The sequence below is a fragment of the Ictidomys tridecemlineatus genome, chromosome 5 (genome assembly GCF_052094955.1).
Source record: "Ictidomys tridecemlineatus isolate mIctTri1 chromosome 5, mIctTri1.hap1, whole genome shotgun sequence".
Classification (NCBI taxonomy): Eukaryota; Metazoa; Chordata; class Mammalia; order Rodentia; family Sciuridae; genus Ictidomys; species Ictidomys tridecemlineatus.
The window spans coordinates 19,695,747-19,766,371 of record NC_135481.1 but is presented as its reverse complement, the minus strand read 5'-3'; the positions used below and the strand labels follow the sequence as shown (position 1 = coordinate 19,766,371).

At 38.4% G+C, this 70,625-nt stretch overlaps 2 protein-coding genes and 1 long non-coding RNA gene across 4 annotated transcripts; 1 reads left to right on the top strand and 2 right to left on the bottom strand.

Annotated features, from left to right (window-relative positions):
* Positions 1–27,430: 27,430 nt before the first annotated feature.
* On the bottom strand, positions 27,431–36,404 carry LOC144377722 (uncharacterized). Its single transcript, XR_013438748.1, has 2 exons — positions 36,212–36,404; positions 27,431–28,382 (listed from the first exon to the last, which is right to left on the bottom strand). It is a non-coding gene; the product is annotated as an uncharacterized LOC144377722 (long non-coding RNA).
* On the top strand, positions 35,660–54,756 carry Lactb (lactamase beta). Of its 2 annotated transcripts, XM_005316656.5 has the most exons (6): positions 35,663–36,098; positions 36,548–36,614; positions 39,418–39,608; positions 39,910–40,255; positions 41,798–41,963; positions 53,982–54,756. In XM_005316656.5, the coding sequence occupies exons 1-6, from the start codon at positions 35,742–35,744 to the stop codon at positions 54,505–54,507; spliced, it is 1,653 nt and encodes a 550-aa protein (XP_005316713.1). In that variant the 5' UTR covers positions 35,663–35,741; the 3' UTR covers positions 54,508–54,756. The 2 variants fall into 2 exon arrangements, with proteins under 2 accessions (XP_077905625.1, XP_005316713.1); XM_078049499.1 differs by lacking the exon at positions 41,798–41,963 and having other exon boundaries at positions 35,660–36,098; positions 53,982–54,217.
* A 6,678-nt stretch (positions 54,757–61,434) lies between these two features.
* Rps27l (ribosomal protein S27 like) lies at positions 61,435–64,762 on the bottom strand. Its single transcript, XM_021727259.3, has 4 exons — positions 64,610–64,762; positions 63,651–63,759; positions 62,848–62,958; positions 61,435–61,626 (listed from the first exon to the last, which is right to left on the bottom strand). The coding sequence occupies exons 1-4, from the start codon at positions 64,613–64,615 to the stop codon at positions 61,598–61,600; spliced, it is 255 nt and encodes an 84-aa protein (XP_021582934.1). The 5' UTR covers positions 64,616–64,762; the 3' UTR covers positions 61,435–61,597.
* Positions 64,763–70,625: the final 5,863 nt, after the last annotated feature.

Genomic DNA, 70,625 nt, shown 5'->3' with positions numbered 1-70,625 from the left:
TATACTGGTTTTGTGATTTTGAGTAAGCTTCTTAACTTCTCTGTGATTGATTCCCCATCTGCCAAGTAGAAAGATAATAATAGTACCTGCATCATAAAATTTGGGACACGGTTAAATAAGCTATTGCATATGAGGAACTGTACATTGGGAGTTGTAGGATGATACAGAAAAGGTATAAAATAGACTTCTTGGCACTTCTTTTAGTATAATCCCCGACACAGCAAACTCACCAAGGAACAACTCCCATTGGTGTGTTATTATTGAAACACACCTGAGTCTTACATCCCTACAATCATCCTGTATAGTCCCTCCCCAGGCTTCCAAAGAAAGGCTGCCCTTTGCCTCTTCCCTACTCACTGTGAGGCTTCGATATTTTTGCTCTCCTCTTCAGGACCACCATTGACATTCATTTCCTCAGGAAAATCAGGATGTGTCAGGGCAGTGGCCAGATAGCTTCATAGATCTTTCCCCTGAAATCACAAGATAGCAAGGCTTCTAAAATCCAGCACAGGTGAACAGCATGAAGAGTTCCCCTCTAGGAAAGAGAGGAGGAGCCTGAATAGACCCTGAATGAGCAACCATCAGCATCTGTCCAGGGAGCTATCTCCCCTTGTGATATCCAGAACAGAGAGCCTAGTTCCAGTGTCTCCTCCAGATGATAGGGGTTTGCTTTCCAGGTTAGGTTTCCTGGGGACTTCTCAATGACACTATGAAAACATGAAAACCCAGCTCACCTGCTTGTTGATTCTACTCTCTGACTCTAAAGCACTTGAAAGCTGACATCAGACAGCAACATCCTGGTCCTCCTCTGGTGAAATCCTCAGCATATAAGATGCTGCTTCATGGTCCCCTATCTTGGACTTACAGCTCCTACCTCCATATCTTTAGCCTTTAAACAGGAGGGTTAGTAGGAGGGCGCAGGCTGTTCTCACTGGATCCGATTGTGGCATCCTGGAGGAGGCAGGAGCTTGAGGTCCTTAGTTGGCTATGACTTTTGCCTAGAGAGTAGTTCTGGTATGGGGCAGGACATAGGGACCCAGCCAGCACCAGGAATAAAGCCAAGCATCTGCTCTGTGCTTTTAGGTTTGGCTGGCCAAGGTATTTGACACCAGGGGACATCTTTCCTTTCACACTCTATTGTCATAGGGCTTCAATTACATTCTTGACTGGGAGCCCAGGAATGGGGATAGTGGACACTCCAGAAATCCTTAGAGCAGTGACTACATAAGTTTGCACCCTATCTGCCACCCTAACAATGGTGCACATTCCTGGTATTCTAGATGGAGGGGTCATTGCAACCTCCAGATAGCACAAGGAGCCAGCTGCCACCTCAGATTTGACATTAAAGAGAAGTGGGAGGTCAGTTTCCACATCTCAGAGCTGGATTATCCTATAGGACTTGGTACTGAGTGAGCTGGCACAACCAGGGCACCCAAAAGAATGAGAAAAAAATATAATAGAATTTAATAGTTAATGCAAATTAATATTTATATTTTATATTTCAAAATGATGTATTAACAAAGCCATCATTGAAAAACAGGAATTTGCTGTCTTATAAATATTTTATAGTTTAGTGATAGTGTATCTGGAGTTATGAATGTCTTTCATGAAAATGCTGTCTTGGGCTGACTGCATATCTCATCAGTGTCACAGTTCACCATCAAGAAGTGCTGGGCTCTTCCACAAGCTTCTCACCCAGGCCCTAACTCTCCCGAGGACCCACCTCATTTCCCCTCAACATATGGCCACATATCTATACACAGAGCCATTGTCATCACTGCCACCACTTATCACCTACAGGAAACACCGACCACATTAATACATTATGAGTCTGTTTTGTGAATCTGTAATAGTAGGCTTCAATCCCTAATGCTTCCCAGTTAACCACTGGGGAATGTAAGGCAAGTTACTTGGCTCTGACTTTTGGTTTTCTCCTCTATAAAAGCATGCCTCGGTAGGGCTGGTGGTGCATGCCTGTAATCCCAGCTATTCTGGAGACTGAAGCAGAAGAATCACAAGTTCAAGGTCAGCCTGGTCAATGACCCTATCTCAACATTTTTAAAAAAGGCTGGGGATGTGGCTCAGAGATACAGCACCCCTGAGCTTCATCCCCAGAACCAGGGGAAAAAAAGACTGCACCTGCCTCTTATGGTTATATTAAAGAATAAAAGATAAATCATGAACAGGGCCTATATGGTGAAATTTACAAATGTTAGGGTTGTTTCCTGGAGCAGTGGCTCACACCTGTAATCCCAACAGCTCAGGGGAGTGAGGCAGGAAGATCGCAAGTTCAAAGCCAAGTTCAGTGACTTAGTGAGGCCCTAAGCAACTCTGTGAGACTGTATCTCTAAATAAAATACAAAAAAGGGCTGAGGATATGGCTCAGTGCTTAAGCACTCTTGGGTTCAATCCCTGGTACAAAAAAATAAAAAATAAAAATAGGGTTGTCAATGTTCTCTCTTCACTCCTAGCCCCTTATAGAGGAAAGAAGCCACATAACCATCCCATCTTAGCCTGATGGACTTTGTGGGGAAACTTTATTTTTATAAGTTTCAGCTTCATTGTTTCAAATATTTGAAGTAGAGGGGCTTCTCTGGAGAGAGGTTTGCTTAAAGGTAATTCTCTGAAATAATTTTGGGTTTTTTTTGAGTCAGCCATCAATGGGGCATCAGATGATTGTGTCTAAGAAGCACTTAGCTGAGGATTCCTGAACAGGCAGGGCCAGCCTTGAGCCTCCCTGAGTTTCAGTGAGTTGTGCATTTCAGGACAGGCCCCTGCCCAAGATCCCATGATCCCCAGAAACTGTGATCAGAGAGAAGGAAGCACTTCCTCAATTCCTCTTTCTCTCTTTTGCTTCCTGGCAATGAGGTTTGCTCTCTCACGTGCTCCCACCATGGTGTGATGCCTTGCCACAGGCCCAAAATCAACAGCACCAACAGATCATGGACTGGAACTTCCAAAAATGAAACCTGTCTGTTTATAATTATCTCAGACACAAAGCTGATTACCACAGGACCCTTCATTATTTAACAGCAGTTGCCCTCTCAGAGGGCAGAGGCTGTTTTTTCATCACTTTTACACTTAGTGTATCCCTGAAATATAATAGAAATCCACAGAAGTATGCTAGATTTGATAGAGGTGAAACTCATTCTGCCTGAAGGTGAAGTTGGTAGTTATTTACAATGCATCAATTGAGGGATCTTCTTCAAAATGCCCTTTCCCTTACTCTTCTTGAAATTCCTTTATTAATAAATTTTCTACAGGTGCAGTGGTGCATTCCTATAATCCTGGAGACTACGGAGGCTGATGCAGTAGAATCACAAGTTTGAGGCCAGTCTCAGCAATTTAGCAAGACCCTCAGCAATTAAGCAAGAACCTGTCTGCAAATAAAAAAATAATAATAAAATAAAAAACTATTGGGGATGTACTCATCCCCAGTGGTAAAGTACCCCTGGTTCCACCTCTAGCACAGCTGATGATGATGATGATGATGATGATACTTTTTATTTTACTTTAACTTTTCTTACCCAGTTGTTTTATTTTAAACATCAGTGCCATTAGGAAAATGGGATACTAATAAAAACAAAATGCTAACTTCTTCATGTTTTTGCTCTGGAAACCCTCTAAACCAGAGTTTGGCAAACTATGGTCAATAGGTCAAATTCAGTCTACCATGTACAACCTAAGAGTAAAGAATGGTTTTTCAATTTTTAAATGGCTGAAAAAAACTGAAAAATAAAAAACTCAAAATAGTTTATAATATATGAAAATTATCTGCACCCAATCTTCAGGGTTCATAAGTAGGGGTTTATTGGAGTTCAGCCACATCCATTCATTCATGCAATGGCTATGACTGTTTTAGTGCTAGGATGAGAGTCAATAATTGTGACAGAGACCATATGGCACACAAGTCTAAAATATTTACTATCTGGCCCATTGCAGAAACAGTTTGTTTCTCTTGAAGGAGGTTGTGCCCCTACATTTATCCCATCAGCTTATTCTATTATTTTTTTTGTAAAATCACTAGATAAAATCCCTTTTTAAATTTTTTTATTAGTGCACTATAATTATACATAATATTGTGGTTCATTCTGACATAATTATAGTAGTTCCTTTCTCTGTTTACTTTCCTCTACTGGTCTTTCTTCTGTTTATTTATAGTTTTTTAAAATTAGTGCATTAAAGATATACATAAAGGTGAAATTCACTGTGGTATATTCAAATATGTATATAAGATAGAAGATAGTTCAGTCAGTTTCATGTCACTGTTCCTCCTTTTCCCATCCCTCCTCCCTCCCCGTCAATTCCCTTTCTCTCTTCTACCAATCTCTTGGGATTACATACATATATACACACACACACACACACACACACACACACACACACACACACACACACTTTCCCCCCCCCCTTTCCTTATTTTGGTCTAGTTTTCATACGAGACAAAACATCGGACTCTTGGCTTTCTGGGTCTGGCTTATTTCACTGAACATAAATTCCATTCATTTTCCAACAAATGCCATAATTTCATTCTTCTTTATGGCTAAGTAAAACTCCATTGTGTATATATCCACATTTTTTTTTATCCATTTGTCTATTGAAGGGCATCTGGGCTGGTTCCATAACTTGAATATTGTAAATCATGCTGCTATAAATATTGAAGTGACTATATCCCTATATTATGCTGATTTTAGATCTTTTAGATATATGCCAAGGAGTGGGTCATGTAATATATTTTAAAAAGTTTTTTTTTAATATTTATTTTTTAATTGTACACAATACCTTTATTTTGTTTATTTATTTTTATGTGGTGCTGAGGATCAAACCCAGGGCCTCGCACGTGCTAGGTGAGTGCTCTACCGCTGAGCCACAACCCCAGCCCCATCTACTTCTAGTTTTTTTGAGGAATAGCCATACGGTTTTCCAGAGTGGTTGTGCTAATTTGCAGTCCCATAAAAAATGTGTGAGTGTACGTTTTCCCCACATCCTGGCCTGTAATTACTATTATTTGCATTCTTTCTTTCTTTCTTTTAGCTGTAGATGGACACAATATCTTTATTTTTATTTATTTATTTATTTATTTTTATGTGGTGCTGAGGATGAAACCCAGTACCTCATGCTTTCACTCTACCACTGAGCTACAGTCCCACCCCTTATTTGTGTTCTTGATAATTGCCATTCTGACTGCAGTGTGAGGAAATTTCAGTGTAATTTTGATTTACATTTCCCTGATTGCTAGAGATACTGAATATTTTTTCATGTATTTGACCATTTGTGTTTCTTCTTTTGATAAATGACATTTAGTTCTCTTGCCCATTTATTAATTGGGTTATTTGGATTGGTTTCTTTGTCTATGGGGTATGAATCATGGTGTTAAGTTTTTGAGTTCTTTATATATTTGGATATCAATCCCCTCTCTGAGGAGCAGGTAGCAAAGATCTCTCATTCTGTAGACTTTCTCTTCACACTCTTACTTGTTTCCTTTGCTGTGCAGAAACCTTTTAATTTGATGCTATTCTACTTTTTGATTCTTGACTTTATTTCTTGTGCTTTAGGAGTCTTGTTAAGGAAGTCAGTGTCTGTGCCAGCATGTTGGAGTGTTGGCTTATATTTTCTTCTAGTAGTTGCAGAGTGTGGGTATCTTGTTTTTTTATTTACTAATTCCTAGGTTTTTTATCTACTTTGAGTTGACTTTTGTGTATATCTCTTTTTAGTGGGTAAATGGTTCTTTAAGAGGTACATTGATTTCCAGAAATTCTATGTAAATAGAAGTCTTATTAACAAAATAGTATTTTAAAAATAGTTTTATACTTCAATTTAAAAGTAATTAATTAGGTTTAGAGGATAAAAACATTAGCTTGAGTTTTGGGAGACAGGTTGATCAGAAGCAGTGACTGTGCTAGCCCAGGGATACCTCCTCTTCATCTTGTCTTTTCACTGCTCCTAATTCTTGGAGACCAGGTCCATTAGTGATGGTGCACTTCATACTCAATCTCTGAGTCTCAACTCAGTGGAAGCAGACTGTTTGAATTATGACCCAAGCAAAGAGAGATTTTTCCCAGGGGTAGAAAAGGAAGTGATTTACTCTGGGTAGTCCCGAGTTCATGCCTGGGAAATCATCGCTCTACAGCTAAATGGTTTCCATACTGCAAAGAGCAGGGGAAAAGAACAGGCAAGGATAGGAATTCCAGAAGTGGGTTTTCTTCCATCCTCCCCACCCCAAGTTTATTGGTAAATGTGTGGTTATTGTGTTAGTCGCCCCATCTCCCCACATGAACTCTTTCTCCAAACTCCTGCTTTTGCAGCTGGTCAACTTCAAGGACAATAAATTTGGGCTGAGTTGCCAGCTCAAGGATTTTCAAGTCAGACATCACCTCTCAGTGAGGAAAGCTGATGAAGTCTGATCCAGTGTGATTTCCCCAGGCTCTATGGAATTGTAGATTTTCGTGGATTTGCCAGAGGAATTTTATTGGTCTCACCGGGACGATGAAGCTCCATTTTCCCTTCTCACATTAGTCTGTCCCAGCAGGGGAATGTAAGAGAATTCTTGGGTCTGTAACAGCATGTGAGCCTTCTAGCGGTACACAAATTGCTGGTAGGCAATGTAAAAATCAATTCCACCTTCAACTGTGAGATGCAGAGAATTCATGGAAGGCAACAAATGTTCATTATTTCTGCCCCATCTAGTTTGGTGGAATACAGGGTACAATCTCTGCTTTCAAAGCATAATAGAACATATGCATGAAATACCTTTAGACAAAGAATCTTTTCCTAACATGAAGAAACTTCAAATTTGCCCAGAGTCAAAAAAAATTTTAAAAAGTTCAAGATGTCATAACTGGAAGGGAGAAGTAATTTTACAGATATGGAGAAGGAGACCAAATTGTTGAGGCAGGTCATTCAAAGTCCCATAGCTAAGGGACAGCAGGGTGCACATTATGATCTAGGGTGCCTGACTAGATACCCAGAGCATTTCCCATGAGGCTGCACTGTCTTCCCTTCCTGGCTGATGGAGATGGGTTGTAGATAGAATAGTAGAACTAAGAAGACAGATAACTGGTGAATGGAGAAATAGAATGTTTCATTAAAAAGAAGACAGGAGCTACCTACATGCCAGGAAACACTAATGTCAATCCCTTCCCATCTTTGATATAAGCTATTGCTATTTCTTTATATTATATAAAGCATGAAAACCCAGCTCCAAGAAACATGCCCTGGACCCTGCTTTCAGACTGCCAGTCCTAAACTCCCACTGGTTCTATGGGCTTTGTATAGCTTCTTATTTAATACAACAATGAGTAGGCAATGTTACACCCATTTTAATTGATACCAACATTAAAGCTCAAAAAGAACACAGATCTGGGGGATGGTAGAGCTGGGGGTGCAAAGCTCACATCCTTTTTGCTATTTAGTGCTCTTCTCTCCTGAGAATGCAGGTGAACTGCAAGGAAGAGTGAGGGGAAGGGCCCAGTGGGGTGGCCAGTATGAGGATGAGCTATGCCTTGGATGGACTGCCAGTCTATTCTTCAGAGAGCCCTGAGCTGAGCAGTTATTGGGGTAGAATTCGAAGGACAAAGCAAACTTCCCAGAGCAAAGATGCCAGTTTCTGCAGAGCATGGCCTCTGGTTTCACTTCTGTCACCTGTGATGCTTAGAGCACAATATTGTACCCATACCTGCTTCCTTGATAAGAGATGAGGAACCAATTTGATCCCAAACCACAGCTAAAGCTTTATGCTATTTTCCTTTTACAGGAACAAAAACAACTTCTATGTACTCTGTATGGTATCTCCTCTTAAGGAAAATTACCTGAGAGCGTTGGACATCTAGACCCAATGCATGCAGATCATACTGGCAGAACTGGCCTTATAATTAGTTCATCTACTAGGGGCTATTTGTCACTCATAGACCAGGAGGTGCCAGCTCTGTCACCTCCATAGCATAACTATCCAAAAACAAATAAGTTAATAGCATATTAGTAGAACATTTTTAAAATTTTTTTTTAACCTAAAAGGTTTTTTTCCTCCTGACTTTAAAAGAACCTAAAATACTTCCAAGAGTATGATAGGCCCTGGACACAGTGCTTCCTGGGGCAAATAGAGAAGCTGCCCTGCTCCCTTCTCTTTTGCTTCCTCCTGCCCTCATGGCACTATTGACTTCAACAAGTAAAGAGCCTGTGTTGGCTGAAGGAAAGTCACAATGCAGTGTGTTCCTGAAGAAAGCCCAGTAATAAAAAGAGTGGGGTGGGGCTGCGGTTAGGGAGAACCTGAGAGAGCCCAGGCCTGGGGACCAGAGGCCTGAATCTCAGTGGGCTTTACCACTTGACTCTTCAGCTGCCCCACAGGGACACAGCTCTGGCTCACAGGGTACAATGAACATCAAAGGAGACCAGAGACCAGATTAGGAGCAGATGAAAATGAAGCCAAAATTCAGATTTATCTTACTTTCTATCAGTGAGAACAGGCCAGAGGGCAAGTAAAATCCTTGTCCTGTTAGATGATGAGGTCTCCATTCTGGGAAGTGTCCAGATGCAGCTCCTACCCTGAAGATAAGATGTATTAGCAAATTCTTATGAAAGGAGATGGAGACAATGTCATTCTGCAGGTTCCAGAGAGGGAGGCAATGCAGGTGTTCCTGAAAGGTCTGCTGTTTGAGAAAGAAGCAGCCAAAAAATGGAAGAGGACACTGTGGTGCAGGCTCCCTGCAGAGCTGCCCTGGGCAGAATGGCCATGCTGCAGGCAGAGGCAGTTTGGAGGGTGCAGAATGAGAGAGGGTGGGCCCTGGTTGGAAAGGATGGAGCCAACAAGATGGTAGAAGGTCACAAGGTACCTAAGTGACTGCCCTCCATGGCCCTCAGAATTTGCTATTAACCTTATAATACAATGTAACAATGGTTATTACAGTTTTACCAGCTGCAACAAAATACAGGCAGGTAATCAGAAGCAAGAAATTAGAAAAGGTGCTGCAAGGGAGTAAGGGACAGTCCAAAATCTTGGCAAGGGCTCTCAATTAACCACAAGCAGAGTCATCTGGTCAATAGCCCTCCCTGGCACAGAGCTCCCAGCCGACAAGCTTTATTCAAAGGCCTGTGAACATGTGAGACATATGCAAAAAAAAAGGTTTGGGGCTCTAAAACACAAAAATAATTAAAAAATGAATCAATACATTTTAATTAAATGTCTATAAAACATAATCATGTCAATCTTGTTCATTTGTAAATTCAGCATTTCTAAATTCTATGTTTGGAAATAAGGCTAAGGTTTGATTTTCTCACTGTATAAACTTTCCAGTGCATGTACAATGGTAACCCAGAGTAGCTAAATAATTCCAAAAGCAGGAATAGTAAAAGTCCTTTGGATCCTTTCCAAAACACAAACACACACACACACACACACACAAACACACACACACATTATATTTAATGTGAAATATGTGTATTTGCTGGTGTGTTCATGTGCTATGAAATGTGGAGTTTATAATTAGAAGACTCTGGGGCCTATAATGATCTCAAGACATTTAATCTTAGCCAAAAAGCTGAGAAATACTTGTAGAGGTCTTAATAAATCAGCCCTGGTCACAGGCCCTGGAATTGGGGTTCAGTCTAAATTGAACCAGATCTCTGAGGGGTGATATGGGGACCCCATATCTGTGTGATAACTCGATTAGATGAACCTCAGAACATTCCAACTCAGAGTCTGAACACAGCTTTCCCCCATGAAGGGCATTCAGAGGGATAAGGGGCAGATGTGAAATTCTACAGAGGGAAGAAATGCCTTTCAGGTATAATGAAAAGTTATGTTAAGTCCCCTCTGGGGCTGATGTACCCATAAAAGAGAGAGAATCAGAATGAGTGAATAGTGCTTCACTGCGTGGCTGGTGGCAAGTGGTCTGGGTGTGAGGTCAGACACCAGCGTGCTGGCTGGCAGCGACCCCTAGCGATGGTAGGTCCCTGACTGCAGCTGGAATGTCTGCTATCCATTCAAGTCTGACACTGATGCTAGTTTTCCTTTGAAGGGCTTCTTTTTCTTCCTTTAATGATTTCACTCTTATATTTGAGAAAAGGGAAAAGGAAAAAAAAAAACAGTGTTCTCCAGGCATCTCTTCCAACCTCACTTTTTGTCTTTGATGTGGTTCCAGGCTTATACCATCACCTGCCCTCCCTGTCACACCCAACTGTGTTCTCTTCCCCTGCCCTCACCAGCCAGGTTTCCTCAGGGTGTCAAGAAACTTCTTTCTGTGCAGCATGGAAGGTGACAAGCAGATGGCCCTTCAGCCCCCCTCAAAGGCTGGGTACAGAGCTGTGAGGGGTAGCCAGGACAGGCCAGATGAAAGAAGCTGCCCCTAACCTGGCTGCCACAGAATCCAGGTTTCCTTCCTCCCATCAACCCCAAATGGCTCCTGGCCTGACCTCATCAATGAAATGGCCAGTGAGGAGGTGTTTGTAGGGCCACTGGTGTTTGCCTGCTCCTCACTGGCAGAAGTGGGGGTGGGGATAGTTTATGGGTATGTTTGTCTCTCTGTTATGGATGTCAATGACCAGAAAGGTAGAAACTGAAGAGCAAAGGTGGTGACAAGTAACCCTTTCCCAGGGAACAGGCCCAGCTGTTCTTCCTGAGGGACCCCCTCCCTCCACTGCACAAAGCATACAGGTCACTTTGGTTTTCACAATAATGAACAACATTCATCTAGCACTTTCCTGCTCACTGAGAACATTTGCATATTTTATTTGGCATTTGTAGCAATACTGGAAATAAAATAGGGCAGACACCAGAATTGTGAGTGTGGTGAGCCAGCTATGGGCTATGTGTGAGAGCTGTGGGCATTTTGAGCACATAAAGCGGACTGGACTGATGATGTTGCTCTGTGTGGGCTGTGCACATATGTGTCCCTTTGGCGTGTTCTGCCTTTGATCCCCATACAGCACATGAGATTGACGTGGCTTTCCAAGATGTCAGTCAACCTGCTGACCCACAAGATACCAAAGCTAGACTCAACGCCCTGAAACCTGACCCCTTGCCTCATTTGAATGGCTTCTCCACAATAAAAGGGTTCAGAACATGCTCCTGGCTCTCCTTCTTGCCTGCCTTGGCCCCTTGTGGGAGCTGTGGCTGAGGAGCGGTCACTGAATCCAAAGAAAAAGTATTTTCTGTGTCTGTGTCTTTATTTAGTCAGCCCAGATTCGCATGGAGTGACCCTGACTGGTCGTGTGTCATGACGTATGAGCTCAAAGATGAACTGACCATGCTCTGTGGCCAGTGAGCATATAAGCCAAGCTTGGGTCCTCTGACTCCAAGCCCTGCTGGGAATGGACTTCAATCCTGAGAAGCAACAAGGAAGCACCACTCTAAGTGTAGCTGAGTGAGCAATGAGTGGATTTGGAGTAGGGATTCACATGCAGTGAGTATTCATGAACATAAACCAGAATAACTGTCTCAGGAAATTTTCAGGGTTCTTAAAATGCTGACGTCATATAGCAACTTGGGAGGCTGAGGCAGAAGGATTGCAAGTTCGAGGCCAGCCTCAGTAACTGAATGAAACTCTGTTTCAAAAAATAAAAAGGGCTGGGATGTAGCTCAGTGGTAAAGCACCTATGGGTTTAATCCCCAGATTTTACATGCTGACATCATGTAAAATCACTGGTTTTTTTTTTTTAAAGAGAGAGAGAGAATTTTTAATATTTATTTTTTAGTTTTTGGTGGACACAATAACTTTATTTTATTTTATTTTATTTTTATGTGGTGCTGAGGATGGAATCCAGCACCCCGTGCATGTCAGGCTAGCGCGCTACCACTTGAGCCACATCCCCAGCCCCAAAGACATTGACTTTTAGATGGAAAGATAATTCTGTTTATGGCAAGATTCCACAAATCCATCCATTCTTCTATAAATTTAACAAATGTATAAGCATATTGAGCACCATTTCATGTCCAATAAATATAAGCCAATTCGCTAAAAAAATCAGTATAACTAAACACCCAATCCACTGAATTGTCAATTTAATAAAATTGTCAACTAATTAATTCACCCAGATTTTTACAAGATTTACCCATTGTAGTTGTAAATGCTTGAACAGTAATGTTTTAACAATTAAAATGTTGGCTAAATAAATATATGTAGAAATTAAAAATATTTTTCCACTCAAAACACTATTTTCTGGACAAAATTCCAGCCTTTAACTATATAGCTACTTCTGGTTTCTTTACATGCTTTTGAAGTGTGTATTCTCACATTTGAAAAACCAAGTATTTTTTTATCAATTTCTCAAAAAGCATTTAAACTTAACTTAATCGAGGCATCATATAGCAGGAAGATGGAGACAGCTATCCTGATTGGTAAGCCCAGATCTGCCACTTACACAGCTGCAACACCTTGGTTAATTTACCTGAACATGTGTATTGCAATCTCAGCCATGTCACTTACAAATTCCAGGTGAGGAGTGGGGACACACCACAATAATGACAAGGTTATTTCTGGGTGATAGGATTGTAAGTAATTTTACTTGCCTCCCTTATAAATTTTGTTTTAAGACATTCTTGTAGCAATTTTAAGTGATCATTATATGAAAGGAACAACACCAGATGGCTTCACATATGTGGTTTTATTTAATCCTTGTAATAAACTCACAAGATAACTAATAGTATTGCTATTTTACAGATGAAGAAACTGAGGCTCCAAAGCATTAAGAAATTTGTATAAATACCTCAAAGGAATCTGACTTCCAGTCTGCCTGACTTCAAAGATGGTACTTATTTTTACTTCCTCTGGCTCAACCTAAGTGCCATTCTCTTTTAATGGGTATAATATTTGCATCTCAAAATATGATGGGAGAATGGAATGAAATGATAAGAATGAAATTCCACTGCAAATAATAGAGCCTCTATAAAGAAGAAGAACAACAAGTAATGTGTATTGTGTGCAGAGTGTGTGCCAAGCACTGTGCTATTTCTAGAGCTTTGATTTTTCATCTCAATGACCCTTTGAGTCAGGTAGCCATTATTATCCCAATTTTACATTAAAGGATATGAAGGAATAGAGAAGGTACATACCATGCCAAGGTCACACAACTGTGTATTACATAAGTATCTAGAGGAGACTTTCCATTGTACATGTCAACTGAATCATCTCTCCCAGTCTTCTTCCCTGAACTGCAGAGGGTACACTGCAGAGAATGAGAAACACCTTTCTAGAATGAAGCTAGTCCACCTGGTTCAGCAGGTGAATGAGGGGGGAGAGGTCAGAGATGAGAGGTCAAGTATTATTCATGCCTTCCCTGGTGCATACATATTGACCTTGCTTTCCAAGGACTGTAGGGGACAACCCTGAACTCCAAAGACACTGCTGCCACCTGCTGTTCACACATTCTCCGCCCAACCACTTCTCTCCAACACTTTCACACATGATCCTCTCAAGATCTTCACACTCTTTTCCCCAGATCTGTTCTGCAGCCTAAGTACAAGAATTTCAAGGCCAGGTGGGGTGGCACACGGCTGTAAGTGGGAGGCTGCGACAGGAGGATCACGAGTTCAAAGCCAGCCTTAGTAAAAGCAAGGCGCTAAGCAACTCAATGAGATCCTGTCTCTAAATAAAATACAAAATAGGGCTGGGGATGTGGCTCAGTGGTCAAGTGCCCCTGAGTTCAATTCCCAGTACCCCCCACCCCCACAAAAAAAAGAATTCTGACCTTTGCTCAAATTCAAATGCAGAAAGGGTAAACCTTTAGCCAAAAAAGGGCTTGAATAAGAGAGTCAAGATATACCTTCTGACCAGGCGACCTTGGCCTTCAGTCTCTCTGTTGGTTTCCTCATTTGTAAGATGAAAACCACAGTAATAATCTCGACCTCATACTACTATTAAGATGAAATGAACACAGTTTCCCACCTATATCCACATTTCTTACCAAAAACAAAGAGTTAAATATGTAAAGGACAAGCCAGGATGGGGCACAAATCTTACTGAATGCCAAAATGATGCCTTCTGCTTACATGACCATTTTTTAGCAATTTTTACCGATTTTTCTCTCAAAAAATTATTTCCTTTTGTATTTTTCCACTGACTTTACATTTATCAACGTTAAGTCTCTTTCATTTTCTTTGCATTTAATTAAGAGTATCTGAACCAGAATATGAAATAGTGGAAAGGGGATCTGATTTTTCTTTTTAAGGAAGAAAACTTCCCCAATTATAGTTGTCCCCTCCACCTGAGATTATCAGAATATGTTCAAGATTCAGATTTTCAAAATTCACATCACTTCTTTCAGGCAAATGGGCAACCTAAAACTGAGAAAACTGGAGTGGGCTGTTGCCACTCAAGTTCCCTAGGGAACTGATGCAAATGGTAATGCTAAGAGACCTGGCTCCCTCTAAGCAGCTCTAAACATCACACCAGATTGTTTGCCTGAAAATTCCTTCTGACTGAGTCTAGATGCCAGTCGTTGGATGGTAATCAACTTGCATGTTGCCAATCTTATATTCCTTCCTAGATTCTTAACTTATGTTGGTGGTCTAAAAGTTCAACACTCAAACTCTCTATCAGTGAGTTGCAGCAAGTATATGTATAAGTTATGGATCATATTACATATAAACCAACTATATATAAACATTAAATACTATCCACTCTACTAGATATTTCAGGCCTCCGTGTAAGGGAGATGAGAGAGCCAACCTGGTTGTTCTTACCCTCTAAAAAGAGGTTGAATACCAACCTGCTTTTCCACCTCCTTGGTCAAGACAAAAAAGCTAAGTGAAGATATTTTCTGATACCTGGATTTATCTTTGTGTTACCAAAGTTTGCTCCCTAAAAAGTAGCCCTTGAAGATTTTCTATCCTTTGTGGAAATAAAAATAGCATTTTTTTTTAAAGATAGCATTTTATACCTATTAAATTAGTAAAATTTCATTATAAATCACTCATCACTGGAAAGTTTGTAGTGAAATCAAACATGTCCGATGGTATTATAATTTATAAGATCCTTTTGGAAAATAGTTGAAACATTTGTGAGAACACTAAAAAATTTTCAGACCCTTTCATGGTAAAGGGTCTAACATCAAACTAAAAAGCTTCTTCACTGCAAAGGAAACAATCAAGAACATGAGAGAGGGCTGTGGCTGTGGCTCAGCATTACAACGCTCGTCTAGCATGTGTGAGGCCCTGGGTTCGATCCTCAGCACCACATAGATAAAAAATAAAGGTATTGTGTCCACCTACAACTAAAAAAAAAAAGAGAGAGAGAGAACATAGAACCTACAGAATGGGAGAAAATCTTTATCACACGTAACTCAGAGCATTAATCTCCAGGATATATAAAGAACTCAAAACAACCTACCATCAATAAAACAAATAACCCAATCAATAAATGGGCAAAGGAACCGAACAGACACTTCACAGAAGAAATACAATTGGTCAACAAATATATGAAAAAATGTTCAAAAACTCTAGCAATTAGAGAAATGCAAATCAGAATGGCAATCATCAAAAATACAGGAAACAATAAATGTTGGTGAGAATGTGGGGGAAAGGCACACTCATATATTGCTGGTGGGACTGCAGATTAGTGCAACCATGCTGGAAAGCAGGATGGAGATTCCTCAGAAAATTTGGAATGGAACCACCATTTGATCCAGTTATTCCACTTCTCGGTATATACACATAGGATTTTTTAATTATCATTTTTTTATTTGTAGTTGGACACAATACCTTTATTTTATTTATCTTTATGTGGTGCTGAGGATCAAACCCAGGGCTTCCCATGTGCTAGGCAAGCGCTCTACCACTAAGCCACAACCTCACCCCCCATCTATAGGATTTCAAATCAGCATACTAAGGTGATGCAGCCACATCAGTATTTATAGCAGCTCAATTCAGTATAGCCATGCTATGGAACCAACCTAGGTACCTTTCAACAGATGAATGAATAAAGAAAATGTGGTATATATACACAATGGAATATTGCTTGGCCATAATGAATGAAATTAAGGCATTTTCCAGTATATGGATGGAACTGGAGACTATCGTGCTAAATGAAATAAGCTAATCCCGAAAAACGAAAGGCCAAATGTTCTCTCGGCCAAATGTGGTTGCAAACACACAATAAAGCTGGGGAGGGGAATGAATAGAAGTTCACTGGATTAGACAAAGAGTAATGAAGAGAAGGGAGGAGAGATGGGAATAGGAAAGACAGTAGAATGCATTGAACTTAATTTTCCTATGTTCATATATGAATACACAATCAGGGTAACTCGACACCATGTACAATCACAAGAATGGGATCCTAATTTGAATAAGTTATACTCCATGTATGTATAATATGTCAAAATATACTCTGCTGTCATGTATATCTTAAAAAAACAAATAATTTTTTTCAAACCCTTTGAGCTAATGAATCCACTATTGAGAATTTATCATTCAACAAGGCAAAAAAAAAAATTGTATACAAGAAAGTGTCACAACAGAATTAATACCATAGTAGCAAAAGGAAAACCTGGAGACAACTTAAATCCTGACCCAAAGGGAATCATGATTAAGTTCAAGGAATATTAATTTTCCATTAAGATGATAAACATGGAAGCCATATGGAAATGTGGAGCAATGTTTGCTATAATATTAAACTTTTAAAAATGGTAGAAAATCAAATGATAAGTCCATTGGCATCCCAGTCATCTTAAGCTATCTATGCTCAGTTCTAACAATTTAATAAGAGAAAGCATCACATGTCAGAATGGGAAGTTATGTTCTTTCAGAGAGAAGCTAAGTCTTGAATCCACTGATGTAAAATAACAACTCTGTTTTCAAGAAAACAGTTTAATTCTGAACCAAATATGAGCAATCATGACTTGGAAACAAGGATTCAAGTTACCTGGACAAAAGAAAGTCATGAACTGATATATTTACCAATTACATTGGTGGAAGCATTAGGTTGAAGGCTACCACAAGGTGGGGAAATAAGTTCTATAGGTTTCAGATGTTGTAATAGTCTTAGAATGAGGGTTGGCAGAGGCTAGAGGTCTGCTAAGCTTAGTGATACATTCCTAGAAATTTACATAATAGTCATGAGAATGTTAGGCCAGATACAAAAGTTAAGGCAAATATCTACTAAAGACCCTAAGATAACATATGATAAGGTTGGCTCTCAACCTACAACATTGTATCTCTCTATGATCATGATGTTTTAGTCAGTCAAGGTCAAGCAGTCTGCAGGATCTTCGATATAGTTCCAGCTTCTTCAGAGAACTTCACTAACCCCAAACTGTGGAGGATGCATTTGGAGATGGTTACTATCACTGGGATGAATCTTACAAGCCTTTACTTGGAATCTTTTTCCAACAACCTCTTCACCTATAGCTCTGGGAATAAGAAAACCTGCCTTGCAATTTGGTTTTTCCCTTTTCTTAAGGTGACAAGAGTGGCTAAGCCAAGAGAGGTTTTATTCCTGAGTGGAAACCCCTATCTTTAGAATTGGGGATTTGGGGAGAGAAATCCCTGAGTCATTTTCATATGTGTGAGAAACCAAACCAACCTGAAGAGAACTTTGAAAGGAATAACTGAAGCTGTTTTGGATAGCCTTTCCTGGGGCCCAAGTATAGATTCTAGACACAAAGGTGGCTCTGCCCTCCCACCCACTTGAACCATCTTCAGGAAAGAGGCTGAGCAGAGATATAGTTACTGGGGAGGAATGTGCAAATAATCTGATGATCTTTGTATTCTTTTCCAATTCTGAGATATAGTGATTTCTCTAGAAATGTGCTATTGGATTTACAGGACTTGTGTCATGTAGAATTCATGTGCTGAAGTGTAGAGATAAAGCCTATAAGAAGGCAATTAAGGATTAAGGCTAAATGAGGTTACTAGGGAAGGGCCTGATGTGAGAGGATGAGAGTTTTTATCAGAAGAAATACGCAGAGCTCCAACAAGCTCTCTCTCCTCCTCCCTTCCCTCTGCCATGGTGAGGATACAGGGAGATGGTGGTTGTCTGGAAGCCCAGAAAAGGGCCCTCACCAGAACCTGACCATGCTGGCACCCTGATCTCAGACTGCCAGCCTCTGCAACTGTGAGAAAGTAACTGGTTTTTGTTCAAGCCATCGGATCTGTGGTGTTTCCTTAAGGCAGCCCAAGGTGATGTATATAAAACCTTTGGGGCAGTATCTGATACCCACAATTTACTTCATTCATTCACAATAACTCCAGCCTTATTTATTGTAATCTCATTAATTTTGCATCCATTGGTTTTTCTGGGAGGAGAAGCATACCGGGGATTGAACTCAGGGGCACTCAACCACTGAGCCACATCCCCAGCCTTATTTTGTATTTTATTTAGAGACAGGGTCTCACTGAGTTGCTTTGCACCTCGCTTTTGCTGAGGCTGGCTTCGAACTCATGATCCTCCTGCTTTAGCCTCCGGAGCCACTGGGATTACAGGTGTGTGCCACCAGGCCACACATCTATGTTTCTTTAATCCTTACCACCCAAGTAAATGGATGACAAATTTTGCTGGTTTTTGCTAAAATTAGAATATGGATTCTCCAGATAACAAGATCAAAAGCAGTAAACTCCAGAGTCTTCTAAGAATCACTTAATCTTTCTGGGCATTGATGACCTCAACTAAAAAACAGGAATAGTATTTGTTCTATTTCACAGATTGCTTATAAGGATCGACATCTACCCACAGTCCCCTATGGAAAGTGTAGGTGCTGAGCAAGCGTTGCAGAGCCCAGATCTTATTCCTGGAGCCCAGAATTAGGGGAGGCCAGAAAGGAGAGAGCAGAGGGTAAGGGTCTGTATTTTTTATGTAAATTTTTTATTTAATTATGACAGCGGAATGCATTACAATTCTTATTACATATATAGAGCACAATTTTTCATATCTCTGATTATATGCATAGTATATTTGCACCAATTCATATCTTCATACCTGTCCTTTGGATAGTAATGATCATCACATTCCACCATCAGTAATTACCCCATACCCCCTCCCTTCCCCTTCAAACCCTCTGCCCTATCTAGAGTTCGTCTATTCCTCCCATGCTCCTGCTCCCTATCCTGTTATGAGTCAGCCTCCTTCTATCAAAGAAAACATTCAGTAAACAAACACAAAGGTTCAGGGTTCCAGTGCTAAGACAACATGTAGGCACTGACCTCGAATACTGCCAGTGTCTTGTGGGCTAGCTGAACAAATGAAAAAATGGAGCAGAAGTGGCCACAACTTGCCTTATAGACAAGTTAAAGTGCAAATGGAATTAAGTTGGGGTGACTCAAATAGCATGGTATTAAATAAAGTCATTACCATAGGAATTTGTTATTTTTAAAAACAAACCTCCCAACTCCACTCCTTCAGTGAATCAAAGTGCAGACAAGCCTGAGAATCATATACATTAATGATGAAGTAGGGGGGGAGTGGTATCAGGACTTGGGTATGAGGTTCTGGAAACTTCCTCGGATGTGCATTGGATAAAATAGTTATCAAGCATTGATTTGTTTTCTTCATTCGTTCCCCTTCCCATAATGCACAACTGAATGAAAATAACCAGCAGGTTCAGCACCCACTGGTCAGGCTCCCTGGTTGTGGGCCTTCAGCCTTTTCCCAAGGCACATTTATACTCCAATGTCCCCACCCAACTTCCCCTCTACCAAGCTGGGAGGCCAGGTCTCTGACCCTTGGGTAGCAGAATCTGACTGGACATTCCACAGAGCCCACTTGCTTTAACTAGTCACTTTAATTAGGACATCGAAGTAGTGTCACCAGGATGCTTAGGATCAGAGACTCAAATTTGAGATCATAGAAATTTTCTCCCAATAAAGCAACTAAACATTTAGTTATAGTAAAGTATGTTGAAAAAACAAAAATGTCTGTGTAGATTCTCATTTTACCAAAGAATCTGTTCCAACTGAAAATGGAAAAGGACAAGAATTCCAAGACCTGCCCATTAGAGACACCTAGTCTGAAGCAGGGAGGCAAATTGTTCTGAACTCCACTGACCCTTGCACTCAGAGTTATTTGGTTTGACTGACTGCCAAATCCTAAAATTCAAAAGAGCATCACAAGTTGGGAAAAGGGGCCAGCATTCCTGGGGTTGAATTCCCAGAATTCTCTAATTTATTGTAAGCCTCTCGCTATAAGGTCAGCCCCTCTCCGTGGTGGTTTGGTTTTAGAGACAGTTCCTCTTCTTGCTACAAAGAATGTTAGGGGGATTCTGATGATAGAGGCATCAACAATGTTGACCACCCACGGACTTGAACTTGGAAACATAAACTTCCCCCAGAAGCCACCACCACAGTCATGTCTGAAGCTTCCAGGATAGAGCAACCCCCACATGCCAGAGGCAGCTTTGCTCTTAGGCCTGTTGTGAAATACATGAGAGCTGGCATTTCCTTCTTTTAAAAATGTTTTGTTGCAATCCAGTGTAAACATCAATCTGGTTAACAGTAACTTACAACGCCATGAAGCTGGATTTCATCTTTGAAACTTCCACTTTTTTTTTTTTTACCCCATATTCAAACTTTTACCATGTCCTGTTACATTTTTACTTCTAAATTACCCACCAAGAAACAAACTACTTCTCTCCTCCACTGCCACCACCATGGCCAAGTCAACTTCTCTGTAGCCACCAGAACCTCCCTACTGTTCTTTCTCTCTCTCTACCTATTTTGCCCTCTCCTCCCCACAAAATCTGTTTTTCAGGTTATCATCAGAAAGATGGTTTCAGCACCCAAATCTGATCACATATCACCACCCTCCCCTTGCTGAAAACGTTCTGCTCTAAGGCTAAAGCTCAAAGCCCTTCCCTTGGCCCCCACATGCCTCCACAGCCTCACCTGGACCACTCCTCATCTGTCCCACTCTGACAACCGAATTTACCTCCTAGCTCCCCTCACTCTCTCCATCCCCTCCCTGTCTGATGATCACAGTTCACATGGTACTTAGCAAAGATTCTCTTGAGGACCCCCAATCTAGGGCAGTTCTCTTTGTTTTAAGCTTTCATTAATCATGTTTTCCCCCTTAGGAGCAATTATGTCCACTTATAATTACACACTTATGAGTGTGATTAGTTGATGAAGATCTGCCTCCCTCACTGGTCCCTAGGCTCCCTGAGCACAGGGCCAAGTGCCCTCACCATTGAACCTCTGGGGCTTTACCTGGCACCTGGAACATAACTGGGTTTCTCACAGAACATTTATTGAGTGATTTTCAGAGAAGAAGAAATTGCGTGGGAAACACAGAAAACTGAGAATCCAAGTTTTGTTTTGTTTTGTTTTCTTGTTACAATTATGGGGATTGAATCCAGGGACACTCTATCACTGAATTACACCCCAAAGCCCTTTGTAGTCTTTTTATTTTGAGACAAGATCTTAGTAAATGGCCCCAGCTCAATACTCTTGCTTTAGCCTCCTGGAGCAGCTGCAATTACAGGTGTGTGCCACCTCACCCAGCCACAAGTTCTTTTTCTTTTTATATAGTTTTTTTTTTTTTTTTTAGTTACAGTTGGACACAGTACCTTTATTTATTTATTTTTATGTGGTACTGAGGATCAAACCCAGTGCCTTTCACATGCTAGATGAGTACTGAACCACTGAGCCACAACCCCAGCCATCCACAAGTTCTTAAAAAAAAATGCACAAATGAAAGACTGAAGGCAAGTGTTCCCAAACTTCAAGACAAAGTAACTCATAAAACTCAACACATAATGAATGAGATTATCTGTGCATAAAATCCAGAGGGGAAAGTCCTAACAGGCTTCCAAACCCACAGGGAAAAAGCTGAGCAGTTGTTAGAATCTAGAATGTTTGGCCAAAAGTCAGAGAGGTGGGAGAGAAGGACAAAGAGCAGTGAGGTCCTGGACAAAAACCTGTGTCACATTCTGTCACAGAGACTGCTTTGCAACAAAGTCTGTCAGAGAGGTTAATGGGCACAATTAAAGGGAACTCAGGGCGGGACAATTTTTATCAAGCAACCAAAACAGATGATTTATAAATGTGTCAGGGATGGAGAGTTGGAAGTAGGTAATGCAGCAACCTGACAATTCACCCAGAGTCTATCTGACAAAAACGTGTGTCTACTACAAGAAAGGAAGGAAACCCGAGAGTCATAACTTTCCACTCCCTGTTGGCTGGAGGCAGATTAGAGCTAATTTTCTTGACAATCAGTTGATGACCCTGTCCACAGAAGTCATCCACACCCCTGTGCTCTAGTTTCAGGTCTCCCAGGAGGCCTTGATCATAGACTGACTTAGAGGTAGCCTTTTCTACTCTAGGGCAGAGAAAAAAATGACAAACTGTGGAGGTTGAAGAATGACTTCCTCAAATGCCCACATCTTCATCCACCTGGAACCTGTGAATATTTTACTTTATGTAGCAAAACAGATTTTGCAGATATAATTAAACTAAGGATCTTGAAATAAAAGAGATTATATTGGATTATCCAGATGAGACAGATGTCACAAAAAAAGAAAAAGGGTCACCAGAGTTGGAGAAAGAAAAAAACTGAAAGATATGTGCTGCTGGATTTGAAGATAGGTAAAGATAATGGAATATTACTCAGGCATAAAAAGAATGACTTTACGACTTTTGCCCATAAATGGATGGACCTGGAAACTTTGTGCTAAGTGAAATAAGCCAACCCCATAAAAACCAAAGGCCAAATGTTTTCTCTGATATACGAGTGCTAACAGACAACCAGGGGGTGGAGGGAAAGAATGGAAGTTCAGTGGATTAGACAAAGTGTAATGAAGGGAAAGGAGGGAGTTTAGGAAAAACAGTAGAAAGAATCTGACAAAACTTCCTTATGTTCACATACGAATACACCACCAGGGAAACTTCATGTACAACTACAAGAATGGGATCCTAATTACATACATATATGTATAATTTGTCAAAATGCACTCTATTGTCATGTATATCTAAAAAGAATGAATTTAAAAAATTAAATGTGACTACAATAAAAGGAGTGGGGGAGAAGATAGGTGAAGCGCCAAGGAACAAGGTTGGTCTCTGGATACAGGAAAAGGCAAGGAAATCAATGCTTCCCTTGAGCTAGCAGATGGAATGCAGACCTGTCCACACCTCGATTTTGGACCAGTAAGACTGATTTCAGACTTCTGACTTCCAGAACTGTAAGAAAATAAAAGTGTTTTTGAAGCCACAGTTTGTGGCAATTTGCTACAGCTGCAATAAGAAACAAATAGGCCAAAGAACACGAATACAGTATCTGTTCAACAGATTAGTACCTAGATCATACAGGAGAATTAGGCCAGTGTCATTTAGTTGCGCTGAGCTAGAACACCCTAGGAGGGTTGAGAAACCATGTTTCTGGATCTGGTAAACCAAGAACTAGTGTGGCTGATCTCAACCTTTATAAGGTTCCTAGGCTGGGGAAGTCTAGCCTGGCCTGAGGAACTGCTAGCTCTTCCTTACAAAGACCATGCTGACTGGTCCCTGATAGTTACTCATCACATGAGGGCTGTTGGTTGAGCCCTTGGGGATAGAGCATTGACTTTGGTTCCAGGGAAGCCTGAGTTCAAATCCTCTCTCTGCTCCACTTAATTGTCACATGATCATAAGTGGATTATTTAGCTTCCTTTAATCATAGTTTCCTAACCTGTAATGGAGATGACATCTTCCTATTTACAGTGTTGTTGTAAAAATTGATAGAAATAAGCTATAATGTTTAACACCAAACACAGAGAGGCATCCAATCAAGGTTGCCTCTGCCTGCCCCGTCCCAGGGATTCTCTCCCGTGCTCACTTCTTTCTACACTGGACTCCTCAGCTACTTGCTCTTCAATCTTGTAAGACCCTTGGTGGCCCTGTCTTCTGTTTGATCCATGGCTCTAAGTCAGTGACCTTATTTATCACAATTCTAGTGGTCTGATGTTTTGGTTGGTGTTCCCCTGAAGTGGAACTTGAAACAGGGATTCCAGTACAGGTGGTTTGCCTGAGAGATGATCCCAGGAAACACCAGTGGGTAAGTGAGGCAGGGGGAAGAATAAATGATGTGTGATTGTGCAGGTTACCACTGGGGCTAGAGCTCTGGGGAACAGTGTTATCCCACCTGAGGGGCAAGGGTACAAAGCATTTTACTACTCACATCAGTCCTTTCGAGGGGAAAGCCATTCTGCCCTTAGTTCCATCCGTTAGTTGTTTTGTTTTGTTTTTGAGACAGGATTGTGCTATGTTGCAAGGCTGAACCTGGACTCTGGGCTCAAGTGGTCCCCCCATATCAGTCTCCCAAGTAACTGGAGCTAAAGGCTTACACCCCATGCCCAGCTCCAGAAGTCTATTTTGAAGAGGTAACAGTTATTCGCCAATATTTCCTGCCTGCTATGGTCATGGGCAGGACATGCTCTAGTACCAGAGTTTTCAGGCAGGTGCTGGCAATTGGAAGGGGTTTGGGGGAGATGTGAGACAGCTTCTGCCTCAACTGGGGAGTATCCCTTTGATCACAGCTTTCACTCTAGTTTTGCCCATTTCTTAACCAATAATGAGCTCAATGTGCTTATTACATTATTCTGACCTAACTACATCCTACACTCAGGCTCAAATTCACAAACTGATAAATGAAAATTTTAGATGTTATTGTATGTGTTTATCCAATATGATGTTTTGATATACATATAGATAGGGTTATGATGAGAAGAAAGACCATTTACCCAGCAAAAATCAGAGGATGCTTCCCTGATCTGTGCTTTCTTTCTCTTTCATATGTCACTCATCACGACCTCCATTTGGCAAGTTTTAAAGGCTACTGTCTGCATACATCAAAAGTTGTTAGGTACTAAGAAAAACTTTTCATCACCTTTAAGATCCCTAATTTCCCCCCCACCCACAACTACCTCAGTTATTATTATGGCCTAGTTGTATTTCTTAGTATACTGAAAAACACCCAGGTCATTGAGAACTCTAATTGACAGAAATCTGGAAAATAGACAAGTCTCCATATTAAATGATTGCTTATCACTTATGGGCCAGGCTATATGGGCAATGACCAAACAGACTCCATTTTCCCCTGAGACTCCTGAGCTTCTCCCATCAGAAAACTCCTTATCCTGCTTAGCACATCCTACTTAGAAACGCAAATGTTTCTGTTCTTCTTATACAGTGTATAAAAATGTTCTCTTTTTGGTTCCCATTTTTCTTGGACAATGTATCCTGTCAGAGTTTGATTGTCTAGATGTTGGTAACCATTATTTAATTTGTACTCAACTAGGGTTGTTTTGACCCACTTCCCCTTCTGCTCATGATTTTAGATCTCATGACATTGTGTTTATGGTTTTGAATCATAGCAACAGCCACTTATGAATAATGTAATTTTGGACTACAAAAGTATACCCTAATCCTTGGAGAGGGTCAAGGGTGTAGACTTGCAGCCTGCCCATTGGCCCGGCCAGCTGGTGGATCTGGACTGGCAGCTGGTGAAAAAAGATAGTTCTGTTTCTTGCTTTAAGACTGACTCAGTGATTTATTGCAATATTGCCATAACAAAAGTACTGACAAAGGAGTTTAACAAAAATGTACACATCTGAAGATCTTACTCTGACTCCCTGGCAAAAATAAATGAATAAATTTAAATGTGTTGAGTGCCTATTGAGTATAGAGCACCATGCTGGGGTCTGTAGGGCACAGACAGAGGCTCCAAAAGCTTCCAGAAAGAACTTCCCTTCTCCAAAACAACTCTGAAACTATCCCAACTTCCAATGTCAGAGTTTGATTGTTTTGCTTATTTTCTGCCTTTTCCTTTACTGCCTTCTCTCTAATGAACCTTGTGGTAGGAGATTAAGATTTTTTTGCACCATATGACTGCAAGGAACCTGAGTGTGTATGTTGGTTAACAGATACAGACTGAGATTTAGGGGGGAGATAATTAGCCTGCAACAAGCTACCCCATTTTGTAGAGCTGGGCCTGAAAATTCTTGTTTCTTGTCACTGTCATCTGCTTTCTTTACATTTTAAACTATTATTAGACTTGCTCACTTATAGAGGTGGTATGTTAGCCTTTCATCACTGTTACAAAATACCTGGGAAGATCAACTTAGAGGAAAAAAGATTTATTTTGATCCAGTTTTAAAGGATCTGGTCCATGATCAGCGGGTTCCATTGCTTTGAGTCTGAGGCTAGGCAGACCCTTGTGACAGAAGGGAGTGATGGAAACAAGCTACTCACCTTGTAGTAACAGTGAAGCAGAGAGAAGGAAGAAGGAGTTATCCCTTCCAGAACATGCCCTCAACGGCCTATTTCCTCCATCAGAGCTCCACCTCCTACAGTTTCCACTATTTCTTTATAATTCTATCAAATTATGAACCCATCCACGCATGAAGTCAGAGCAGTCACAACCCAATCATTTGCCAAAAGCCCTACTTTTGCAACACTGCCACATTGGGTCCAAGCCTTTAACATATGAGCTTTTGGAGGACATTCCATATACAAACTCTAACAAGTGCATTAAAAGTAGGGCTGGACTCTGAGGTAGCTTACCAGGAGAACTGACCAATTGAATTCTACCAGCTGTTTTTCAACCTGTACCTTGCAGATAGCTGGTGATCTTTGTTCTGTGAGCCCACGAGATGCTCTGCCCCTTAAACATCTCTGTTGCTCTGAACAGTTTCTCCCCCTGAACACTGTATCAAAACCCTGCAGAAAAAATCATTCAAAGTGCTCATTCTTTGCCCCTCCCCAGACTGGCTGATTCAAAACCCATCTCTATGGCTTGATCACAAGACTTCTATGTGTTTCAGATCACACCAAAGTTCGAGAACCAACAGCTGTAAAGCCCAGGATTTCAGTATGACTTATGGGGCATGTGTCATCTGCCTCTGCCTTCCTCTGCCTCACTTCAGTCAACCAGGGGAAGCCACTCTCTCGCCAGAAACAAGCCTCATATTGTCAAGCCTCTGCAACTATTGTCACTGTTTCTCCCATCTTGTTTGCCTTTCTCTGACCAGTTCTACTGGGTGAATTTCTGTTCCCCTTTCAAAGCCCTTCTGAAATGTTCCTTTCTCTCTGTTACTCTCTTAACAACTCCTTTCCCTAGACAGGTTCAACTCTGTCTCTTCCCTTTCCATAGCTATTCATATTTACTTCTATTTATTTATTTATTTATTTATTTATTTATTTATTTATTCCAATCTGTTATACATGACAGCAGAATGCATTACAATTCATATTACACATACAGAGCACATTTTTCATATCTCTGGTTGTATATAAAGTATGTTCACACCAATTTATGTCTTCATACATATACTTAGGGTAATGATATCCATCACATTCCACCATTTTTTTAACCCCATGTCCCCTCCCTTGCCCTCCCACCCCTTTTCCCTATCTAGAGTTCATCTAATCCTCCCATTCTCCCCCACCACAAACCCACTATGAATCAGCCTCCTTATATCAGAGAAAACATTCAGCATTTGGGTTTTGGGATTGGCTAACTTCACTTAGCTATTCATATTTGCTTCTATTATAGTCCTTGTATTAAATAAGTTCTAAGTCTGTACATTAGTCCAGGGCTTCCAGTTCTACCACGTGGCCTGCGCAGTGGTTTCATTAATGAGGTTCTAGGCATAAAGTTAGTTAGAAGAGATCGAAATAAAACACAAGACTCAGTTACCTTATTTCTATTGCTAGGTCCAAGACGGCTCCCCTCTCTCCCCTCTCTCCCCTCTCGGCACTCCTCTAAACTGCCCAGCAGGGCAGCAGGGATTACTCAGGGCTAGCAGGAGAGAGAGAGAGAGCACACACACGGGACCAGCCTTTTATTGGGGAACAAGAGATTCAGGGGAGAATTCCATCCAATGAAGGTTGAGGGGGGGCTGCACTCCAAGGTCAGGGTCAGTGATTGGGTCTCCGGGGTCAGTGGTCAGGCACACCCCCACACGGATGGGCTCTCTCATCAGGAAAGGGTCGGGAAAACTTCGACTTTGCCAAAGTGCCTCAGGCCCTTAACGGGAGTCACCCAATCACGTGTTAGAATGGCTTCCCACATCCAGTAGCAAACATTGTGAATGTTTGAAAAATGTGCCTCTTCCTCCAGAGTCAGAATATGACTTGCCAATAGGAGCCCTGGCAGGACTGCAGCCCACTCACACCACGTCAGGTTCCTTTGTGCAGGACACCACCTGCTTGACTATGTGAGGGGCTCTCCACCTGTCTACCCTGCTGACCTTGTTTGTGTTTATATGTTCCCAGCTTGGAAGCCAGATGCCACAGGGACTCTGTACAAAGTCTTATTAGTTGCAGAGATTTGAATGCATCTTGTGAACTGCAGGTAGGGGTGGCTTCTTACACAATCAGTATATCAAATGCTGTGAATTGAAGAAGACCCTCAGGGCAATGTGAATAGGATGAAGAAGGTATCTGTTCTCCATGGATTCTGGATTTTTAACATCTGCCTTGTTTACAGCTGTGAGAATAAAATAGACATAGGTTAACTCATTCTTTGCTTTTGGATGAAAAAAAAAAATCCTTTCCCATTTACCAGGAGGTAAAAGTCATTCATTACACAGCTTGCTACTCAGTAAAATGGGGACATTCCCCCAAGCCCATGCCTAAGATAGAGAACAGTCAGCTGAAGAGACATACCTATGAGAGGTGCTTCAGAGTCTGTTGACCTGCACGGACAGAACCTGGAAAGGTCTGCAAGGTTTGGCCTGGTTCCCAGGAGTTTAAAATCCCCATGATTATGGTGAGAATGCATTCATGTATGACTCGATTACTTTGTTTTTTATTTTCACTAAATTATTTCACAAATTAGAAAGGAATAAACAGTTTTGATCTCTCCTTCTATCAGTCTATTCACTAAAGTTCACGCTTTATTTAGGAGAGGAATGAAGCTCTTAACCTTCATAACAAACCTTAAATGTAGTTATTATTAGCCCTAATTTGTAGATGAAGAAACCAAGGTTCAGAGTTTCTCACCCAATTTCAGACCCATGAGACACAAAATGAGTCTTGTGTTCTGTAAGTGAGGGACAAAGCTAAGCCTTCAGTAGTTGCAATTTAAATCAGAACATCAACAGGTACAATTTTGAAAGCAAAGCTCAAAATAAAGAAAAGAATAGGTAGGGCTGATATTCATCAAAGAAGTCTACAGAAGACAGAATTTGAGTTGTTTTTGAGAGTAGTACAATAGTTACATTCAAGAAGGAACATGCAAACCTTCTGAGGTCAAATAGGTTTCTTTTAATTACATTTCGAATATTAGCCTTCTCATTTTGAGATAATTATACATTCATATGCACTGATAAATAATATAGAGAAGGGACAGGGAGTTTCATTCTGTGGTAGAGTGTTTGCCTACAATGCACTAGGTCTTAGTTCAATTCTCAGCATTGCAAAACAAAAGCAAAGTTTTTTGGCTTGGGATGTAGCTTAATGCTCAGTGGTAGAGCACTTGCTTAGTATGCATGAGGCCCTGGGCTCTATCCCCAGAACACACACACACACACACACACACACACACACATACACAAAGAAAGCAAACAATAATACAGAGAGATCCTATGTACTCTTTACCCCTTTACCCAGTTCCTCCAATGATAACATTTTACAAAACTGTAAAATGCATCACAACCAGGATATTAACATAAATACAATTTATCAATTAAATTCAGATTGCCCCAATTCTTTTTTTCACTCATGTGTGTGTGTGTGCTTATTTCTCTGATATTTAATGACATGTAGAGTCATGTGTTTGCCACAACAAATTTAACTGCTATCACTAGGATTCTTCATGCTACCCTTTTACAACCACACCTACCTTCCTTTTTCCTTTCCCTCACCTCAGTCAGCAACCTCTTGTCACTCACTAATTTCTTCTTTTTTCCACAATTTTGTAATCTCAAGAATATTATATAAATGGGCAAAAGATCTGAATAGATAGATATAGAAGAAGTACAAATGGCCAATAAGCTCAACACCATTAGTCATCAGAGAAATGTAAATCAAAACTATAATTAGATACCACTTCCCACCTGTGAGGATGCTAGTATAAAAAAGACAGTGCTAGGAAGGATGTGGAGGAATTGGAAGCTTCTTATGGTGCTTGAGGGAAGGTAAGATGATGTAGCTGCTTTGGAATACAATCTGGCAGATTCTCAAAAGATTAAACATAAAGCTATGAAATGATCCTGGAATTTCACTCCTAGTTATGTTCCCAAGAGAAATGAAAACATATGTTCACACAAAAATTTGCATATGAATGTTAATAGCAGATTTATGTGCTTATCCTTAAATTGGGAGTAACCCAAATGTCAATTAGCAGGTATGCAGATAAACACATTATACTATACCTATACTATGAAATGCTACTCCTCAGTAAAAAGGAATGAACAATGGATACATATATTAACATGCATTAACCTCAAACAAATTACACTGAGTGGAAGAAATTAGATTTTAAAAGGTATAGGATATGATTTTAATATCTTATAGAAAATACAAACTAATCTACAAAAACAAAAAACAGATCAATGGTAGCTTTGGGGAAAGTGAATGGGAGCAAGAGGGAGGAAAGGATTACAGGAGAATGATGGGTATCTTAATTATTTTGATTGTGGTTACAGTTTCACAGGTATATACAAATATCAAAACTTATCATGTTGTACACCTCAAATTTATGCACTGTTATATTTCAACTACATATTAATGAAGGTTTTTAAATACATCATTTAAAAATTTTTTTAAACACCACCTATTTAATCATACCAAATTCCTAGTACTCCATGTTCTTAATTTCTTCATATGTATGTTTTGCTAATGCAAATCAGAATGTCTTGTTTTTCTACTTAACAACATTTCAGTATTTCTTAAATTATTTCTCCTTATCATTTCCTCAGATTTTTATTTTATTAGATATGAACTTTTACATTAAACTATAATATACAGACTGAAAAGAACAGAAGTCATAAGTGTACAGCTCAATGAATTATCTCAAAGTAAACACACCCATGAGAACTTGTTTTGAAAACAAGGCTCTCTTTCTCAAGGGCCATGTTTTGGACAGGAAATTTTAATGTAAACACAGCTGGAACTTAGTTAAAGTGCTGGTTTTATTCAGTAACTACCTACAATAGGGAAAGAGGTGGGCTCCATTGGGTTTGGGCAGAAGTGACTGGGTAAGTTTTCTAGAAAGAAGAAAGAGTAAAGTGAGGACTTGAGTGGAGACAGGGAAGTGAAAAATTACGAAAAGTGGTTAAAGGGGTTGGTCCTCCTGAAACACATCTGGTTTACTAACTGGCACTTATTGGAATTCTGCTCCTACTGTCCCACAGAGACTGAGACACAGTCACTATCTTCAGGTGTTGGTTGGAACAAATGATAAATTTTGGGGGCAGCCTTCAGTTTTCTCAGTCAGGCACTTTAAAGGAAGATGGGGATTTCCTAGGGAGGAGGCCTTGGGTTGTTAGAAATATCAGTGTTTGTTCAAGTCTTTATAGGCTAAGGCTGAGGCCTAGTCAAGAAGAGGGCTCAGAGGAGTCTAGCTAGAGTTTGGTCAAGGAGAGAATCTTTGCAGTGCAACTGACCCACAGATTTCAGGACTGTCAAAATAATTCTGGGTCCAATTCTACTCAATGTCAGGACCCCCAGTCTCCATTATGTTGAGCAAAAAAGTAGCCCAATGTATTTCCAAATGCCCCATCTCACAAAACCCACCATGCTAGATAATGCCTAAGGTTATCTCCCAGCTTTGAAATCCTATGTGATATCATCAACTATTTTGTCTCCATTTAAAAACACTGTCAAAGATACAGGCTGAAAAGACAGTGTGCAGAAGTGTAAATAGTGGAGGACAAAGGAGATTGTGGTCTTTCTTTCTCTGGAAATCAACATGGAATATACAATCCCTTGCCTAAATCCCTTTGTACAGATTCCCAGGGAAGCCAAGCAAGCAAATGGTCAATCCCTAAAGCAGACCCCGATTCAAATCCTGATTCTGCCATTTAACTATATGCAACTTGGCCATTCTCAGCCTCAGAAGCTAATACCTACTACTAAATATATATAATGTATCTAAGTCATCCAGCACATAGTAATAGTCTAATACAGTGAAATCTCCTCCCAACGTGTATGGCCTAGTGCTACTTAAGTTCCCCTCCTGGCTTGAATTCCATTTTCCAGGATTCCAATAGGATTCTCTCAAGCTAAAAGTCAAGACCTACAAACAAAATTCTTCAGAGAATTAAACTTTAGTAGAAGACTACTCAAACCACTCTGTAAATCAGTAATTATATCAATGTAACAATTTTTCTATAAAAAGTACAATTTTACACTCATTCCTATAGAGTTTTCAATATCACTTGTTGAAGCTTACCATGTGTCAGGCAGTTGGCTAAACCCAGATGAAACTAAAACTCGACTGAAGAAACTCACAAATTAGAGAAAGATCTCAAAGAACAACCCAAAAGCTAAATAAAATTTGTGACATAGAGCTAAGTTCTGCAATAGGGAAATATAGGGCATGATGGTGGAAGGAAATGGACACTGGAAAAAAGAAAATTCTAAAAACAAAGAAAAGCCTATGCAAAGGGCTGAAAGCACTTAAGAATCTCTTGTTTTCAGAGAACTAAGATAAAATCACAGGTGAGAAGTGGAAGATGAGCAAGGTAGGAAAGGAAGATCTGATTCTGAGGATCCTTTTGTATCACCATACCCTTAGCTGCAAATTCAAAGACCAATTCAAGAAAAAATTAGTTTATTAAAACAAATTGGTGGAGGCTGGGGTTGTGGCTCAAAGGCAGAGCGCTCACCTAGCATATGCGAGGCCCTGGGTTGGATCCTCAGCACCATATAAAAATAAATAAAATAAAGGTGTTGTGTTCAACTATAACTAAAAATTAAATATTAAAAAAACATTTGGTGGGTTGGCTACATATTTTATCCCCTGGTTTGAGAGAGAAAGGGGGGCATTTAAAATTATTCTGATAGGTGTATAGGAGACATTACATGGATGGAATCTTTCAATCTTTGTTCCCTGAGAATGCTATAGGGAACAGCATGGGGCATGGTAAGGCAGCCTTGCCAGTGTGGTGGTCATGGGTCATGCTGTGAAAACATTGCTGCCTGAGGAGCTGCAGCTCGAAGTCACCATTCTTTATAAATAAGAGACAGCCCAGACTCTTGGGGTTAGACATGTGGTAGAAATGATAATCTATGAGAAAAAAAATGTTTGTTTCCAGAATTGAGTTTGCCACAAAGGAATGAACTTGACTTCCTCTTTTGCCAAAGAGTAGCCAGGCCTCTGAATCCTGAAGATCTGGGCTTTCATTATCCCCAAGAAGTCTCAACCCCTGAAATAGAAGCATAGAGGTTTTGGGTTTTTTAATAACTGCTACCTGCTTTGCTTGGCCAAATCCCTCCCCAACTGGGTAAAGGAGAACTTTAGTGATAGCTTCATCTGTTTTAATCCCTTTTTAGTCACATTCAGCTATCAAAACAGGGTAAATTTCAAAGATATGTATCTCTGATTGGAAGAGCTTACTACACCATGCTGCCAAGAGAAGGCAGAGAAGGAAATGTCAATTCCTGGGATACTATCTACCAACTGCCTTATCTTTTTATTTTTAAAATCAAATCAAACACAACTAGAACCACTCCCCCACATCAAAGTTACCAAAAGCACCTATCAACATTTTCTAAGGGAAGGGGCTCCATCTAGTATTAAACTAAAGAGCCTCACATGCTCTGTGAGGGTGCCTAGGCCTGTGTACTATTTGAAGGTGGGGATCTTCTCTGGAAGTTTAAACCTTCAGTGTCCAGCTGAGCCTAGAGAGGACTTCACTAACTTTTGCAAAGCCAAGGTCTTTGGTGGTTCCTGCTGGATGCACACAGGAAGCAATGCCCCCTGAGGGCAGCCACACCAGGCTTTTCAGCTTTGTGATCCAGACCCAAAGCCACACTCTTGGAATCTGCAGCAACCATCAGTTTCCATGTACTCCCTTTCTTCACATCTGTCCCCTGAGAGTGAATACAGGCATGTGGGGGGGGGGGGCAGGTAGAAAGAAAGGAAAGTAAAGTGAAGGAAGGATGGCAAACCCTCCTACTGCACTACTCCCACTCAATTTCTTCCAGGACCACTCTACATCTTCAAGAGGCACCTTGCTTAGCTTTTGGAAAGAGAGTACTCCCCTGGACTTGACAGAGGAAACAGTTACAACTAAATATTCACTTGAAATTTACCCTGTTTTGATAGCTGGATGTGATTAAAAAGGGATTAAAACAGATGAAGCTATCACTAAAGTTCTCCTTTACCCAGTTGGGGAGCAATCTGGCCAAGCAAAGCAGGTAGCAGTTATACTTCAGGGGGTTGGGACCTCTTGGGGAGAATGAAAGCCCACATCTTCAGGACTCAGAGGCCTGGCTATTCTTGGCAAAAGAGAAAATCAAGTTCATTCCTTTGTGGCAAACTCAATTCTGGAAACAAACATTTTTTTTTTCCTCAATAGATTATCATTTCTACCACATGTCTTAACCCCAGGAGTTTAGACTTTCTCTTATTAATAAACAGGATTTTAAGCAGTGGATAGATTCATATTTGAGTTTCAGAATAGTCATCCTGGTTCATAGAATATTATCTTGTTTTCAAATTAAACGTTTTGTTTTGAGATTATTTTAGATTCACATGTAATTCTAAGACATAATACAAAGAGATCCTGTGGAGACTTTACCTAGTTTCACCCATGGTAACATCTTGTAAAACTGCCCAGTATCACAAGTAGGATATTGATAATGATACAGTCAAAATGGACAACATTTCTATCATCACAAGGATCCCTCAGGTGGCTCTTTTAAAGCAATCCCCACTCTGGTCCTGCCCTTCTACTTCTTAACCCAAGCCAACCACTAATATGCCTCATATGTTTGATGTGGTGTGGCACTAGTTCTCCAAAAGTACGAGATTTTAAGAGAAACTTAGGCAAATGGGAGGAGATGAAATGAGACATAAAGGGAGAATGCAAGAGAAAAGAAGAAATCTGGCCAGGTGGTGTATGCCCGTAATTCCCTCAACTCTGGAGGCTTAGGCAGGAGGAGGCCAGCTTGAGCAATGTAGAGAGACCCTGTCACAAAAAATTTTAACCCCGCCCCACAGGGGGGGGGGTCAAGTAGCTCAATGGTAGAGAGCCCCTGTATCCAACCCTCAGTATAATAGAGAGAGAGAGACAGAGAGAGAGAGAAGTCTTGCTGGGTGTCAACAGGTTTGCTGTGTGCTAGGTGCTGTTCCAGAAGCTAAAGATGCAAAAATAAGTCACAGTGTGGTAAAGCCACTTCAATGATGCATTCAATTCCAGGTATCACAAGCAAGTTCAGTTATGCCAAGTGTTAAGCATTATTAAGAAGGTGTGCACACTGGGGGGTGGGTAAGAAAATGTGGGCGAGAACTCGCATTGGATGGGAACTAGGAATTTCTCTGAAGAGGTAACATTTTCCTCTTCAGGAAAATGGGAAAGAAAGCAAGAGAAAGAAGGAAGGAAGTGAGGCGAGAGAAGGACAGAGGCAGAGAAAGAGAGAAGGGGAGAGAAAGAGAGGCGGGGGAGGAGAGGCGGGTGGTGGAGGGAGGGAGGGGATAAAGTTGGGGAAATACTTATAAAGAGAAGGAAAAGAAGGAGGGCTCGATGCGATCGGCACTCCGGCCTTCGGGCGTCGACTGCTAAGGTCTGCACAGGCCCGCCCTTGCCTTTTCCTCCCCTTGTCGCCCCTCCCTTCCCGAATCATCCCCCGGCCCAACCTGCGCGAGCTCTGAAGCGTCCGGCTTTCCAGAGAAGCCATGTACCGGCTCCTGTCAGCCGTGACGCTGCAGGCTGCGACCCCCGGGGGCCGGGCCTGGGGCTGCGGGCGGCGTGGGGCCCATCAGCGGGCTGGGCTGCCGCCGCTCGGCAACTGCTGGGTCGGGGGGCTGGGGCTGGGGCTGGGGCTGGCGCTCGGGGTGAAGCTGGCGGGAGGGCTAAGAGGCGCCGCCCCCGCTCAACCCCCGGCAGCCCCCGACCCCGAGGCGTGGCCTCAGGCCGTGCCGCTGCTGGAGCAGTCCCTCGCCCCGCGGTCTCCGCAGACCCCGGCGTCTCCCCACTCCCAGTGCTTCGCCAGAGCCATAGAGAGCAGCCGGGACCTGCTGCACAGAATCAAGGTGCGGCGACTGGGGAGGGGGGCGCTGGCGGCTGGGGTCCTTGCGCCCTAGCTCCAGTTCACCCCGAAATGGGGCCCCTTGGTGGTTGTATCTCCGGGCTGAACTGACCGCACCTTGGGCGGTGGGGTGCCGGTTGTCGGCTTCCGAGAAAGACTTCCCGTTTCCCGACCGCTAGATCGCAGTCAGAAGCCCTTGGGGGTTACCCAACTCCGGGCTGAGGTCACCGCCTGCTTGGGGGACCGCCCCTTCCCCCGCCAGGGTGCGGACTTGGCGCTCCGCTCGCGGTTACTTGCGGGGCAAGGCCAGAGCCCGGGTGGGCGGACCCGCTGGGTGGGCGGGGCCGCTGGGTGGGCGGGGCCGCTGGGTGGGCGGGGCCCCTGGAGTCTTGGGGTGTACAGGGTTATCCCGCCTGTCTTTGAACTGTCAGTTTTCCCCCCCTTTGCTTCTAGGACGAGGTGGGTGCACCGGGAATAGTGGTCGGAGTTTCTGTAGATGGAAAAGAAGTCTGGTCAGAAGGTGGGCTCAGAAAAGTGTTATTTAGCGACCTGTTTTGTACCAATTGGTGAATAAAATATTGACTGTAGAGTGGTTGGAGTGAATCCCATAAATTGTTTGCTGTTCAGTTTAAATTAAGTGATACATATTGTCGAAATAACGTATACAGAATGAAGAATTAGGTTATTTTTATTTTTTTTTTTTGGTTGTAGATGGACATAATATCTTTATTTTTTTATTTATTTTTATGTGGTGCTAAGGATCAAACCCAATGCTCCACACATGAGAGGTGAGCGCTCTACCACTGAGCCACAACCCCAGTCCCCAGGTTGTTATTTTTTAATCACAGCAAGACTTAAAATGTGACTAACAGGGCTGGGGGTGTAGCTCAGCAGGAGAGCACATGCTTAGGCTCTGGGTAGTCCCCACACCAAAAGTGATAATTAAACTGTGACTACTAAAAAAATTGGAGACTTAAAAAATGGCTTGTTTCTAACCCCAGTTTTAGGACTGGATTTATTGGCTTGAAAAGGGTATATAGAACAATCCATTAAATATCCACTATTGCATATTTGTAGATAGCCCTAATGGGTAGATAAAACACCAGAATTTCTGTATTTTTCTTTATAAATCCAGTCAACAATTTAATGAGTTTTCTATTCTGTAAAAGGCATTGTTCTGAATACTAGAGATAACACTATTCATTGTCCCTAATGAGTTTACAGTCTTACTTTATTATTCTTTTTGCTGCACAGAATATTAATTACATTTTCTAATAAAAAGCTGGAAGCTTTGAGAGAAGCATTTCTATTTATTTTGTGACACTTTCATCAAAACATTATAAGGTAACTTCTCTAATGCACATAAATTGGTCCAGTAAGTCACCCTAGGTTTTTAGAAATCCTATTTTTTAAATTGAAGTTTCAGATAAGAGAGTAGTAGTTTTTGGAGAAGTTGGTGGGAGCAGTAGGGTTTTGAAAAATTATTTTTCCCCAAGTATAAGTATACTTTGTATCAGTATACCTAATTTATGAAAATATTATAAATGCTAACCTTATGGGTGAGAGTTTTGTTTTTATGCAAATATTTTCAGAATACAGTTTAAAAACAGTCGTTGTACTTCTTTTCAGAATTCAGTTCTTTATATCTCTTTGAATTCCATGTATTCACCACGTGCAAAAGATAAAACCCAAACAATTTTTTTTTGTAGAAGGAGATTTAAATTACTCCTACATAGTTTTTCTTATGGTTTGCAGCTGAATCAAATTGATAGTTGGATTTGCTTTTCAGGACATCTTTTCACATTCATTTTGATTGAATGACTATTTTAAGGACATCAGCAGAAACTAAAAAATCAAGAATGATTATAATCTGAAGAATATTGATTTTTCTTTTTTCGTTATTTCTTTAATACTGAGGATTGAACACAGGACGTGTTTACCACTGAGCCAAATTCTTAGTGCTTTTTATTTTTTGAGACAGGGTCCTGCTAAGTTGCCAAGGTAGTAGGATCCCAAGTTGCCAAACTTGGGATCCTACTACCTCCGCCTCTGGAGTTGCTAGGATTTCAAGCATGAGACCATGCTCAGCTATGAAAATGTTTTCTTTAAAGAATGTAATTTATTTGAAATGTGTAATAATCAAATTGTTAACATAAGCTAAGAAAAATTAGTATTTGAGTCAGATGAAAAATTATTATACACAGGGTACACTTTCAGTTTAGTTATAATGTTAAAAGTGTTAGGTTTTAAATTTATTTAAATATTGTACTTCCATTTAATGAACATTTCTGGGCATTATTCTGACCCTGATACCTTAGTGAATTCTCTGTAGAAAGATTTTTTTCTGTTGACTTTTGGGTTCTCCTGGATTTTAATATCATTTCCAATTTTATATTTCTCATTCCCCTTTCTTGTATAATTTCATTTGTCATTCCCTGACTGGAGGTTTTAGAGGAGCCGGACTTAGTCAAAGAGAAGATTGGTGTTCCTCATAGGAAAGGATGCAAAGTTGTAAAGCAGCATGGTAGATACTGGGAAAGAGGAGACATAAATAATATCACAGTGACAAAGGTGTGAGGTTGAAGGAATTGCCCTGTAAGAAAGTTGGATGGTATGTGGATGAATGTGATGAGGGTTTTGGGAATGAAAGAAATAAAAAGCTCAGGCAGGAGTAAGATAGACCTATCTGAGGGTGGTAAATCAGAGGTTAGAAATGCCTTCAGGAAATAACTGAATGATTCTGGATGAAACATGATAGAGATAAGCAATGTCTGTGGGAGGGTGAGAGAAGGATGGTAAAGACAGTTCCATAGTCTCCCCTTATCCATGGGGAGACATTCTAAAGAGTTTGGTACTATCTGTAGTGTATATATATATATATATATATATATACACACACACACACACACACACACACACACACACACTAGGTTTTTCCTATACATACCTAGGATAAAACTATATTTATAAGTTAGGCATATTAAGAGATTAACTATAACTAATGATAAAATAGAACAATTATGAAAATATATTGTAATAAATTGATGTGGATAAGATCTCTATTTTTTTTCTGGAACATTGCTGTTTTACACTTTGTCTCTAATAATTACAGGATTCTTTGTAAAAAAAAAAAAGTGTTAGGTTTATTTTTGTCAGCATTGCTAAAACTCATTCTTACATGTCCAGTTTTAAGTAACTAATAAAAGTGGATTATCTTTTTGTTTAGAAGAGTACCCAAGGTGTTTTAAGATAGTTCAGTTTTTGAAGACTTGTTTGGCCATGAAGCTTATTAATAGAAACTTTTTGCTTTTCTTTATCCAAAGGTTTAGGCTATGCCGATGTTGAGAACCGGGTGCCATGTAAACCAGAGACAGTTATGAGAATTGCCAGCATCAGCAAAAGCCTCACCATGGTTGCTCTTGCCAAATTGTGGGAAGCAGGGAAACTGGATCTTGATGTTCCAGTACAACATTATGTTCCTGAATTCCCAGAAAAAGAATATGAAGGTGAAAAGGTAGTGAAATTCACAGTTCAGTGTATTAATTGGCTTGTTAAATGGTTTATGCTGGAATTTATATTTGAAATGTTTCATAGGACTCTTTGCTTTGATTTTAGTTACTGTTACTGGATTAAGTTGTGTGTGTGTGTGTTTTTAATTTGTATTTTTCTGATACTTGAGGTTCAGGATCTATATGTGACCTTTTTCCAGCAGGAGTTCAAAGTGATAAATATTACTGAGGCATCCATTCCCAGACTGTTAACTTGTTATTGTACAGTTTAATATTGTAATTGAATTTTCATGTTTTTACAATTAGGTTTCTGTCACAACAAGATTGCTAATATCCCACTTAAGTGGAATTCGTCATTATGAAAAGGACATGAAAAAGGTGAAAGAAGAAAAGGCTTATAAAGCCTTGAAGATGATGAAAGGAACAATGGCATCTGATCAAGAAAAAGAATTGAAAGAAAAAGGAAGCAAAAGTAATGAAAAGAATGACTTTTCTAAAGCTAAATCAGAACAGGATAATGAATCCAAATGTCGGAAACATGGCAAGAAAAAAAATGATTTTGAACAAGGTGAATTATATTTGAAAGAAAAGTTCGAAAATTCAATTGAATCTCTAAAATTATTTAAAAATGATCCTTTGTTCTTTAAACCTGGTGAGTGTTCATTCCTTCTCTTAACAAAGTCATTATTATTAAAGTGTTAGATTTTCAGGAAATCCAAAATGTCTTTCATCCTGAGTACATTCAGTGGGCTGATGGTGGTTGTATGAACCAGTCCAGTGCCTCTGTTTTTTCTGGGTTTTTAAAATTATTTTAAAAATTTGTTCTTTTTAGTTATACATGATAGTAGAATTGGAAAGACAGTGCCTCCCTATTTGTTTGTACTTCCTAACAAAGGCTAGCATCCAGGCAGGTGATTATCTAGATTTAGCGTCATGGAAGGATTTGCAACCACTTAGAGGAGTCTCAGTATCAAGATGTTCATGGAGAATATTGGAATTATTGTTCCCCAAATATAACCTGGACCAAAGTAAAAAGGATAATGTGTGACTAATAGGAATATTTAAATTTAGTTAGAATTTAATGTTTAGTTAAAATTAAATTGCTGGGGGCTGGGGTTGTGGTTCAGTGGTAGAGCGCTTGCCTAGCATGTGTGAAGCACTGGGTTTGATTCCCCGCACTACATGCAAATAAATAAAATAAAGGTCCATTGACAACTATTAAAAAAAAAAATTAAATTGCTTGGTCCGGTGTGCCTAGATTCTCAACATCTCAGGAGTCTGAGGAAGGGTGATCACAAGTTCAAGACCAACCTCAGCAACTTAGCAAGACACAGTCTCAAAGTTTAAAAACAAGGGCGGGGGGGGGGGGGGGGGGGAGGGGGGCAGGGCTGGGGTTGTGGCTCAGCTGTAGAGCACTAGCCTAGCATGTTCAGGGTGCTGGGTTCTATCCTCAGCGCCACAGAAAAATAAAGGTATTGTATCCAACTGCAACTAAAACAAAATCATTATAAAAAAAGGTGTGTGGGGGGCGGTGCTGGGCATGTAGCTCTGTGACAAAGTGCTCCCCAATTCAATCCCCAGTACCGGGAGAAAAAAATAAGGTTTCTACCCATTTTTATATGGATAATAAAATTTTAAGTTTCCAGAATACAAAGTAGTATAAAATTACATATATGAAATTATATATATGTACATATATAATGTTTTTAAAATTCTACATATATACTGTATATTTAAATATGTTTTTGAAATAGTTTTTATGCCTACATATATTTTATTAAAATGAGAACTTATACATCTATTTATCCACTGTTTACAATACTAGATGAATTGAGAACAAGAATAGTTGACTCAAGAAATCAAATTTGCTTTTTTTTCCCTTCCTATTTGGTTGTCAGTTTGAATGATTTTTTTTATTTTGTTTTGAGGTAGGATTCATTTGTTTATTTCATTATCAGAGAAAGGAACAGATTCATTGAAATTTTAAATACATATACCGATCATCATTTTATTCTTGCATTATAGTGAGATGCAATAAGTGGGGCTATACAAAATTAACTGAATTTGTTGATATGCTGAAGTAAAATATTACAATTTTAAAGGTATGCCTATTTTCAGTGGGAAAATATTTACATATTTTTTAATAATAATTAAGTATTTTCTGTTTTTTCCCCTCTTGCAATGATGTCTCAAGGTAGTCAGTTTTTGTACTCAACTTTTGGCTATACCCTACTGGCAGCCATAGTAGAAAGAGCTTCAGGATATAAATATTTGGACTATATGCAGAAAATATTCCATGACTTGGATATGCTGACAACTGTGCAGGAAGAAAATGAGCCAGTGATTTACAATAGAGCAAGGTAAACAAATACCTTCTGGTGTGTCTAGCTATATATTGCATTTTAACACTGTGTTACCAATTAAAAGTCAAATTTTCTTTGTTTCCATTCCAAAATCAATTTGCCACATTTTGGGAGCTTTTCTGCATGTCTATTTTCCATTTATACAGTGAGGAATAAAACATGTTTGTAAAGTGCCCCAAGACACTTAGATAAAATATAGCAATAATAATGTAAGCGCATGAATAAGTAAACCAAAATTTCACCCATCATGTGCATTTGTAATTTGCTCTTTTAATCACCCCTTTTCTTATGTTTATCTAATGATTTGTTTGTTTTCCTTTTATTATGTTTTGTTTTAACATTTATTTTGAGATAATTTTGTACATACAGAAAAATTGAAAGAATAGTACAAAGAATTCACATATACATACCCTTCACCCAGTTTCCCCATATGTTATCATTTTACCACATTTGCATTATCTATTTGTGTTTTTTTTTTCTAGACCACTTGGAATAAGTTGCAGACATGGCATGTCGTTACCTATAAATATTTAAATGTGTATTTCTTAAGAACAAGGGAATTCAAGAAATTGATTTAGACTTTTTGCCAATTGTTCTACTAGTGTTCTTTATAGCGAAAAAGAAAAGTTTTAATTTCTGGTCCAGGGATCAGTACAGAATCCCACATTGAATCTAGTTGTCATGTCTTTCAGAAGTCACATGATGTTGGTTTATCCCATTATTGGTGATTGTGTTTTAATGACTTTGTTGAGGTAGTGCCTGTCACATTTCTCCCTTGTGAAGTTGCTGGGTTTTCCTTTGTTTAATTAAAAAGTATATTTTGAGGAGATACTATGTAAAATTCCTAGTTCTCATCAAACTTTCTACTCATTTTAACATCCATTCATGATTATTGTCTGGATCAATTATGACAATAATGGTTGCCAGTGGTGACTTTCTAATTCCATTATCATCTCAATATTTGTTACTTAGCATTACCTTGTGGGAAAGTACTTCCCTTCTTATTTATTCATTCATTTATGAAATTATTTATTCATACCAATATGCTCTCATGGATTAATAGTCAATGAGTTGTAATCTGTCACTAATATTATTTAATATCTGGCTTTTGAAATATTAAGTATATAAAATATTAACAAAACTATTTGTAAGGGTAAATAACTATTAGGTTGTTCATGTGTATATATTTTTAATCAGGAGTTTTATGTTTTGAGTTTGTAGGTGTTAATAAATGACCATGTTAAAATGCTCTTCTGATTTGGATTATGTAGATCCTTGCTACCAGCTATCAGTAAGGGTAATTAAGACTTTTAGTGTACTATAAAAATAGTAAGTGCTACCTAACTAAAATAATGGAACATTTTAAATATATTTAGGTTTAAAGTCCTTTTTTTTTATAATTAGGCATCGTTAGGCACCTTTTAATTATAAGGATTAAGATCTAAAATGTTTAAGCCATAGTTCCTCCAAGTTTTATTTTATATCTTTTAAAAATAAAATATCAAGTTGGAATTACTTATGTAAATTTGAAATTTAAAATCCTAGGCAAATTGCTTAGCAGGTTTTAATGTAATTTATGGAGAAACTTCATAACACTGACTTTGAAGTATTAACTGGAATCCTTAGGAAGGAAAAATGTTACAATTTTGGGTAATTTCATATTTGACCATTTACCATTATGACAGAAAAGGGTTTGGTCAGAGCTCTTTAGCCTTTAGTATTTTAAAATTTAGCTTATGCTTTGTTTTATTCTGTTGAGAACTGGCACACTTCAAAACCATTCATAAAAATATTTGAAATTTTAAATTATTTAATTAAATTATAAAAAATTTTATATTAGAGGAAAAATTTGAAGCACTTCAGAAAATTTAAAAAGTTAAATTGAACATAGTGTAGCAAATTCAATAAGGATTTATTTTTACCTTTTAAAGTTATTTGAAATTTTATTATTAGAGGAAAAATATTTAAAATACAAAACTTGGTAACTTTCTAAAAAATTAGAATAAATGAAAGGACAATTATATCAAATGTTAGAAAAATGTAAATCAAAAGTTTATAAAATGACTGGTTGGATTATCTCATGATTATTTATAGTTAGAATTAGCCAATGTGCTAATAAGCACTATGTTCTTTACTGGTTTTTTTTTTCCTTTTCACTCCTTTTTCAAACTGTATAATAGTTTGCAAACTAGACCTTATGGCCATTATGAGTTGGGAAATCAGTTTAGTAGGTTGGTATCAGCATATCTGTCTTTTATAAAACAAAGTAGAATAGAAAATAATTATAAAATGTGTTGCATGTATCAAGGGTAAATATAAACTTTTAGGGTGAAGACTGCTGGTATAGGAAAAAGTCACTAAAATACAATGGCTTGAAGAAAATAAAAGTTTAACACTCTCATGCATCATTCCTGAGGTGAGAGTTCAGATTGGCAAACAGTGCTGCTCTACACAACCTTTTAAGAACCCAGATGCCAGGCTGAGTGCAGTGACACACCCTGTAATCCCAGCAGTTCTGGAGGCTAAGTCAGAAAGATCACATGTTCAAAGCCAGTCTCAGCAACTTAGTGAAGCACTAAGCAATTTAGTAAGACCCTGTCTCTAAATAAAATATTTTAAAAGGTCTGGGATGTGGTTCAGTACATCCCTGGATTCAATCCCCAGTTCCCCCCAAAAAAACAAAAAAACAAAAAAAACCATGTACTTCCATCTTACTGCTTTCATACAGATGGTGGTGTCCCCATCTGTATAATACAAACTAGATCCCAGATCCCTAGAAAAAGCAAGAGTGAAGAAGCAGTGTACTTAATGCCTGAACATCCAGACTTGGCATGTGCCACACTTCACCTCTGTTCACCTTCTGTTGGCAGAAAGTTAACCTAATGGTCAAACTTAGTGACAGCTGTAATTCTATTACTAAGGATGGAAAGAAGAATCAATCAGTGTTGTGAATAACCAGCCATCTGTGCCACTGTATTATTCTATAAAACTTCTGTTTCAGATAGGTGACACATTCATGTGCTTGTGTGTTCATGTTTGTGTGTTCATTTAGTCAGAATGAGACATGTACTCCTTACTGTGGGTTAAGGTTAAAAAAAAAAGAGTTTGAAAGTCCTTCAGTAAAATATATCAAACTAAAATTTTATCGTAATTATTACTAGTAACTTATAAAAGAGGCATTGGCAGAAAATTTTGACACTGATTGCTAATATGCATTTTACTGTTGTGATGTTTTCTGTTATCTGATTTGTTACAAAGATTGCACATTTAATAAATCAACTATTAATTTTACTTAGTATATTCCATTAGTATATGCTTTCCAAGTGGCTTAATGGTACTTTCTAAAGAAGCAGAAAAAATAGCAGCATTTTTTGGAGTTGTTTAAGCTTTATATCCAATCTCCACCTTTGTTTTGTTCAATCTTCTATTGTATTTAGCAAAATTATCATTTTAAATGAACAGTTTAAATATGGATTAAATGTGCATTTCAAATCAGTCTATGACCTGAAGTAGATTTGGGAAACCCAGAAGGGAAACCCAGATTAGTAACAAGCAGTGAATTTAATTTTTTTTTTTTTTTAAGTTCGGTAGTTCTTGACCACTTGAGACTCTGCATCTGTGTTTAAAATAGTGCCACCTGATTACTATTTTTAGGTCTAGCATTATATTCTTCTGGAAAACATAAGAGAAAAGGACAATTACCAGAGGTTGTCAGTTGAATCTAAAAAAGATTCTCTATTAAAGATGGTGTAGCTGCATGAAGTTATGTTGATTTACACCTAAAGATTTGAAAATGAGTGCCTAGGTCTTTATGGTAGGATATTGTGTGTCCTAATTAAGCCTCATTCTAAATTGAAATTAAGGCTGTATGAATCTACAGACTGCAGAACAGCTGTCATTTGCTATTTCCTGATGAGTAACTTGCAAAAATCAAAATATGGCCTGTGATGGTGAGTTAATGTCATTTTAGCTCTTATTCATTGAAAAAAGGCAGTGGCTTTCCATTTCTGGTGAGGAAGGTTCCTGTCAGCTCTGAGGCTGGTTTGATTTGTTTGTTTTTTGGATTTTTGATGGGACCTAGTAGTTCTAAAGTGGTAGTTGATTAATTTTAGTTAAATGTGCTTGTGAAATAAAATAGGTCACTAAAAAAAGAAGGAAGTTTCTTAAAAAAATGTTCTATTTGCTGTGTTTTTATCTTATTAGATACAGTATCAATTTGGGTCTCTAAAACTCTCTGATTCTTTTTTTGTAATAGTTATTTTTAAGGAGTTTAAAAGATAATAGCTTTTAGGAGGAGTTTTTGGTACATATCTGAAAAAATACCCAACGGGGGGAACCCTTAAAGTAAAATATAGTAACTGGATATGTTTCTATTCACTTGTTTTATTGTACCATTTTGTACAAAATGAAATGTTTGCAGGGTTTTTTTGTTTTTGTTTTTTGTTTTTTTTTTTTTTTTTTGGTCTACTGACTTCTTGGGCATAGAGTTAATTCTCTCCAAAGTAAATATCTTCTTTATCAGTTCTCTTCTCTTTATGTATATGTGTATGTTTAAAATAATGCCACCTGATGTCCATTACCTGTTTAAAGTATTTTCCCAGAATCTTACATTATTTAAGTGTCTAGGGCCAGAATTTTAACTGTAGCCATAGGCCACACTTACCTGTAAGGTAGGCAAGGGAATTTATTTTTATCTGGGTACATTATTGTCCTATATAAAATTAAGGCTTCTTTAAATGGAAGAGTTGGACCATAGATTCTGTATAGGCACTATACATAATCTATACCTATATTGATTTGTATACCTATATTGATTTGTATAGCAAATATACTCTGTATAGACAAATTAAATAGATGATAAGCAAACATCCCCATGGGAGTAGAGTGAATGTTCTTGCCACTGAAAGACACTCAGTTAATTGATAGGGAACTTCTTAGTCAATGCCTTAGCTTATTAACCTTGTAGAATATTTTCTGTGTTTGGCACAATGCTTGCAACAAAAATCTCTAATTTTGTGCTAGAGATATAGCTAATGATAGTCCTTGTCTGGTATGCACAAGAGCCTGGGTTTGATCCCCAGTATTGCAAAAAAAAAAAAAAAATCCTCTGGTTTTATAATTTGATGGACTAAAACCAAATAAATGAGTGTTTTCTAAAGTGTTTGCTGCATTTTAAAAGTTTAGATTTATCTTCTATTAATTTATCTTTATTTTCTATTTATTTTCTGGTGTCTTCCAGAAGTAAGCATTATTCCTTCTCAGGCTCCTTTTGTTCCTTTTGCTGACAGATTCTTCACTAGTAGGTTCAATTTAATTATTAATGTTAAATGTTAAAATGGAATTGGTTTTTGTAATGTGCATTTATGTTGTGAGGTTTTTAGTTTTTTTGTGGTTCTAAGGGATGAACCCAGGGCCTTGTGTATGCTAGACAAGTACTCTCCCACTAAATTATTCCTAGACCCTTATAATACACTTTTTATTTATTTATTTTTTAGTTATACGTGGGCACAGTATTTTTATTTTATTTATTTATTTTTATGTGGTGCTGAGGATCGAACCCAGGGTCTCACACGTGAGAGGCGAGCGCTCTACCGCTGAGCCACAGCCCCAGCCCTTATAATACACATTTTAAACTCTTGGTTTTTAAATTTCTTATTAACAATAAAAAAGTGATATAAAATTGTTTTTAAAGGTATTTAAGAAGCTTAAAAGTATTTTTAAAGTATTTTAAAATAAATTTAATAAAAGTATTTTAAATTTCTAAATTTGTAGATGTAGATTTCTGTGGTTATATAATGTACTTATGCAAAATCTGGAAATTCCTAAATAAGTAGGAAGAGGCTTTTTGTCATTTGACATCACTGCATCAGTTATTTATTTACAAAGATGTCCCAGAAATTTACCCAAGAATTTTGAGTAACTTATTCCATTCTTTTAAGCCAAAATTCCCTAGGAATTTGAAATAGTAATGTTTGTCATTCATCTGAACAAAATTATTTTCGTGAAAAATTACTAATTTGTTTTCTGTCAAAGGAACCAAGAGATTGAAGTCTATATCTAATGTATAGTCTAGAATTCTCTGAATTTTTATATTTTAAGAAGGACTGAGGAATCCTCATTTCAACCTTAATATAAGTGGTTTGAAATGTTTTACTTTTAAAAATAAATTACAGAAAATTTATTTTTAGCCAAAATATTGGTATTTCTGGTTTATAGGCTTTGAGTTCACTCTAAGAAATATATATATATATATATATATCAGTGAGAAAATATATTTCTGTTATATAACTTCTTTAATATTTTATTTTACTCAATTGACTGGCATTATAAGTGTAATCAGAGTTGAGGCTGAAAGTAATAAGAGCCTAAAACATGGAAATGACCATAGGAATTGAAAAAAAGGGAGAAGGGTAAAAGAATTTAACATCTTATTTGAAAAAAAGAAATATGAAAACGGTTTTCAAGAGATTTTCATTTTAGACGTGTGAATTTTGAGAAGTCCACCTATCCAATCAGTGGTTCTCAAAGAGCATATTGAGATTTTTTTGTGGTCTTTTTTTGTTTTAAATAGTTAGACACATACCCGTGGCCATCCCTTTCCTAACTGCCAGTCCTACTTCACCCAGTTTATAATGTGAACTTTTAGGGAACATAGAAGAATCTTGAAAGAAGAAGGAGTCATTTTTCAAACTTTATATGCCTATAACCCTTCCAAAGTTATAAATTTTGAAGGAAGGGTATAATTTTGGGAAGGAGAAGCCCCATAGGTGGCACTGATAAACATCATTCCTACCCTTCTCCCAAACCAAATTGGGGAATTATTAATATTAGTAGACTATCCAGCTGTCAATTTGGAGCAGAGGTTGTGGTACAGATGCATATTTGTAGTTTTCTCTGCAGAAAAGAAGACCTTATATAATTGGACAAACTGGTTACTGAAAGGGCAGAGAATCTTAGGGTACAGAGCACCCAGAGAGCAGAATGAACTGAGAGGAATGCCAGGAAGTATGGGTCAGTGGTGCTACAGGGGATAAGTTAAATGAGGATTGAAAAAAGGAATGAGAAGATGCGTGATGATCCATTAGACAGCAGTTTATCAGTTATAATTTTAAGGGGTTGAAGAATGAATAGAGAGGATGCGTACATGGAAAGAACAGGTGTGGACTTTTTCATGTTATTCAGCAGTAAAGGAAGAGAGAGAGAAAACTGGCAGCTGGAAGCTGTGGGAAGATATTTTTCTTCCTTGGAGGAAACTTAGGCATTTTGTGATCAAAAGTGAAAGAGTCAAAAGTTCTTGGTGTGGCACAGAAAGGCCTTTGTGATCTGTCCTTTGTCCCATGTCACTTATCCTCAAAAGTTTCCTGCCTTAGCCAAACTGAACCACCATGCTCTTAGTGATGCTCATGCTTATTAGTACTGAGGATTCCCCAGATCCATCTTTGAGTCATTTCACAACCTATTACTCAGAAAACCAGCAGAATGGACTTCATCTGGGCATTAGAAATGCACATTTATAAACCTGCAAACCAGCAGAATGGACTTCATCTGGGAGTTAGAAATGCACAATTTGTAAACCTGCTGAAGCAGAATCTGCATTGTAACAAAATTTCCAAGATGACTCAAGGGCTTTGAAATTTAAAAATTGTCCAACAAGCCTGTTAGCCCCTAGAGCTCAGTCACTCTGTATGCTTTTACTTATCTCTCTTGTGCATTGCCAGGTGTCATTAAGTATCTGGCCAATGACGACAATGTTTTGATTTTATCAATATGCTTAATGAGCACTGACTATATGTCAGGTACTGTTCAAGGTAGGAGAATCACCAATGAACATGGTAGATAAGTTTCTACCCTTATGAAACTTACCTAACATGGGAAGAGATAGACAAATGTGTTAAGAAGTTAAGAATTTCAGATATTGATATAAAAAAATAACATGGGCTGGGTACGGTGTTGCATGCCATAATCCCAGCAACTCGGTGAGGCTGAGGTAGGAGGATTACAAGTTCAACATCAGCTTCCACAACTTATAAAGTCCTCATATCAAAAAATAAAAAGGGCTGGGGATATATCTCAGTGGTATACACCCCTGGTTTCAATCTCCAGTACCAAAAATAAATGGGGCGATGGGATATAAACTTCATATCCTATATAGGGGATCTAGTTAAAATACATTAGTTTTAGGCCATGCCTGTTGAGACAAGAATGCTGAGGAGAGCTAGCTTGCCTATTTTTGCAAATACAGAAATAAGTCTGGCATAAAAGAACAAGGCAAGATGTTATCAGTGATGAGATCTAAGAGGTAAGCAGATGCTAAATCATGTTGGGCAATGAGTTTCAATGCTGTAGACCCACTGCCCCTTAATTTAACAAATATTTCACAACACTACTTCAATATCCTGCAATGAAAGTCATAGCTAATATAATCCACACAAGTGCTTCTTCCGCACTATAAAGACTAAATAGAATGAGTGGGATTTATAATAAATAATAAATATTTTCAGAATGTTAAAGTTTACTCCTAGCAACAATTTAGAACATAATAAAGTTACATGAAATTTAATACATAAAAGCGTTATGAATGTGAACTGCAATGCAGACTGATAAAGATGAAATTATTGGTGTTTCAGTTATGTCCTTGGTGACCAACTCTGGGTAAAGTTTTGAGTAAAATAAAGTCTTTGATTTTCATAGTAGTTACATTAAAGAAAAATTAATGGTAGAATAAAAGTGCAAAAAGTACTTTGTGTTTAAATATAACAAGGAGAAGGTTCTAGGCTCAGCTAGTTATAAATATATTCTTTATTTACAGAATCTCTGATGGCATAGTTGAAGGTCTTGCAGGATATGCAAGAACACATCATTTTTATTTATTTTAGTTTTAGGTGGACAAAATATCTTTATTTTATTTTTATGTGGTGCTGAGAATTGAACCCAGTGCCTCATGCACGCTAGGTGAGCGTACTACCACTTGAGCCACAACCCCAGCCCAAATACATCATTTTTTGTGTGGGTCTTCTCCATACATCACAGGACATTTAGGATCTTGCAGCTCTATCCACTAACTGCCATTAAGAGGTCTCTAGTAATTGTAACAGCTAAAATAATGCCTCCAAAAAATTCCCTTAGGAACTTGGTACTACTGTTGAGGATCACTGAGTGTGTTATGTGCCATGGTAAGAAGTTTGGATTTTATTCCTAATGCATTGTAACTACTGAAGGGTTTCAAATGGATGAGAGAGAGGTGGGGGAGTATAATTGATAAGTCCTGGGGTAATTGATCCCGATTATGAGGGTGAAATAAAAATTATAGCTAGTTCTCCAAGAGGTATATCAGTAATTTCACCAGGAGATAGAATAGCACAGTTATTAATAATACCCAGCCTACATGATAAATTTTCCAGTCGTACTGTAGAAAGAGGTTCCAAGGGATTAGGCTCCACAGGTGTAGATTGGGCTATGCTGTCTTTAAATTTAGATTCTCGCCCCATGCTAAAATTAAATATTAAAGGACATGACTTTAATGGGCTACTGGACACAGGTGCTGACCTTAGCATCATATCTCATCAAGAATGGCCAAGATATTGGCCATTACAACAAGCCACTCAAACATTCGAGGCCTAGGAGTGGCAACAAATCCCTGTACGGGCCACCAATTGCCGCAGTCTGGCAGGGCACAAAATCACGAGCCATTCAAGCAGAAACAAACTTTATTTTTGAAACTGCCGCCAATACCCGTACACGTCCGGGAAGAAAGCCGATCCACACACGCGCAGCGTTCTCCCGGAACCCTAGAACAAGTTCCTCCCCCAGAATTCCCTCCTACTGTACTTCCCCAACCAATGGGAACTCTCCAGGAGTCCCGTAGCAGGCCGAGGTGAACAGCAGGAGTCCAATATCCACATGAATGCAAATCTTAACATAATCATATCATCTCAATGGCTAGCTGGCGTCACCTTTCAACGAAAAGTGCCATACATCATATTACTTGGCTGTGGCTCTTAGCATATAATCTCTAGCTTCTGACTAGACAATGAACTTCAAGTAGAGAAAATAACCTAAGAAATATAACTGATAGGGCAAGATTGTAGAGGCAAAACAAGGCACAGATTCAGGTAAAGAATTACTTTTAAAAACAATGGGAAAATGTCTTCAGTGACTGAAAAGTAGAAAGAATGGATGGTGATATAAATACACTTGGAGGTGACAATAAGAACTTCTGGATTACTTTGGATGGTTCCAGTCTTATCAATAAAAAAACTATATGGTGATCTGCTGACTAGGACCAAAGTTGGGGTAGAGGATTGTGAGTGGAAGAATTGGGGATAGGTTATATGAAGTATATACCCAGGGAATAACCAGGAAAATAATGAAAAAGGATTTAATAACAGCAGTGAAGTCCCTTAGCAAAAGTATAAAATTATGTCCATTTTGATATATGGGATTTTTATATAGCCTCTCTTGGCAAATGGGTAACAAAGAAGGGTGTACTTAGTTTTTTTAGGATTGGTAGATTGGTGTGATGCAAGGTTAGAAGAATGAGGAACCAAAGGTGCAAGTGATACCATAGCAAAAATAATTTAAAAGGCTGATGGTATAGTGCAGGCTAGAACAGAAAAGGCAGGTAAAATCAGTAGGGACTAAAACACATGAGAAAATAAGGAAGAAGCAAGGGAAATAGATGGAGGTTCACTTGAAGAGCTGGATTGGAAGTCATAGAAGAAGATATTTCTGAATTTGAGATGTTAGAAGTAAAACAATTCAAAGTGATAATGAGATTCAAGCTGAACAGTGCTCATGAATAGTAGAGCTAAAATGAAGTTGCATACCATTAGAAGTGAGGCAGTCAGCAAACCCAAAATCTAAGAAAGGATCCTCATGGGTAAAGTTTAATTTTTTGTTCAGTTATTTTGTGATTTCATTTCACTTGCCTAATATTTATGGTACAGTTTCCTCATACTGGAATATAAATCTAATAAGGTCAGATGCTTTGCTTCTTAATTCTTTATTCCAGCATCAAAATATTACCTGGCACATAGTAAATAAGTGCTTCTGTCAATAATTGTTAAATGCACGAATAAATAATAACTACCATTTCTTTAATAAGCACCTTCTAGAAATATGCAAAGTACCTTAGACACATATTCCAAACTCTACAAAGCAGGTTTTTTAAGCCCCCTTTTTCAAAGGACGCTGAAGCAGGAAGGTAGCATAGAATGGGAATGGCAGATTGCCTGGGTTTGAATCCAACTTTGCCATTTACAAGCTGTGTGTCTTTGTCATCTGTGAAGTAGTAATTTATAACAGAATGTACCTTCTAACACTGTTGTAAGAATAAATTAGTTCATTTTTATGTACTTGTTAGAACAATGACTAGCATATAGTAAGAACTATATGAATATTTGTTAATCAAATAAAATAAACATGGCTAGTAAAGGTGAGAGTTGATATTCAGACCAATGTTTGCTAACTCTAGTCTTTCCCACTACACCAAGAAATTACCACGTCACATTGTTATCATGATATTTCTGGGTAATTTTTATTTAGGAAATCTGTTCATTCAAATAGCAACCTTAATTCCACACATCCCAAAGTTCATACTTTTACTAATGAAATTCACTTGTGTCACATCATTCAATATTAAGCCCAAGAACTAAGAATATCTACCAAACGGTAAGTATTGCTCCATGTGCTTAGGGAAAATGTATTCTGCAATATTAATCAGTATATTTTTGCAAGTATTAAAAGCCTAACATACTTAGCATGGGCAAACCAAACCAATTAAAAAAAAAAAGCACTTTCTGTGCTTTAATTTACAAGGTAATTAGATTACCATACCCAGTTATCAATGTGTCATTAGTATCTGACTCACACTAAAAATTAGTGGTTAGTTTGCAGCTTGATATACAATCATACATTGAAATACAATCTGTCTCAATGAATTTTCTTATTCATTATCCTGTGTAAAGTCAATAATAGATTATTAAATTTTTAATGACCCTTCTTATTTCATTTTAGATTTTATGTTTACAATAAAAAGAGACGTCTTATCAACACCCCTTACGTGGATAACTCCTATAAGTGGGCTGGTGGTGGATTTCTGTCTACAGTGGGTGACCTTCTGAAATTTGGGAATGCAATGCTGTATGGTTACCAAGTCGGGCTGTTTAAGAACTCAAATGAAAATCTTTTACCTGGCTACCTCAAACCAGAAACAATGGTTATGATTTGGACACCAGTACCTAACACAGAAATGTCTTGGGATAAAGAGGGTAAATATGCAATGGCATGGGGTGTTGTAGAAACAAAACAAACATATGGTTCTTGTAGGAAGCAACGGCATTATGCTTCACATACTGGAGGTGCAGTGGGAGCCAGTAGTGTCCTGCTAGTCCTTCCTGAAGAACTGAATACAGAAGTTATAAATAACAAAGTCCCCCCAAGGGGAATAATTGTTTCTATCATATGTAACATGCAGTCTGTTGGCCTCAATAGCACTGCTTTAAAGATTGCCCTGGAATTTGATAAAGACAGATCAGAGTGATACCTTAACATCACAGGTGCAAAATAACCTGTTCTTTTTTTTAATCATTAAAATTCCAAAATATGAGATTTTTATGAATAAATTTGTAATAGACTTCAATGGAATGCAGAAAATTATGTACTTGTAATTGCTTAATTTTGTAACTGTCTTTTATTATAGAATTTGTTCTTTATACTCAGGGAAGTAACTATAGTTTCTACTTTTTGAAAAAAGTGTTGACTGTTGAAATAAAATATTCTGATAAAAAGATGTACTTTTTGAATGTGTAATGAGGAAATCTCATTCAGCAGGAGATTCTGGGTATTGACCTTTTAATATGACAGCTGAAACAAGATTATGAGAAATTGTATATTAGTTATCTATTACAGCTTAAAAGAGCAAACATTTATCATCTCACAGTTTCTGAGGCTCGGGAATTGAGAAGTAATATTGTTGGGTGGGTATTTTGCAGTCTCCAACAATGTTGCAGACAAGGTATTGTAGTTTTTCTCAAGGGTTCTCTGACACTAGAGGAAATGCTTCCATGAGTCACCCCTATGGCTGATAAGTGAGATAAGGTCTCTGTCACCACAAGGACCTCTCTGTAGGGCTGCTTGAGAATCTTAATGTCATAGCAGTTGGCTTCCCCCTAGCAAATGACAGAGCACACATGAGCAAATGTAAGCACATCAGGCTAAAGTCAATATATTTTAGAAGTCATACTATCACACTTGCCAAATTTCCTAGGTCACATGGGACCCAATATAATGTTGAAGAGACTACATGAAGTATAAAATCATGAGGTAGAGATCATCACAGTCCGATGTCTTGTCTCTATTGATTTATGTCCTTCCCACATGCAAAATAAACTTAACACCCAAGTCCTCCAGAAGTTTCATCCCATTGTAGCAGCAGCACAAAGCCCACCATCTTATCATCTAAATCAAGTCTAAGTGTGAATAAGACTCTTTGGCAGTAATTCTGGATAGTTCCTTAAGTATAGTAATTCAAGTATATAAGTTCCTTTTCATATTAAGACCTGTGAACTAAGACAAGTTATTTGCTCCCCACAGGTACACTATACAACAGATGTAGAGTTACTGTTGTAGTCCCTCCTATTCAAAAAGTTTTGAGAGGGTGTCCATGGCAATCCCAAAATCCTCTGGCAACTAACTTGGCAGCTCCTTGATTATTACTTAAGGCTTGGCTTTTGACTGTTTTCTGGGCTCTTGGTTCAGATGTTATTCTTCATTCATGTAAGGTAGCATGTGTTTCCAGCTGAGTGGTTTTTCTCAGCCTGTTTCCTGCTTCTTAAAGTTAAGAGGGCCAAAGGTCTCTTTATCTGCCCTTTCAATCTAATTAGCAGTGTTTCTGACAATATAATATTTTTAAATGTGAGAGTATCCTGCTAATTTTACTGCAGTTTATGCCAGTAGACAAAATCTACACCCAAGTGCCCTTCAAAATAAGCCTCTAATTTGGAATTAACTTGAGATCATGTTTTCCTGGAAGTGTCCTAGATTTTATCTTTGCCTTGAAGCCATTTCTTAATTTTTAGTATCATCTATCATCTGAAGATAGAACTTAAAAAACTAATTATTTATTCCTTTTTATTTGTTTATTTCCTTTATCTCATCTCTTGCACGTTGGTATAAGCAGCAAGAACTCAGGAGGCACATTCAGCACTGAGTCTGGAAATCCCCTTTAGGTCACCCAGTTCATGAGGCACTATTCTATTTTGTGTTACTGCAAGCAATAGTGTTGCTACACTTTCTGCTGCTACACAACCAGAATTCCCTTTCCTCCATTCTGTAATAAGATTTTCATTACTTTCCTTAAGTCCACATCTATAGCATCCTCAAAAGCTATCACAGTTTCTTCAAGGCTCTTCATGTTTCCACTAACACTATCTTTAAAGTCCTTCCAGTTTCCATCCACTGCTTTGTTCCAGATTCGTGTGTGTGTGTGTGTGTGTGTTTATGTGTGTACAGTTCAGATAAAATGCATAGTTAATGCCATAAGACTCATCCTTTAAAGCATACAGTGGTTTTTAGTACATTCACAAGATTACCACTATCCAGAATGTTTTCACCCAGAAAAGAAACTGTTTCTATGAGCATTTGCTCCCCATTCCTCTCTTCTTCCAATACCTGGTAACCAGCAACTTAGTATGTCTTTGTGGTTTTTGATTATGGATGATTTGTATACGTACAGTATGTGGTCTTTTGTGTCCAAACTTTTTCATTTGGTATAGTGTAAATTAGCTATTGCTGCATGAAAAAAATTACCCCAAAACTTAATATTCTCTTACAGTCTCTGTGTTTTAGAAGTTCAAAGCAGCTTAGCTGGATGGTCCTAGCTGTCTCCTATAAGGTTGCAGACAAAATGTCCACAGGGGCTTCAGTCAACCGAAGCCTTGACTAAGGCTGGAACATCTGACTGTAAAGTGGCTCGCTCACATGGCTTTGGGCCAGAGGCCTCTCTTACTGGGTTTTGGCAAGAGTATCAGTTGCTCACCACTTGGGCTTCTCCATAGCTTGTCTTAACTGTACTATGGCTTCCCCTAAAGTAAATGAAGAGAGAACCAGGCAAAAGCCACAGTGTTTTTATAATCTAGGCTTGGAACTAATCTTATTCAAAGATCAACACTGACTTACTGTGGGAGAGGACTGTACAAAGGCATGAACACCAGAAGTTGCAAATCACTCGGAGCCATCTGGGAATGGCTCCTCGGATGGCTTATTATAATGTTGTTGACATTGGAATATTTTGCTGTCACAGCATAGATGATGTATCCTAGAGGCTACCACTGTGCCACTAAATTCAGGAAAACTCAAAAAGAAGTCAAAGTTCTGTACACTCTAATAAATATTTTTCACAAGTTCTGAGCCCTAAGTCCATCTCATCACTCACCTCCTTATTGAAGTAAATATAGTTCTGGGTTGGTTTAAGTGTAAATAGAATGTCTCACTGTAACAGACCCATTTCATCTCCTTATTTCTCCTGATGTCTGTCTGGTATTACTGTTTGTCAAATTTCCCAATCCATGCCCTCTTTGAAAAACATAAAAGGTCTCACCTTCTCTTAAAGCTATTTTAAAATTTAAATATGCATTAAATATTGTCACTAAAAATCAAAATAATTGTAATTTTTAAAAGGTTTCTGATATTAATGATATAGCTTTTTATCATGATATTAATAATATAGCTTTTTTGAGCCTTTAAATACATATAGTAGTTGCTTTTAAAATTTTTTAGAATTCTTGTTGAAACTCTAAGAGATATGAATCTTCTCAGAAAATGAGCCAGTATACAAACATCAGAAGTTCACAGACCCCAAATTTAGAATTTCTCTTAAATATTTTTGCCACAATTACTTATATTCTTAATGATGTTAGATTTCTTAGTATTGATAAATCTTCATTTCCCACAAAATGATCTCTCTGGCATAACTGATCCTTAATATTAGGGTAAAGAACAACTTAAGTTTTTTTGTTTTTTGTTGTTGTGGTTGTTGAAACTTACAAACTTATCAAGTTGATCATTGGCTACAAATGATTTGCTTTATTTTTTCTTCTGTTAAGTTGAACTTTTGTGAAACTTAAAAAAAAAATACTAGAAAGAAACAAAAAGCTTCACGTGAGACAAATAACCATATTCCCAAAACCCAGAACTTAAAATGTTAACATCTAGTCAAATTAGTCTTTTTAAAATAATAAGTAGGGCTGGGTTTATGGCACAGTGATAGAGTGCTTGCCTAGCATGTGTAGGACACTGAGTTTGATCCTTGGCACCACATAAAAGTGAACAAATAAAGGCATTGTGTTTATCTACAATTCAAAAAAATAAACATTAAAAAAATAATAAATAGGGGCTGGGGTTGTGGCTTAGTGGTAGAGTGCTCACCTAGCATGCCTGAGGCCCTGGGTTTGATTCTCAGCACCATATAATAAAATATAGTGTCCACCTAAAACTAAAAAAATATTTAAATAATAATAAGTAGATAAGGCTGAAGACCCCTTTAACCATCAAAGTCCCACTCCTTTTACCTAGCAAGCATCTCTCATCAGGGATTAGTGTATATCCTTCCACTTCATTGTTTGATACTTTCATAGCCATACATATGTATCCATATCTAATATGTAGTATTAATTTTTGTTATTTATATACATACAAATAGTATCATATTATACATGTTTTCTACATTCCTTTAAATTTACATTGTTTTTGTGATCTGGACAAGTTGATACACATGAATCCAGTTTGTTGCTGACTGCTATAAAACATCACTATCACATTGGCACTATAGACAATGTAAGAAACATCTTTTTCTTGGGTTGAACCACATGAAATTACTGTTCTTGTATGTCAGAAACATTTGAATATGACAGTTTTATATGGTTGGACCTGTGTATATGGCAACACTTTTTAACATCTAATCTTGAATTTTAAAAATATTTTTTAGTTGTAGATGGACACAATACCTTTATTTATTTATCTTTATGTGGTGCTGATGATCAAACCCAGGGCCTCACATGTTAGGCAAAGCACACTACTACTGAGCCACAACCTCAGCCTTTAAATTTTTGATTATGCAAAATATATGCAAAACTGTAGGATTTTTATTGGCATTTACCTGCTGTTAGTGAAAGCTAGACATACTTGTATATGTTCATTGGTCATTTGTGTTTTCTTTAACATAAATTTCCCACTTTGCTTATTCAGACTAGGGAAAACAAAGTACACCATTAAGGATTGATGATGGACATTTTCATGGATTAGGGAATGAATAGCCTTGATCAATATTAGAGTTCTCCCAAAGGTAAGAGACTGTATAATGGCCACAATTTCCTCCCATTTCATTGTACATGCAAGTTTGCAACATGATTTTGTCATGGTTTTCATCTAAAGGTGGAGCTAGGTGAACTACTCCCTTGAAGCTGGCTGGCTTTGACTTGCTTTGACCCATAGAATGTGGTAGAAATAACGTTGCACAAGTTCCTGCTTTTAAGCCTTAGGATACCTTTAAGCTTCTATATTCACTATTTAAAAAAACTGCCCCAAGAATGCCATGTAAAGACAGACTAGCTTACTGGAGAATTAAGATACCCAGCTGCCAGCAACACCAGCTGCCAGATATGTGACTAAAGCCAGGTTAGATTTTCCACTCCAGTTGTGCCTCCAGCTAAAGACAGTCACTCATAATCATGAAGAGTAATTAATTATTTTTTTAAGCCACTAAATTTGGAAGTCGCTTGTTTTACAGCAGTAGTTAACACAATTGTGCTCTACTATGCTAATGAGGGGTAAATTTTAGGGAAAAATAACTTTAAAATACTTGATAGATAATATCCTTTTTTATTATTAACAGAGAATTTACTGTAAGAGCATTGTCCTAACCACTTTGTAAGTTATCTTGTTTTATCTTTAAAACAACCCTATGAAATTGTTTTATTATCCTTGTTTTTCCCAGAATCACGAGCAATTAACCACTAGAACTTGTTTTAGACTGAGCTATATCTGCCTCTAATACCTGTTTATGTAAAAAACTATCTTGCCTTCCCAAAGGCGGAGGGTGGGGTGTGTACCTCTACAAATTTGCCAGAGCAAAAAAGTCACATTTAGTGGCATGCAATTTTATCGATGCAATTCAGTTTTAAAAAAAGAAAAAAAGAATTTAAAGTCAAAGGCTGGGGATGTAGCTCAGTAGCAGAGCACATGTGCTCAATCCTTAGCACCCCACACAACAAACACACACACACACATACACACACAAAAAAAGTCATACTAAAAAGTATATATTGAGGGCTGGGGTTGTGGCTCAGTGGTAGAGCACTTGCTCAGCATGTGTGAGGCAGTGGTTTGATTCTCAGCACTGCATATAAATAAATGAATAAAATAAAGGTCCATCAACAACTGAATTTTTTTAAAATCATTAAATAATACATATATAGAATGGAATGGACATCACTACCCTAAGTACATGTATGAAGAAGACACGAATGGTGGGAAAATATACTTTGTATACAAGCAGAAATATGAAAAATTGTGCTCTATATATGTAATATGAATTGTAATGCATTTTGCTGTCATATATAACAAATTAGAATAAAAATTTAAAAAAATTTTTACAAACATAACACATAGATTTTAATTAATATATCTGGCTGCAAATAGAATATACCACCTTTCAAATTATTATAAAGGCAAAGTCGTCATAATAAAGTCATGCTCTTAATGCCCCCTTTGTTCTAAATACATATCACGAAAAGTGAAATAAGAAAATTGAAAAGTAATGAATGAACACAAAACACTGAGCAGACTGAAGATGAGGGCATTCTGGACTTGGGGTAGCAATTTCAATTTCTAATCCTATAGAATAATCAACATTAAAACTGTGTCCCTAAGACAAATGTATAAAATGTAGGCTTTTAACCCATTTTGTCCCATTGTCCCAGAGAAAAACTTAAACTGAACAACATAAATATACCACTTATGGTTATTTTGAAATATTTGAATATGTATTTAGAGAATTAAAAAATTTGGCACTTAATGGGTTAACTAAATTTGACAGGACTAATTTCTTTCTAAGGTTTTGAGGTTTTGCTATGTAAAAAGCAGTAGATCCCACATAGAAGGGAGGATGTGAACCAGTACAGGTAGAACAGAAATAGCAGAAATTTTGCTATTCTGTCATCTCCTTTGAAATAAAATTAATGTAAGCATGGGTCAACAGTAAATACTATTACTTGACAGAATCCTTTCTGTCTACAGTTGTAAAAAATGTAGCTGTAATATCCTAAAAGGATATATTCAGTCCTACATACAGCAACTTGGAAAATGTTAGTAAGACACGAAATAATCAGAATACCTTTTTTAAACGTTTAAACACACACAGTATAAAAAATTGATAGCATACTCATACTTTAAAAAAGACAAGGGGGGGCGGTTGTCCATAATTAAAACTTTATTGAAAAACACCAAAATAGGAGATCATTGTTGTATACCTTACAAAATCAAATGTAATTACATTATCTTGGAAGAGTAACTAGAATTACTGAACTTATAAGGCTTCTGTGAGAAAACATAAATTCTGAAAGTTGCATAGATCATTAGTGTTGCTTTCTTCTAAATGAACAACCTGCAAAGGAATCACAAGAATATATTAAAATGAAGTTTATTTCATCTTTGGTAAAACTTCAGTAGCAAAAAGTATGTTTTAAGTAAAAACTTCAGTTTTAGGAATATTAAAGATTGATATATACATACAAATTGTTTATCCCTTTATATCACAAATTTGCTATTATAAATCCATTATAGTTTATTCTGCTATGACCATAATTGTCACTCTGGTTTCTCAAATCATATAATGGAGTCTAGACCATTAGCCTGAATTCAACAATAAAAAACTGTTTTGAAGATAGTTTTTTAGAACTATTCAGAATAGTTTTCCTCAAAAATTAACTCCAAGTTCTTCTCAGATCTGTTAGGAAAACTGCTATAGATGCACCTTTGAACCATATGTCAGTATTTGACACAAAAGTCCAAAATCATACCATGAAATAAAGGTTTCAAAAATCTTGTGAATATGTTTTAAGAGTAATATTACTCTTATATATCAGTCCAAATCATACCATGAAATAAAGGTTTCAAAAATCTTACGAATACACTTTAAGAGTAATATTACTCTTAAATATCATATGCTGACTTTGTACTCAGATCTTACCAAATTACACTAAATAGACCTTGGATTTACTGTTAATACCCTCATAACTATTTCAGTGAAAACAACACAGAACTCACAGCTCCAAAATAAATTTCACACCAAAATAAACTTCATATCATAATGAAGTTGTAAATCTGCAAATATTACTATGAAAAACTATGTACAAAATTATTTTTTCTTACTGCTCTAAAGTGAAAGAGGAATAAACAATTTTATATTAATCATTAAGTAGTTGTTCATAAAAATGAAACCTGTGGCATTTTAATTATATAATAGTTATCTTTTCTTCAGTTGGCAATGATAAAAAACTATCACAAGTTAAATATACCAAATACATATGGAACAAAATATTTACAAGAGAAATTTTTAAATCCTATGATTTTTAAAATCATAGGATTATATGTAGTTACTCTTGCTCCCATTCTGATTTATTTTTAATTTATTCCAAGCTAAGCAAATTGGGTGAATAAGTACAAAAGAAAGTGTTCCAAATTTAGAAAAACAATAAAGGAGATCTTTGTAAAGTCAAGAGCATGAATTTATCCAAATGAACTGGGCACTATTTACTAAAAAAGTCCACAATGAAAAATTTTAAAAATATCTCATCACTGGGTTAGAAAATATCAAATGATAAACCTTCTGTGAGTCTGGCCTTTCCTCCTGTAGGCTGGCACAACACTGTTGAACAACCTACACAAAGAACCACTGTCTGGGCATGGCTAAAAACTGTGGTAATCTTGTAGCAACCTGGAAAAAAAAAAAGGCAGTATTAAAAGTGAACAGCCGATGAAATCATAGCACCTGTTTGGCATATCTAGTAATATGTAAATAAATATTATTTTAAAAGTAATGTTTTATTTATCTCATGTAAGGATTTAGTGCTCCAACATCAAGTCACATATGTTACAAACTTTTCTAGTAACCACGTAAGTTTGTTTAATGGGTAAAAAATTAATATTTTCTTAAACTTGATATTTCAAAAATACTAGCATTTCAATATGTAATCAATTTTTTTGTAATGTCACATCTTGAAAGTCCAGTGTACCTTTTACCCTTAAAGACCATCTCTGTTTTGATGGCACACAGCCAAATGTGCTCAGTAGCCACATATGGCTAATGGCCACCACACTGGGCAGCCTGACTTACATTGAAAAGTCAACCTTTCATCATATCATAAAAAAGAAAACTCATCATCTGAACAACTTAATGTATTTATTAAGTCAATTATCAAATTCCCTTCGGATGCCCATCTTTACCTTTCCCAAATATGTTTCTACAATGACTTGAGTACATTATTATGAAAATATTCCTTGTGACATTTTCAATTCTCTAATTTCATTTCTATTCAACAGAGGATCCTAACATCTATATATACATAACAAAAGAGCAATCTCTTCAGAAATTCCCCGTAGGAAAAGAATTAAAATTTGAAATTTTACCTGGACATTTTACATCCATAAAATAAGAATTTGGACTTTGAACTAGCCGTTTCTTTTTATGTTTTTTCTTTTCCTCTTCCAAGGAAGGATGTAGCAAATCTCTAGCCAACTAAATAAAAAGGCACATTATTATTACTGGAGTTTAACCAAAATACTGGCATATTTAACCATACAGGAAATACACATGCAAAACAGGAACAACAGTCATACTCAATACAATTAAGATATTTAAAAATTTTATTAAAATCTGGTCATTTTCGCCAATACTTTGCGTTTCCAAAGACCTGCCATGGGGCTTTGTGACGATCAGAACGCCAATGGTAAAGCTAAACTCGTTGTTTACTCAACTACATAATAGTCTTCAATAAAAACAAAACTGCGGTGCTAACAAGACTGACTCTGGACTCGCTGAAAGTAGAAACCGCTGAAGTCCTAAGTGCTCGCCAACGCCTTGGTGATTTCTGCCCTGGGGGCAGAAATCTGATCTGACAAAACTTGAGATGAGACCGCCCTGGACGGAATTAGTACGTAAAACAACTGCGAAGGCAATGTTGAAAAGGAAACAAGCAAGAAACAGCCTCCCAGAGAAAGCTTCAGGGGCGAGAACCACGAAGCTCCAGAAAACCAAAAAAGATTCCAACGATCAAAGTCTCGTCGGCGCCTACCCAAAACAAGTGACGCTGGGAACAGTTCCACTCCTAGCCACGGACTCCAGATGGCAGTCCAGGGCGGCTCCGGGTCCACCCGGCTCCACGCCCGTGCAGGGCCCGCCATGCCGCGCTGCCCGGGCAAGTCACAACAAGCCCTCACACGCGAGAAGTGCCCAGCGATTCCAGCCGCCGGCCACCTCTGGCAGGGAGCGTTGCGGTCAAGGGAAGCCGTTAGGCTCAACTGCCCCCTACAACTCCGGACAGACCGAAAGCCCGAAATAAATCCTGAGGCCGAAGTAAACAACTCACAGGCATGGTGATGCTTTCGCAAGCACGGTCCGTCCAGATCCAGCAGGCGACAGACTCTCTGGCTAGCAGCACGCGATCGGGCGCTCGGCACAACTTCCGGGATAGAGGTGGCTGGGAGGAGCGGAGCGGACGGTGGGGCGGGCTCGTCCACTCTAGGCACTCTTCTCGGTGGTGAGGACGCTCCGTCTGGGTCAGCGGGTCTAGGCCAACGAAGGTTCCCAGGGTGGCCAGGGTGCTGCTGTCCTCATCCCCACTTAACCTGCTGCTAGGCCGCAGGCTCCGCCCTGAGCCAATGGCGTTTGGACCAGGCTCAGGGCTGTAGTGTGCCGGGCTGGAGGGCCTCGGCGAGCTTAGGCCGGGAGAGGGAAGCTGGACCCGGCGGCCGCTCTCACAACCCGCCCGCCCTGGTTTCGCCCTGCTCTAGGCACGCGAAGTGGTGCGAGTATTCTCTGTTCTTTTTTGTGTTAAGAAATACAATGTTATTAACAATTAATATGTAGCAGAAAGATTATTAAACAGGTTCCTATCTTTGCATCTGCCTTCCAAGGTGCAGGTTTCGAAGTTCTCAACAGGATGCTGCTGTGCCTTGGGTTTGCTTTGATCTAAAACTGTTATTAAGCAGCACTCATTCTCTACTGTGCACCCTCTACCTAGAGGCCCCTTCCTGCCATACTTTTTTAGAGTGCATACTTTTTAGAGTGGACAACTCCAGCCTGAAAAAGCGGCGAATACCGCATAGAGCCAGATGTGAAGTGTGTTTGACAGAAGGAATGCTTGGAGGGTGGCGTGAGCATGTGTGCCTCAACACTAAGAAACTAGGGAGAAGCTTGACTGGAAAATTGTCCCAACAAGACATTCCTAATTACTTTTTCTCTCTCTTTGCAAAAAGAATACAGATATAATATTCAATTTGGGGAAATGCAGAAAAACAAAAGAAGATTAAGATTACCATCCAGAAATAAACATTGTTAAGTTTTGACCCATATCCTTCAAAATATTTTTTACTCACTTGCATAGGTTTCTTTTTGGTTTTGAATTTTTATGATTGGGATTATCTTGTGCATTATCTTTGGTAGATTTAAATTTCTCCTCATTAAATAGATAATATCACTCCCTAATACTATGTGTTTTCCTGCCTTATGATTGTTAATGGGCACATAGAAATTATCCTATGGGTGGATATATGGATATATATTATGATATGTATTATGTGACATTGATATATATGGTATATATATCTATCACTATATAATGTATGTATATCTCATTCCATTCATACACTGAATTGGATGTTAGGTTTGAGTCTTTAAACTATGGTATTTAAAATATTAATAAATTTTAATACTGCCATACAGATAAGTATATAGAATAATACAATTATATAGGCAGAATAATGGCCCCCAAAGATGTCAATGTCCCAATCCCCAAGATCTCTAGTAACTGGGCAAGTGTAATTAAGGTTGCTAATTAGTTGACTTTTAAAAGGTTTTGCTGGATTATATGTTTAGACCCAAAATAATCATAAGGGTCCTTGAAAGTGGAAGAGAAAGGAGAGAGAAGGAGAATATGGCCAAGGAAGAAGCATCTGAGAGATGCTATGTTGCTGGCTTTGAAGATGGAGGAAGGGGCTATGAGCCAAGGAATGTGGGTGGGCACCCTTTACAGAATAGAAAAAGCAAGGAAATAAACTGTCCCCTAGAGCCTCCAGATGGAACACAGCCCTGCCAACTCCTCAATTTTAGCTGTGAGAAACTGATTAAACTTGGAAATACAGAACTATAAGATAATACATTTGTATTCTTTTTTTAGAGAGAGATTTTTTTAATATTTATTTTTTAGTTTTCGGTGGACACAACATCTTTATTTTTTTTTAATTTTTATGTGGTGCTGAGGATCGAACCCAGCGCCCTGCACATGCCAGGTGAGTGCACTACCGCTTGAGCCACATCCCCAGCTCCAAATTTGTATTCTTTTAAAAGAAATTTTTGGTAATTTCTTATAGCAACAATAGAAAACTGATACAGAAATGAACACCTATGTATCCCTCCTCAACTCTGTAAAATCTTAACATTCATTATTCCCTGATACCAGTTTTTCACTATTAAACAACACTGAGGTGCACATTTTTAGTTAAGTTTTTGTGTACATCTTTGATTATTTTTTTAGGACATATTTCTAGAGGAGGAATTGCTGAGTCAAAAATTGGGCACATTTTAAAGTTTATAAAATGAACCGTCAAATTATTCTCCAAAAGAGTTAAATAATTTTTATTCCAGAAGAAAATGTATGAGAATAACCTCTTTTTTGCACCCTTGACAGTATTGGGTATTATGTCTGTTTTTCAGTTCTTTAAACAATTGCTTCAGTTCTTTAAACAATTCCCAGTAGGGTATCAAAAACCCTTCACCTATGAGACACTCAGAGGCAACATAAGAAAGAAAAAACTCTCTAGGTCAAGAAGACCTTGACTCTACTTCTGACACTGTCTCCCCCTCCAAAGCTCAATTTCTCCTGACCTGTCCCTATGCCTGTGCATTGATGGCAGATTAAAGGACTTGTAGGCAGATGAAGGCCCCAGAGTCTCTGTATTGACAGCCTGCTCTTGGGATCTTTCAGAAAGAACACCCCCACTGGCTGCCCAAAGAACCATGAGGTACAAATTGAAGTTATGATTTCTGCTCTGAGAACTCTCCAGCTGCCTATCTGGTCTGAGAAAGTGCCACTACCTGTCCCCTGAACTGAAATTCTTCAGTTACGTACGTCCTTGTTTTCCCAGAAAGAGGGTCAGAGGTTTAGTTTAGTTGTGTTTTCAAAAAAATTGGAGTGGGAGGTAGGAGCCCTAAAGATAATTTTTCACACCCTTCCCTTTCTGTTTTTTTTTTTCTTTCCTGAGAAGTTCCCAAGACATGTCATCTGCAAACTTTAACAAGGTTGCGTTTTCTCTTTCTTCTATTGTTCACCTGTCATCAGGTTTCAAAGCATTTCTGGCTTATTCTCAACCATTTCTGATATCAGCAGCAACTTCTGAGAGGCCATCTCTCTTCTGCCTACCATTCTCCAACAATTGCCTTTGTGCCCAAAGAACCAACTGTAGGGGTTGCAGCCCATCTGTCATTCATAAGGATGCCTCACACACTCGGGTAAGCTCCCATTGATAAGGACTTAAGACTCTCAGACCCAAACTCTGATGTCATTTTCTTTATTTTCCATACCAACTGAGCTGGCAGATCATGTCCCTCATTATTGAGGACTGTGCTAGGTTTGCTGCATGTGTCTACCACCAGATCTTGCCCTTCATACTTCATGCTACTTGTGCCCAGGAGACAGACTGATGACTGCATCCACTAGATTACCTTCCTCTCTGATTTCTAGTTGAGTTGGGAATCAGTAGAGTGAAATTGCCAGAGAAGAGCAATGTTGGGTTATTTACTCCTCAGTATCTATCTTTGATGGGCCATTTTATCCCAAGTGACTAATTGCAACAGTTGCATGGTGTCCCTGTCTCTATGTTTCCCCCCTGTTCTTCCCCTTTGTGCTGAGGATTGGTGCTTTATAATCCTTTGTCTGTTTCTGTTAACCCTGTCCCAACCTTGTAAATACTCCCTTAAGGAAACTCTTTTTAGTCATACCTTTGAGTGGACCATCTGTAATCTGTCAGGACCCTAATGTGGGATTTCCCCAGTAGGGAAATGCTTCCCTCTTAGCTTGTATGGCTTTGCTGACAGGGCCCATCTACTCCTTAGTCATTAATCAACTGGGTCACCATGGAATGTCCATTGTTCCTGTCCATGGGACCCTTCAGGTTTGACAGACTAAGGTTCCTCTTGTTCAATGCTTGAAATGTATATGAGAATATTAAAGATATGACTTATAGGCCTAGCCATGCATATCCTTGTCATTTTGATAGTCAGCAGCATTAGTATCATCTGGGAACATGTTGGAAATACATATTCTCAGGCACCATCCCTGATCAACTGATTTCTGAATCAGTATTTTAACAAGATCCAGTTATATGTGAGCACATCCCAGTGAGAAGCACTGGCCTAGATTCACCACATTCTTTTATTTTGTCTGGTGCTGGGATTGAACCCTGGGTTTGCACATGCTAAGCACATGCTATACCACTGAGCTGTATCCCCACCACCCCACTACATTGCCATTCTCTCTGGAGTCTTCCTACCTTCCCAATGGAACTTTCAAGAAGCCAGATCAAACTACTACTATTCCAGGGTTAGAAAATCAAGGATATATCTCTAGATTGAAGCAGGGAAGTTCCCTCTTCCCCTACTTCTCCAAGAAATCTTTATTCCAACAAATCTATTCTCCTTTATCATATCCAGGAGCTGAATGATCCTCAAACTAGGTTGCACATTATATAATTATAATTACCAAAAAATCAACCTTGACCAAGGAAATTAACAGAATTTGGGGAAAGGATCCGGGTGGCAGCATTTATTTATTTATTAGTATATTTTGGTACCAGCTGGCAGTATTTTTAAAAACTATCCAGGTAATTTTCATGAGCAGCCAAGGTTGAAAACCACTGATGCAAGTTCTTTACAGTTTTCAAAGGCAAATGCCAGAAAGAACTGAAAGTTACTACTCCTGAAAGGGAGTAAGCACTCTCCCCTTCCACTGGAGGTCTCAGCCAGAAGTCCCTCACCAGATCTTGCACTTTAATTCTGGATCCTATACACACTTGGTAGCCAGGTGAAATCTCCAAGCACTTGTCCTGCCTGCTGTGGTAATCAGGTCTCTGGCTTTCTCCTCAGCTTTCCTGCAGACTCTCTCTTTATCCTCCTGTCTCCAGGGAAGAAAGTGAGCTACTTAAAGGCAGGTTACTCTCTCAAACTTCATTGTAATTCCCCTGCTAATAGTAAAGATGTTTTATGAAAATACGGAGGTCAGCAGAAATTTGTGCAAATGTAATCACTTCCTTTTCTGAAATCTTTATTGCCTACATTAATCACTTCTTAATAACCACTGCAGTCTTTTGAGGGTTTTCTTTCTAATTCTCTTGCACTGATATTTTACTTTCCCTGAATCTGTGTCTTATCTTCCTGAAAAGTCCACAGCTTCTTGAAGACCAGAATTTGGTCTCATATCCTAATAGTGAAATCGTGCTAATCACTGCAGGAAAATACTGCACTCAACATATCTGACTTGATGGCCATTCTTTGAGGACTAACCATTCCATCTGGTTTATCTAGACTCCGTCTCTTCTAACTTGACTAGATCTTTCTTGATACACACCTTTGATCATTTCTTTGTCTCACTTGGTGTGATGGGGAAACCAAAAAACCACTGAATTCTGACTGAAATTCAGTTAACTTGTTTCCAAAGTTGGGAAAATAATTCAGTCATTTGGGGGTGGGATTAATAAGACACTGTGATGAGCTGTGTGCTTCTTCCCTTGTAAAGTGCATACAGGCAAAATAAATGAAATGCTTTCTATTTTTCCATTAGATAAAAGATGATTAAAAAAACAAATAGTTGGGCTGGGGATATAGCTCAGTTGGTAGAGTGCTTGCACAAGGCCCTGGGTTCAATCCCCAGCACCACACACACACACACAAAAAAAAAAACCCTCAAAATAAAATCATTAACAAACAAACAAATGGTTAAGGGGCTCAAAGTATTAAGAAGGATGGTGCTCTATTTAGTCACATATAAAAACTTATTCAACTATTTATGGAATGTCTGCTATACACAAAATAGCAAGCAATATAAACTGTTTTTCCTAGGAGATTTAATTTAATTCTAATAGTTACTTAACCATATGAGTTGTTTCCTCATATATAAATGAAAATATTTATACTGATTTCATAAGGTTATATGAAGATAAAAGAAATAGTGCATAGTAACTGTAAGTGCTCAATAAATGCAGCTGCAATTCCTTGTGTGTGTGTGTGTGTGTGTGTGTGTGTGTGTTTTTGTTTTGTTTTGTTTTGGTTTTTTGGTACTAGGGATTGGACCCAGGGCACTCAATCACTGAGCCACATCCCCAGCCCTATTT

Excerpts from the sequence above, each read along its gene's own strand:
- Rps27l (XM_021727259.3), bottom strand. Across the intron at positions 62,959-63,650 it reads TATGGATGTAAAATGTCCAG|GTTGCTACAAGATTACCACA; the intron begins GTAAAATTTCAA and ends TTTTTTTTCCAG. Across the intron at positions 61,627-62,847 it reads AAAGGCCAGACTCACAGAAG|GTTGTTCATTTAGAAGAAAG; the intron begins GTTTATCATTTG and ends ATTCCTTTGCAG.
- Lactb (XM_005316656.5), top strand. The coding sequence starts at position 35,742 with ATGTACCGGCTCCTGTCAGCCGTGACGCTGCAGGCTGCGACCCCCGGG. Across the intron at positions 36,615-39,417 it reads AAAAGAAGTCTGGTCAGAAG|GTTTAGGCTATGCCGATGTT; the intron begins GTGGGCTCAGAA and ends CTTTATCCAAAG. Across the intron at positions 39,609-39,909 it reads AAGAATATGAAGGTGAAAAG|GTTTCTGTCACAACAAGATT; the intron begins GTAGTGAAATTC and ends TTTTACAATTAG.